Source organism: Juglans regia, chromosome 16 (assembly GCF_001411555.2).
Source record: "Juglans regia cultivar Chandler chromosome 16, Walnut 2.0, whole genome shotgun sequence".
Lineage (NCBI taxonomy): Eukaryota > Viridiplantae > Streptophyta > Magnoliopsida > Fagales > Juglandaceae > Juglans > Juglans regia.
Window position 1 is genome coordinate 19,975,926 of NC_049916.1, and position 71,788 is coordinate 20,047,713.

The following is a 71,788-nucleotide window of genomic DNA, read 5'->3' on the forward strand; positions in this document are numbered from 1 at the left end:
GGTTTGAGTTCCATGAAACCCTAAGATCAAAACCTTTCTTCGACTGAATTCAATGGTTCTCCTTCTTACGTTGCATGTTAACATCAACTCTTATCATCATACTTCAACTAGTTGGTCTCAGACATTTTATACAAAATTAAAAGAAAATCCAGGAAAGACATGAGAGAGAAACTTGATCATTGTCCACCGCTCACACACCCAATTGGCAGCCTCTTGACATTTAGATCGCCATGGACCTCTTGAGTTTGCCATGTGTCATCAAGCTTGGCGACTGCAGAATTCTTGAAATCTTTTTTATTAGGAGTGGGAAGGTACCTTCCTACCACCTGTTGGGCCGACTTGATTCTCTCCCTCGAAGGCCCACCTAACTCGTGGACGGCCTGCCTTTATGAGAGTGAAAAAGAAGAGACCCGAGCCCGACCCGCGGGTTAAGTGTTAGGGAGAAAGGGACCGTCACATCACCTGCATGTATTGTAGGCCACACTCCTAGCTGGAGATCACGCCTCATTAAAGGCACAGAGGCAACATCAAGCAACAATATCAGCTGGCCTCTCACCTTTTCCAAGAATTCCGATAGTGGGCACACCATCCCCCCCACCTGCCACTGGGAACAGACGTGAAAGGAGCATGCTTGAATTCAATGTGGTGGCAGGGCGTCTGAAGCAGTAGGTAGTCGCCCTACCACAAGCACAACACCCAGTACAGCGCACGGGTAACACGCTGATAGTGAGTGGGGGACCACCTTGGTCGAGGTATATAAACCCACCTCCAGGTTTAGGTAAAGGATCTTTACACTCTCAGATAGTCACTCTATTCTCCAACGTCATTCTTATTCTCATACTGACTTAGGCATCACAGGTGTCCCACACCATCTCGAGCTCTGACTCTCAAGTGTCTCACAGGTCTATTGGATTGTCGAAGGAGTTGCCCAAGGTATGAAACACGTCGCCAACAGTGGCGTCGTTTATGAGATATTCTTAATAACATGTCATTCATATGCCAGTAACAACACGTTTGCAAACCACTCGCAGACAAGAAGAATCTTCAAGAAGCAAAGCTCATCCATGGTCAGGAGGCTGATGGCAGAAGTGGAAGGCTCCAGTAAGAGAATGAAGCCCTTAAGAGAGGAAGTGACGGACCCGCAGAAGATGTCGAACCAAGCCAAAATGAGCACACTAAGTCACGGAGTACGACGGGAGTAGATGCAACCAAGGAGGAGAAGACAGATCCATCACGAGTTGCGTGGCCTGATGGACAAATATGAGAAAATGGCCAAGAAGATGGGTGCATCTTCCTCTGTGGATCAACTGCTCACTAGCATTGACATACCATACAACGTAGAGGTCATGGTGACTCCTCTCCTGCCCAAATTTAAGGTCTCTCAAATGGATATGTACGATGGATCCAAGGATCCCCTCGAGCATTTGGAGACCTTTAAGGTCCACATGACCTTCCATGAGTTCCTAGGGGAGATAGCCTGCTGAGTCTTCCCGTTAACGTTGAAAGGCACAGTGAGGGTGGTGTTCGAGACACTAGCCCCAGGATCGATCAACGGATTTAGAGAGCTAGCCCGCCTATTCTTAACACAGTTCATTGAAAGTAGATAGAGGAGACTGCCGGCGACATACCTTTTAATAGTCAAGCAGCGAGATGACAGAAGCCTGAAAGCGTACCTATCTTATTTCAACAAGGAGCAAATGATGACACCAAGATGAGAATATCACCTTGGTGGCCCTCTTAAGAGGCATCTGGCCCGAAACCCATTCATGGCAGAGCTAACCAAAAGAATCCCCACGACGTTATGGGACTACATGGACTGCACAAATGGCTTCATCAACGCGGAAGACACCCTGTAGGCCTTGACTGACCCCTGGAAGACCAAATTAGAGCAAGCCGACAAAAACGCCAGCGGATCCAACTGAGGAAAGGCTCCCAAGAAGCCGAAGAAAGGCCAATACAACACAAGGCGAGGAGAAAACGTGTTGGCCAAGGCCCAAGGCACAAGATGAACCCACGCCAGCCTTACTATACAAGAGGAGAGAACAAGTCGACCACGCGTGCCGAAGTCGGCCAACAGGATCAAAGGGACCAACGATTTTGTACCTACCATCAGACAAACCAGCACCGAACCGAGGACTACTACACCTTGAAAAAGAGGATGGAAGAATTGGAACACTTGCTCGCTCAACGTCCGTCTGATAGAGATAGAGGGCGTGGGGGCTCACGGTGACATAAAAGTCCCAAGAAGCACAGAACTGGAAGCCAGCTCCCCGAAGTATGCCTTGTCGAATCTCAGCTCATCGTAGCAGCCCGCTGGGAGAAATATGCACCATAGCAGGTGGGCATGCCAGTAGAGGCCCCACCTCATTAGGGTGAAAGGCCCATGCCCCCAGGGCCAAATACGAGGATGTGTTTGCGACAGAGAAACCCCCGAGCAAGTAGTGGAGGCGCTCAGAGAGTGTTATCGTCACATTCGGTGGGGAAGATGAAAAAGGGGTGCTCCACCCTCATGACGATGACCTGGTGGTAACTATGCTGATCACCAACTTCACAACTCAGAGGATTTTGATTGATAATAGCAACTCGGCCGACATCTTGTTTTGGGATGCGTTTAAACAGATGGGGATCGATCCTGATCATCTACGCCTGGCCCCCATGCCTTTAAAGGGGTTCATGGGGATGTAGTTCGACCGGTCGGAGCAATCACCTTGTCAGTCTTAGCCGGGAAGGGTCCCAAAACTTCCGCAACGATGATCGACTTCCTGATAGTAAAAGCGTCATCGTCGTACAACGCAATAATAGGGCGACCCATATTGAACAACCTCAAGGCGATAATGTCAAGTTATCACCTGAAAATGAAGTTCCCCATAGAAGTCGGTGTTGGTGAAATCAAGGGAGAACAAGTACTTGCTCAGGAGTGTTATGTGAAGGAGCTAAAGACTGGGGGCAAAGATGTGCGGACATTGGGGGAACAACCTTGTAATGTAGGACCCCCACCGCCTCATAACCTAGCTGATCGTGATGAGGATATATGATATGAAAACCCTTCGACAAGCATAACCAAACGAGCCTTTAAAGCTCCTCTAGGTGGACCCGACAAGGCCCGAGCACACAATGAGAATTGGGACCAACATGAATCTTGAGATGAGGCAATTTGTGAAATGCCTTCTTATCGAACACTGCGATGTGTCTGTATGGAGCCACGATGAGATGCATGGGATTGACAATGAGGTCATCGACCACCGCCTTTGTGTGAACCCCAAGGTCAAGAAAGTTTGGCAAAAATGTAGGAGTTTCAACGCGGAGAAATACGTTGCCATAGCTGAGGAAGTTGATCGCCTCCTTGTTGCGAGGTTCATCCTGGAAGCACATTATCCCGAGTGGATGTCTAAAGTTGTGCTTGTAAGGAAATCAAATAGTAAGTGGAAAATGTGCGTCGACTTTACCTACATAAACAAGGCGTGTTGCAAGGATATCTTCTCGTTGCCTTACATCAACCTGATCGTTGACTCCACGACAGGCCATCACTTGCTAAGCTTCATGGACACTTATTCAAGATACAATCAGATCCGGATGAACCCTGACGATGAGGAGAAAAAAACATTCATCATGGACCAAAAACTCTATTGTTATCGAGCCATGCCTTTTGGGCTGGAGAATGCGGGAGCAACATATCAGCAACTAGTCAATAGGATGTTCAAAAATCAGATAAGCCATAATATAGAGGTCTATGTGGACAACCTAATAGTCAAGAGCAAAGAGCTTGAGCACCACTTGGATGACTTACGGGAAGCCTCGCATTCTTACGCTGGTAAAGAATGAAGCTCAACCCACTGAGTGTGCCCTTGGAGTAGAGTCGGGAAAGTTCCTAGATTTCATGGTCTCCAAATGTGGGATCAAGGCCAACCCAGAGAAGGTTGAATTTATAATAAATATGCTCCCCCCAGGAAGCGTTAACAAGGTATAGAAACTAGCCTGGTGACTGGTCGCCCTCAACCGATTCATCTCGCATTTGACAGATAAATGCTTGTCATTTTTCAAAGTCTTGAGAATTGTGCAAAACTTAAATGACGAGTGTGACCGGGCATTTAGCGACTTAAAGGAATACCTGGCCTACCCCCACTTCTCAGCCAAGCTAAACTAGGAGATGACTTAGTTGTGTATCTGACGGTGTCACTACACATTGTCTCGGCAGTGTTGGTCTGAGATGACGAAGGGCGTCAGAAGCTGAAGTACTACACCAGTCGGGCTTTTCGAGTCGCCGAAGTCAGGTAGTCGTGGATGGACATGATGACCTTCACATTCGTGGTTGCGGCAAGGCACTTGAAGCCGTACTTACAAGCTCACCCGATGAAGGTACTTACTGATACACCCCTTAAGAAGGTCTCGCAGAGACCATACGCCTCAGGTCACCTAATGAAGTGGGCCGTTGAACTAATTGAGTTCGACATTGAATACCTCCCCCACACCACAATGAAGGGACATGTACTAGCCGATTTCGTGGCTGAATTAATTGACTTCCCCTTGAAATCCCCATCAAACCTAAAGGAAATTCATCTATTTCAATGGCTCGTCTTGTCGGGCTGGAAGGGGTGTGGGGGTACACATCACCAAGGAGTCCGAGGAAAAACCAAACTACGTGATTAAGCTCACCTTCAAAACAACTAACAATGAAGTCGAGTACAAGGCACTCCTAGCCGTGCTATTAGTAGCCGGGAGGTTGGGGGCAACAAAGGTCGAAGTTAGGCTGATTCCCAGGTGGTCGTTAACCAAGTACTGGGTGAGTTCGCCATAGACGAGGAAAAGCTGAAAAAGTACCTACAATTGGTGTGGGAAAAATGTGATTCTTTTGCTACTTCAGCATCTAACATATACTAAGAGAAGAGAACCAAAGGGTCGACAGGTTGGCATGAACCGCGTCAAGACACGAAGACTCTTCGTTGCTGGAGTACACAGTTGTACGGATGGTGGATTTGCCTGCCATAAGGGCCGAGGTCTCGGTTGTCCAGCCAGGCCGGAGTGGGCATTGGATGTAATAAAGTACCTCAACAACAACGAGGTGCCTACAAAAAATGGAAAGCTCAGAAAGTCAGAAATATGGCGTCACGTTTTACTTTGATAGATGAGATCCTATACAAGCAAGGGTTCTTAGAACCCCTTCTGAGATGTGTCTCATTGGAGAAGGCCCAGTACATATTGGGCCAAATATATGAGGGAATATGCGAAAACCACTTCCAGAGGTAAAGGGCTTACAGGAAAGGTAATGAGGGCTGGGTAATATTGACCCTATGCCCCTAAAGACGCAGAGGAGTTTTTCAGGAAGTGCTCAAACTGCCAAGTGCACGTGCCGGTACCACATTGCCTATGAGAAAAGCTGACATAAATCATGTCCCCCTAGCCATTCGCGCAGTAGGCAGTGGACTTAATCATACCGCTACCCGCAAGCAAAACTAGGGTAAGTTCGTAGCAGTAGCAGTGGATTATTTCACTAAGTGGGTAGAGGTGGAAGCCTTGGCAACCATAACTGCTGGTGCCATAACAAGATTCTTATGGAAATCCATCGTCTACCGGTTCGGCATCCCATAGAGCATCATATCGGATAATGGACGACAATTAGATTCTCGCCATTATCGTGACTGGTGCACAGAACTGAAAATCAAGTTCAAGTACTCTTCCCCGAGCCACCCGTAATTTAATGGGCAAGTCGAAAGGGAGGAAGAGGCTGACAGACCGAAAGGGAAATTGGGCGGAAGAACTCTAGGGTGTCTTATGGGCGTACTGAAAATCTATTAGAACACCAACGGTAGAAACACCATTTGCCCTAACATATGACAGCAAGACAGTAGTGCCAGTGGAGATAGGTGTGCCAACCTATTGGGTACAACACTTCAACCCGAGCTCTAATAAAGAAAAATCAAGGGAGTAGTTGGATCTATTGGAAGAAAGAAGACAGGAGGTCAAGGTACGAATAGTAGTCAACAAGAGGAAAGCTGAGCATTATTTCAATAGGCGAGTTCGGCCAAGGTCCCTCAAGGTGGGTGACTTAATATTGAGACAGGCCGAGGTCACCACGCAAGAAGAAGGAAAGCTAGGTCTGTGTTGGAAAGGTCCATTCATTGTTTCCGCCAATAACTGTATGGGATCGTATCGCTTAAAAGATGCCCAAGGGAATCAGCTCTTACATCCATGGAATGCCGAGCACGTGAGGAAATATTTCTCATAGGCTGTAACCAAACGACGTACTAGTAGACCAAACGATCTCGTGTACAACAAAGCTAAGTCCCTTAACTCGTTGCGATACACGAGTCAGACACAAGTACCAACTTGTGGACCCTCGTGTACAACATAGACGAGTCCCTTAACTTGTCACAATGAACGAGTCGAAGACAAATCCCTTAACTTGCTGACCCTTACGGACAATAAAGCTGAGTCCCTTGACTTGCTGCAATGCACGAGTCGGACACAAGTCTCTTGACTTGTCAACTCTCACGTACAAAAAAGTTGAGTCCCTTGACTAGCTGCAATGCACAAGTCCCTTGACTTGCCAACCCTTGTGTACAACAAAGCCAAGTCCCTTGACTTGTCGCAATGCATTAGTCGGGCATAAGTCTCTAGACTTGCCGACCCTCGCATACAACAAAGCTGAGTCATTTGACTTGCCGACCCTCACGTACAACAAAGCCGAGTTCCCTGACTCACCGCGGTGCACGAGTCGAACACAAGTCCTTCTACTTGCCGACCCTCGTGTACAACAAAGCCCAGTCTCTTAACTTGTCGCAATGAATGAATTAGACACAAGTCCCTTGACTTCTCGACCCTCGTGCACAACAAAGCCGACTCCCTTGACTTGCTGCGACGCACAAGTCCTATTCAAGTCCCTTAACTTGCCGACCCTTGCGGGTAGGCTAGGAAGTTCCCAGGTGAACGCAACTGTGCCCTCGTTACGCACGGAACTATGCATGCCACTCATAGGATATGCCTTGGGTGCACTGTGCACCTAAGTGCACAGTGTTCCCATGGGATATTTCTTGGACGCACTGTGCACTTACATGCACAGTGTTTCTACCCACATCCCATTGCGCCATTATGCATGACACTATACATGCCATGCACTATTGATACCTATGCAGCGTGCACTGTGCAATTAAGTGTACAGTGCACTTGGGGCGAGGGACTTTTCTTCTAGGCTGTATGTGTCTTATGCACAGTGTACCAAAGTACACAATATTCCTAACCGTATGGGTGAGGAATTCTCTCGCCCAGGTCTTCTTTCCCATTTTTTTTGTTACCTAAAGTAATAAAATAAAAATGCGAGGGAATCTTATCTATTTATTCAGAGATTACTTCAGAGGTAAGGAAATCCTCATTCTCTCACTTCCGGTGAAGAAAATAAATCAGATCCCACAGAAGACACAAACTATTAATGCCAAAAATTGCACAACAGGCCGAAATGGAAGAAAGAGTTATGTTGGCCCATGATGATATTCAGCCGTCGATACGGTGCTCTTCGAGTAAGCGAATAAAAATAAATAAAAAGAGACACAGAGATTTATAGGGTTCGGAATAAAAGCTTATGTCCATGGATTATTTGGGGGCGAAATCTACAATAATAGGTGATTTTACATATTTTCAATACAATTGAGGAATTTAGAGTTTCAAGAGGTTGAAGGTAATGTCTCCATTGAGAGAATATCATTTGGTGTCATTGTGCGTGGTGGAGTCCGTGCGTACAGAAGTTGTAGAGAGCTTGTTAGATTTGTAAAGATCACCTCCTTTTCTAGAGGTTTATTTCCTTTCTTGGAGTGATTGAGTCCTACTTGCCTTATGAAGCCATTTTCTTTTAAGAGTCTAAAGTCAACTTGCTTTATCCCTTATTAATTTTATCTATAGGCTAGATTTTTTTTATTTGTTTCTTTTCTTATTATTAGCGATAAATTTTCGATGGGCTGGACGAGTCAACTTTATCCCTAACATGATTAAACAACAATTCATCTACAAATAATTCACAACTACTTAATATAATTATATTCTAAATTTAATCATATCAAATTAGGATGATGCACATGCAACCTTTTTCACAACCATATTTTAAAGGATGGTACTACTGTCACAGAGGGAGGCCACCGAAACAACCGCCGAATAGGCAAAAGAAAAATTAGCTTCTTTTTTTTAAACATTTTTTTAAATTCTTTAAATATATTTTTTAAAAAAATAAATATCATAAATTCATTTTAAAATCCTTACTTAAAAATTAAGTTAAAAAAAAAAAATCAATCGGTGACCACCTTATGTGGGAAAAGCATTTCCCTATTTTAAATGAGATTATAAAAGTAATTTATTTTTACAGAATTTCTCTCAATTAAAAACATAGTTATATAAAGGGTTATACATATATTATTACTCATCAAATTAAAGCAAAAGTAAATAAAATTTGAAAAAAAAAACTGTTATTTAATTAATTTCTTTTTATAAATTTTTTACTGTCAATTTCGATGTTCTTTGAAAATCAGATGAATTAAATTTCAATATATATAAACAAGTGATACAAACACCGAGAGATCTCATAAAAGTTAGCATACAAACTTACCTGATTTTTTATAATACGTTAGATTTATTTTATAATAAAAATAATTTTATAATCTAATGTATCGTATCAACTCATACCAGTTTGTAAGTTTATTTTTGTGAAATTGTTTTGTGAAGAAAGTATTTATGTGTGTTTATATATGTATGTGTACATAAATCTATGTATTTCTTAATTCTATAACACATACAACCGGACCCAAGCACACGGTAGAGCTCAAATGGCAGCAGCTAACGTGCTCCAAGTAAGCCCTTTGTGTTCTCCAAAGCCCAATTCAAGCTCTCCTCTCTCTCTCGTACCCCAATGCGCCTCTCTCAGAGAGCTCAAGCAAATCCAAGCCTTTGCCATAAAAACCCACCTCCAGAACGACTTCACTGTCCTCGCCAAGCTCATCAGTTTCTGTACTCTCATTCCCAGTGGCCCCGCCATGGACCACGCACGCAACCTGTTCGATCAAATTTCCCAACCTGACATTGTCGTCTTCAACACCTTGGCCCGTGGCTATTCCCGCTCCGATACGCCTCTTCGAGCGATTGTGCTCTTTTCTGATATTCTTTGCTCTGGCATCGCCCCCGATGACTACACCTTCCCGTCCCTCCTCAAGGCATGTGCAAGCTCTAAGGCGTTACAAGAAGGCAAACAATTGCATTGCCTTGCTATCAAACTTGGGCTCAACAGTAATATATATGTATGTCCTACACTAATAAACATGTATACTGAGTGTGGAGATGTGGATGCTGCCCGTCTTGTCTTTGATAAGATAACTGAGCCTTGTGTTGTTACTTTTAATGCAATAATCACTGGTTATGCTCGAAGTACTCGGCCCAATGAGGCATTGTCGTTGTTCCGAGAATTGCAAGCGAGGAATATCCAGCCTACTGATGTAACTATGCTTAGTGTTCTTTCATCATGTGCCTTGTTAGGAGCATTTGACTTGGGGAGGTGGATACATGAGTATATTAAGAAGAATGGTTTTGATAAATATGTAAAGGTGAACACTGCACTAATAGATATGTATGCGAAGTGTGGAAGCCTGGATGAGGCTGCGTCTGTGTTTGAGAACATGCCTGTAAGAGACACGCAGGCTTGGTCGGCAATGATTATGGCGTATGCCACTCATGGTCATGGTTCCAAAGCCATAACAATGTTTGAGGAAATGAATAGGGCTAGAGTGCGACCTGATGAGATTACATTTTTGGGCCTTTTATACGCTTGCAGCCACACTGGCTTAGTAGAGGAAGGCTGTTGGTATTTCTACAGCATGAGTGACAAGTATGGGATACTGCCTGGGATAAAGCACTATGGATGTATGGTGGATTTGCTAGGTCGAGCGGGGCGCTTAGATGAGGCTTATAACTTTATAGATGGATTGCCAATCAAGCCAACTCCCATACTTTGGCGGACTTTGTTATCTTCTTGTAGCAGCCACGGCAATGTAGAATTGGCGAAGCAGGTGTTTGGACGGATTTCTGAATTAGATGACTCTCATGGTGGAGACTATGTGATCTTATCAAACTTGTGTGGTAGGGCTGGTAGATGGGAAGATGTGAACAATTTGAGGAAAATGATGAAAGATAAAGGAGTGGTGAAGGTACCTGGGTGTAGCTCAGTGGAGGTGAACAATGTAGTGCATGAATTCTTCTCTGGTGAGGGGGTGCAACCTGTTTCTAAAGACTTGCACCGGGCACTTGACGAGTTAGTCAAGGAATTAAAGTTGGTTGGGTACAGCCCTGATACTTCTTTAGTCTTCCATGCAGACATGGAAGAAGAAGACAAAGAAATTCCTCTGAGATATCATAGTGAGAAATTGGCTATTACTTTTGGGCTCCTAAACACTCCTCCTGGCACAACAATTTGGGTGGTGAAGAACCTAAAGGTCTGTGGAGATTGCCATTCAGCTGCTAAATTTATAACATTAATTTTTGATAGACAGATAATTCTTAGAGATGTCCAGCGATTCCATCATTTCAAAGATGGGAAGTGCTCTTGTGGGGATTACTGGTAGTAAAATTTGTTGAGCCAAAAATCATGTTTCACATAACAGATAGTTGTACCGGACATTGTTGCAGCATATTTTCTCACGATCATTGGAGGGCATTCTCTTTAATTCCAATCGCATCTAGCATCTTCTTTTTTTATGACAAACTCTCAGTGATGTTCATGATGTGAGAGCTGGGAAGAGCAAAAAAGATTGGCTCCATGGTCAGGCTTGTAAATGGATTGTGACCTTCATTGGTGTTTTTCAACAGCCAATGTGTAGAAGTTTGGCATCAAGCTAGTGATCTTGCTATGTAATATCCCCCAATGACATTACCTGGTTTTGGTTGATATATGATGCATAAATATGCATTTCGGTATCAGTTTGTAAAAATATAATCATATAATCACTACACCATTGAAGACTTGGTTAATTGCTGTGGATTTACTCGCAACACTAGAATGCAACTACAAAAGTCTGAGGCATTTCTCCGTGTCTTTGCACTTAGCTGCTCAGTTGTACAGGCTCTTTTTTGGTTAATTGCATAGTCCACTTCTTTTGAACCCAACTCTTTAGTTTCTTCTTTTTTTTTTTTTTTGGGGAGTTGCAGGCTCTTTTTTGGTTAATTGATTGCATAGTACACTTCTTTTGAACCCAACTTTGGGGGGGGGGTGGGTTTCTAAGCCCCAACTGTTGCTCTGTCGTGCCGTTTGGACCATCTAAAGTAGTACAAGTGTTGAACCGTATTTTTTTCTTCAAGGTTTTGTTCAGTTACCATGATTGGAAAGTCCTTAGTTATTTCGTACCTTTCAAACCTTTTGCTCAATAGAAAGTGAACCAGATTCAGAGATCAAACCTATAAATTTCTGGATTAGCTCCAATACTTATTCTTTTTTTTTTTTTTTTTTTAAATTAGTGCAAGTTTGGTCTTAGAAAGTCTTCAATTGATAGGATATGACCGTTTGAAACAGTGTTATACAAGGAAAATATCGAAGTGTAAAAAGAGGATGATTTGCACTTTTAAGGAGCTCTGCTGTCGTGGGTTGCCATATGTGGTCCTGTTTTTTAAAACAATGCCATATGTGGTCTTGACGTAGCCGTTGCAGTCATGGGTTGCAATATATGTGTAGCAGACCCACTGTCGGACACAGAGCCAATGTTGGGAGAATTCAATGCTTTGACAGAATCGTTGTCTCCATGATTTCTGGGCTAACACCTTTATCCCGGCCTAATCTATGGGTTGGAAGCCATTTTAGCAAGAGAAATATCCCTAAATGCCAAGAGTCCAACTTGCAGAGTGTCAACTTTGCTTATATTAAAACTATCCCACATAAGGAAGCACATTTTCATGCTGAACTGCAAGCTTACATGCAGGAGGGTGAACATCAGAGGGAGGGTTCGCTGAAACGGAACCACCTCCCATGCTCATGTCATCAATGCTTAGAGAGAAAATGTCATGAAAAGAGCATGAGAGAAGAAATACCCAAGAGACAAGAATATTTTAGAACGAAAGTAAAATACAATCAAGTTGCGTATGCCTAATGAAATGCAGAAACGAGCTAGGGTTGTATAGTTTTGACTTTTGAGGCTTTGTGTCCGGATGGAGTACTCATGATCATTAGCAATATTTAATAAATCTGGTTGGTAATAAAACTTATGATATAGTATATCAAAAATTTTATGTACAGTCACTTTTGTACATTCTATTAATATGATTGGTTGCATCACTAATATATGCGTGTATAAACGAGTCGAACAGTTTGCACGTGCGGCAATATTCGTTGCTATTTGCACATTGATAATCAGCTGGGGATTAAATTAATTTGTTGGGTAATATTTAATCCGATTATTTCAAATGATTGCATGTATATGTGGGGACGAGATTTGTCCCCAAAATGTATCTCTGAAGAACATCAGACGTCAAGAATACAAAAAAAGAATAGAAGAATATTTATCGCCTTTCAAACCGAACTCTCAACGACTGTGTGGGACAGGAACAGCTTGACAAAATCAATAGAAAAACACCCATCAAATCAGGAAGAAGAGAGATTTTAGGCATAAATTTCAAGCAAACGATTTTATATGTAATAATATAAAAACTTCAATGAGTCATACGGATACGCACGAATATTTTCTATCCAGAGTCCACAATTATTCATATTTGTTTATAAATAATATCCATCTACACCCGGTCAAGATATTCAGAAGAAATACCACAAAGCTAGCAGAGAGAGAAAAAAAAAATAGAGAGAACTGAGAAAGAGAGAGGGAATCAAGAGATGAAATCCTACCATTCTTTCTTTGTTCAGCTTCTAATACTAGAATGCTTGGCAATTGCATGTGGATCACAGGCCTACAATTTCTTCTACTTTATACAGCAGGTGTGTTGTACTGTTTCTTATTGTATATAGAGTTCATCTTCACACACACATGATACACATACATTTGCATGTAAATGCATTGGAGCTCAATCTTTGATCATCCACTCTTCTAATGCAGTGGCCAGGATCAGCCTGCCACAGCACAGGAAGGTGTTGCTACCCAACAACAGGAAAACCAGCGGCAGATTTCAGCATCTCTGGGTTTCGGCCATACTATAACAGTGGCCAATACGAGATCTACTGCCCTTCTAACGACTCTATTAATCCATCAAAGGTAAGAAAACAAGTTTCTTGGCCCTTTGATCAGATTAATCTAAATTAATTACCATATTACAAGAGCAAAAATGTTGATACATGTTGCAAGTTTGAAGTTAATTGTTTATGACGACGGTACTGCAGCTCTCAGACCTGATCCCTAAACTGCATGCAAACTGGCCATCACTAGCGTGCCCAAGTAGCGACAGTACAAGCTTGTGGACACATGAATGGACTAAATATGGAACCTGCTCAATGTCTAGATATGACCCAACTCAACATTCATACTTCCAAGAAACTCTTGTTCTCAAAGGCCGAGCAAACATCCTCCAAATCCTCGAGAATGCTGGTATTAATTTCTCATCTATATATGCTGATATCTTTTCACTGAACCAGGATTGGTCGATCGGTTCTCATTCAAATCTTGAAAATTGTTTCTAACTTCGACGCGGATGTATTTGGTTTTTATTTTTATTTTTTGGGAACAGGAATTCGACCAAATGGGAAGTTTTACAGCTTAGCTGCCATAAAGAGTGCCATAAAGAGGACGATCGGGTATGAGCCTTGGATAAAATGTAATACGGATGCATCGGGGAAGAGCCAACTTTACCAGGTTTATCTCTGTGTCGGCCGTTATCAAGTTTCCTTCGAGGAATGTCCAGCGGCAGCGCTATCCAAACTCGGTAATTCCGGCTGTTCCTCTGCAGTAAAATTCCCAGCCTTCTAAACTGCAATGAAGGGACGATGTCCTACGCTGATCTGTCGATGCTATCCGGCTCAAAATAATTGATTAAAACCCATATCATTCATCAACTGCGAGTTTATGTTATAAGATTGTGATTTACTTTTCAGTTTCTGCTCAAATAATCGTGGGTGTCTTGTCTTGCCTACCAGCTCATAATAGACAACATGAATCCAAATCTCTTCATTTTCTTTTGGGGGAGAAGAAGATATTGAACATCTTCTCCGTACTTATAATAGTTATCTTTCTTCATTGCTTTTACAGTGGAGGAATGGGAAGAACGTGATTTTTTATGGCATATATCAATATTGTTTATAATTTTACTGGAGATTGTATTCGATCCGGATGGAGTTGTTGAATATTCCGACATTTTCTTGCTGGAGTGATTGGAACTTAATATTTTCTTGACTAAATATATGCTTTCACAATGCCAATCGATCCATATGTTTAGACCCTCCAACCACTATTGTGAAAAAGATTGAGAATTGGGTGTATGGAAGTCACTTGCGCTTATCTATACATACTCGCTGACACATATTATACACAACATATCACAGGCATTGACAAATGATCCTAACCTTTCAACTTAATTCCTGCAATAAATGATTTAACTAAATTAAAGGGAGTTTTTTTATACCAAGAAAAATGTTTTGAAGGAAGAAAAATTATACTTTCAAGCCGATCAGACAAAAATTACCAACGAAAATTTCAGTCAAATTCTTGGTTCATAACAAAAGCCAAAGAAAATAAAGAAAAACTAGCAATCTAATTAACCTCTTGAGTAGTAGTTTTGAAAAACGACGCTTGGTAATTTTCTCGATCCATCATGATTGGTTATGTTTCTAAAATGGTATAAATTCAACTCTTTTTTTTTTTTTTTTTTTTCAAATATTTTTTAAATATTTTTAATAAAAAAAAATCACAGTTTCATTAATATTCACTTCCTTAATCATTAAGAAAAAAAATTAAAACATCCAAGCAATAATTTTTAAGAGGCAAATTGATGGAGCTAAGTATCATTTTTCTTTTTAAAAATTAATATTTAATAACATGACATTTTATACTAAAGAACGAAAGTAATACGTAATTCATGACTATCCAAAATAGACAATAATTTTTCGGGAATGTTAAGCTTTTGGGTTCAAATGAAAACGAAACTTTGAAAATTCAACTCAGACGTTTCCTAGCTGCACCGACAGATCTAAGCATAAACTAATTATAAATTTGAAAGCTGGATTTTTAATATATATATATATATATATATATATATTTGTTCTAATCATTTTAGGGAGAGCAATTCGAAACCTACAAACTGGTGTGTAATATATAATTCTTTTGTTCCGGACAATGGCAATATATTACAATAAAATCCAGAATATTATAATAAGATGAATGCTAGAAGACATATGTATGCACCCGGCGTAATTTAAGGGCCAACAACTTTCAAAGCTTATCTCAATCATCAACGTTCCAAGTCAAGTATTGTGGCATGTATATTTATATATATATAATATGATTTTAATATATATAACGAGAAGTAATTCAATTATAAAAAGATTTTATAAAAGTACGTTATGTCTACATACGTTTGACATGTCTTCATATGATACATATGTTAAATATAATTTACAATAAAAATAATTTTAAAATCTAACGTACAACATCAAGTAACGTCAATTTGTGAATGAATCTCCACAATTCGATCATGGTGATTTTACAATTTGATCATGATTGTTGTCTTTTCAGTCAGGTTATAAAATTTAATTCATAAATGAATAATATTAGATACAGTTATGAATTGTATAAGCATTATACACTTATTTTAAAAAAGAATAAGAGAATTATTATTTTTTATATAAATTTTATATATACCTACTTTAAAAAAAAAAAAAAAACACACAACGCTTATGTATTGAATTTCTCTCGTAATGGTTGGTGGATATAGGTACTAGTATTGGGTGCAAGTCTGACTTATGTGGGTCACTGCCACTTAAAGACAACAAACACTACAAAAAGATTTGGACGATGATTTGATTGGCATGCATGCATTTATATTAATATTATATATGTTGCTTTCAATTATAAGCATTTCTTCTTCACATAAATATTTGAAAAATATTTTCCATATGAATTTCAATTATATACACCCCCATGAAGTTAGGCCTAATTTCTAAGTTCCATGCATGCATGCCGTGGAACAATGAAACTACATAAATATATATATATATATATATATATATATATATTATATAACACGACAAGATTATGGTCTTACAATTCGATGATGGTCATTAATGTCTTCTTCTTTCATTGGAGATGTTTGGGGAACGAATCTCTACAAATTCCAGCGTCAATCTTGTCATGAGGGGAAAAAAACAAATTTATATATAGAAGTACACAAATTACCAAAGAAGAAAAGTCACGTATATATTCACATGCATCATGCATCCAATCATGTTCAACCCCAAGTGGTACTCGGATGTTACAATTTAATTTCTAATTCTAGAAACAACTTTGTTCCAATTCTAGTGGCTACTAAGATGAAAAAAAACAAATTATCATGAAAATATGAAATTTATTAATGAAAACAAAGAGCAATATGAAAAAATTGTTGGGAAAAACATAAGAAATCTAATGAAATATATAAAGAGAAATTCTATTTACAGTCCTGAATAGAGCGTACTCTTTAAAAAATAAAGAAAGTGCATTAACTTGTTAACATACAAACATATTTCAAAATGAGAATAATGTGATAAAAGTTATGTCTTGGGGCCAAATAGTCTTATTTTGTGGGCTCTTTAAAAAATTAGGTACCCCCAACCACCTATGTACACTTTTCTGCTTGTACAAGGGCATGTTTCTATTTCTTTACAAACTTATTCATTATATAAAATAAAATATACAAAATTTTTAAAATTTCTCGTAATTTAATTCTCAAATATAACTTAAAACATAAAATATTTTTAAATTTCAAATTCTTAACTTTTAAGTAATGCTACATGCAATCCTACGTGAAGTGCGCAAGTGTCGTATAGTCATTTTAAAAAAGAATAAAATCTATTATTAAAAAATTAATTTTTTTTCATATGAGTCTCATATTTACACATTCACAACTACAACTATCATTTAATTATTTATAGCCATTAGCTAACAGTACTACTGCAAATTAATAATTATTTTGATATTTTCTCGCATGGATCAATTATAGTGAGTAGTTTATTAATGATGGCCACAGCGTCATTAATAATTCCAAATGCCGGCACTAATTCCTACGAATGATTCCTAATAGAATAACTATATATGCCTCTCCATTACAAGTCCAAATTTAATTCCACGTGATTAGATTAGATTATCTCTAATTCTACAGTAACTTAAGGAGAACATGACAACAATATTAAATCATATTATAAATTTAGACTCGCGTACTTACTGTATACTTACAATATATATCAATTGTTATAGCAATTGAGAAATGCTACTATATATGTCCTTCTGATTATACCACTTATTTTGTTTCATTGACGTAGTACCGTGATGCTATACGATTTATTGAAAAAATTAAAAAAAAAATTAAAAAGAGGTAAAAGAAACTTAGAGTTTCAGTTTTTATTTTTTATTTTAATTTCGAACATTAATATTTTATTTTTTTAATAAACTATAGGATACACATCAATTGAGCAAAATATGAAACGGCATAGTAGCAATACTCACAGTAATTTGGTGCCTAATTTTATGATGACAATTATTTCTACAAAATTTGTCATTTTTCTTTGAAAAAAAAAAAAAAAAAAAAGAAAGAATATGATTAGTGGATTAGCTCCCTACCTTTGGCATTGTAATGAAATTTTTTTTTTATATATATAGAAAATAGAAAAGTTATTAGGATAATTATTTTTATTTTAAAAGGCCTTTTTTTAAGATTTTGCGTTAGGCCCCATCTAGGATTGAGCAGGCCCAATAAATTGGGAAGAGTTTTTCCCTTTTGAGCCCAGCCCAAGACATCCTTAAGAGAAATCATAAACCTTTTTTTTTTTGAAAGCAATCATAAACATTAAACAGTTCCTTGGTTTAGTAGCCTTTCTTTTCTTGGTTCGAATGTGGCCCATGTTTTCAATGTAGAAAACAAATTGCATATGTAATGCTTAGTAAAAGCAATTGGACAAGAGTCCAAGAAAAATACCGATCAATAACTTGAGATTGTATCCCACAATAAAAATAAAACAAATAGCAAAGAATGCGTATACCTACCTACCTCTCAGTCAATTTTATGTGGGTATGTAACCAATTCGGTTCAGCCTAATTTTATACATTTTTTATAACTGAATCGGTATATACCGATTTTAAAAATTTAAGAATGTTTATGTTTAAGATTAAAATTTTATGTTATATTAATTTTATATTATAAGAGTAAAATTTATGTGTTATATCAAATGTTATATTAAAAATTATAAGATCATTTATATCACATGTTATATCAATTTTATATTATAAGATTAACAGACTTGAATAATAAGATTAGAATTTTATATTATATTAATTAACAATTTAACATATAATATATATAATATAACATAAAAAACTATATATCATATAAAAAATTATAAATATATATACTGCTCTGCTACGGTTTAAACCAATTTTCAAAATATAAAAACCGGTACCGCACCGGACCGAACTAGTTTTTTGCTTTTTTTAACACCCCTAATTTTATGGGTCAAAACATATTCTTCAACCTACATTTTGTTTATTTCTACCATCTTCCAATAGACAGGAAGAATTAGTATGAAAGCCTAATGAGAACAACTTTATATGAAAATGGGGGCAAAAAATAGACTTGGAGGAGAGCTACCGACTTTATGGTATCCACATTATTAATTTGTACCATGCTAAATTGAACTAAGAGTTAATATTGAACCCAATGTTTTAAGCTCCTTCCTACCAAGTTTGGCATGCTCTTCAAGAGACCTATGCTCAAGAGTTCCAAGAAAGAGAATTTCAACTTACTCAGCAACTCACTTACATGGGGAAGGAGGCGTTGGTTTAGTTACAGGACCATCTCAAAAATTCAAAAATGTATGTGATAATTTGGCAGCAATTGGTCAATCGATGACTGGCAAATTGAAGGAGTTCACCCTTCTCAACGGCCTCAGACCAAAGTACGAACCCTTCACACCACCATGCTCAAGCCGTCGATGCCTTCTTATGCTAAGGTTGTGCCGCTGTTGTAGGGGTTTGAGACACGAAACACACAAATTTATGTGTTTTATGGACAAAAAACAAGGAATGGGAACTCTAAACCAAAGCACTTCTCTTCTCGCGGACGTGGCTTCTCCCAAGCCAATCACGTGTCTCACCCAAATCCTTCTTCCACTGGGAGACAAAACAACTCTATCCCAACTATACATCACTCTTCTTGGGAAAATACTTGCACAGAAACTTGTCAAATTTGCAGAACAAATGGGTATGCTACAGTAAAATGCTAGCACCGGTTTGATCACGCTCTTCAGCCCAATGACATCCCTCAAGCATTGGCTACCATGACACTTGAAAACGGCATTCATGACGCTGAGTGGATAGCGGACACAGTTGCTTCAGCACACATGATAGGTAATTCAGGTATGCTCTCCAATCTTTGTCAATATCTTGGCAATGATGTTGTTCTTATTGGTGATGGTAGGTTTCGTGAAATCATATACATTGGTGATACTTTTATTAAATCTGGTAATTCTTTTTATTAAATTAAAAGATGTTTAACTTGTTCCTGACTTGGTGAAAAATCTCTTATTGATTAGTCAATTAACCTCTAATTATCCTTACAATTGTGAATTTTTTGGTATTGGTTTTTTTATTAAGGAAAGAGCGACCAACAACACATTGTTGAACGAACAACGGAAGGGTAATTTATATGTCATCTCCCCACCCCTTGAAGCACACTTCTCCACTCAATTTCGAACATTTTTTTAAAAAGTGTGACTTCAATAGTTGGGACACCCTCAAGCTTCTACTCTTCAAATTTTATGTTCAAAAGGCTTTATTTCAGTTCTTGGCAAATATAAAGACCTTTCTACTTGTAAGAGTTGTCAATTAGAAAAAATGAGTAAACTTTCTTTTTTGCCCTTTTCTAATAATACTTTCAATGTATTTGAAAAATATTATTGTGATTTATGGGGACCCACTCCCGTTTTATTTGTTAGCAAATTTTAATATTATGCTTATCTTGTTGATGTTTTTTCGAGATATATATGGTTTATTCCTTTACGAAGAAAATCTAATTTTTTTCATTCTCCATCAATACTCATGCCCTCACACCCCTGAACAAAATGGTTTGGTGGAACGGCAGTACCATTCGTGAATTCGGTATGACCTTACTTTTTAAAAGTGGTGTTCCTAAACGTTTTTGGGTTGAAGCGCTTTCAACTGCCCTTTTTTTAATCAGTCGCCTCTCATCTACTACTTTAGATCTTCACTCACCTTTTTTTCCTCCTTTATGCTCAGTATCCCGACTACACCTCCCTTTGAGTTTTTAGTTCTAAATGTTATCCATATACTTGGGATACTAAGCATAACAAATTTGACCCAAAAACTCCCCTTTGTATTTTTATGGGCTATAGTGACAAAAACCAAGGGTACAAATGCTACTACCCTATCTCTCATTGAACCGTCATTTCCAGATATGTAGTTTTTGATGAGTCAACCTTTTCTTACAAACAGCCCGGGAATCTTCGTCTTCCTTCATCTAGCAACCAAATTTTATCCACCTTTTTGGATTGGCATTCTCCTAACCCCCTACTTTCTAACTCTGTGGATGTTTCTAGTGTTCCCTTTGTGCAAGTACCTTTTCCACCTGAGCTTGGTGACATTCTCATTCCCACATTGCATTCCATGCCTGTGTTGACCTCTACCCCCACCCCACCTTCTCCTACACGGCATGATGATCTTCCATCTTCAACCAACTCAGTTTCTTCAACCATTGATGCTCCCAACTTGGATCCTCCTTGCCACACCATGATTACTCGATCTCAAGTTGGTGTTAGAAAATAACATCATAACGTAAAGAAGCTGCAAACACAAGTTTCGGGTCAACAACTACAAATAAAATGTTTGAAAGACAACATAGAAGTAATATCAAGCATTCTTAAGCATTTTCCATGAGCTTTCATCCTAAAATGCCTTTTTGTTGGCTCAACTTTCCAGTTTCAAGCTGCAGTGCGTCAAAAGTTTGGTAAATGGGGTTGTAAGGGAGACTTGATTAGTAAGTGGTTTCATTTATTTGAGGAAATTAAAGGATAAGCAGAGAACTTACGTAATCAGTCATCTCCAAATTATTTAAGAACTACTCTTTTTGTGCATTATTAATTTGAATTATTAATTCTCTCTACAAGAAAATTAACAGTGGCCAATGAAAGGAATTAGGCAAGAGAGGAAGCTCTCAACAACATACAATCTGGGCAGGGATAAAGGGAGCTTTGAGGGAATTTATTGTAACACGTAACAGTCTTTGAGGAAATTGGTTAAACTCCTTCCCTGCATAGCATGTTATTTCTTTACCGAATACTTCCATTACAATTCATTGGTTCCCATTTCAAGCAATAATCCACACCAAATTTATTGGAAAAACGTATCACACATATCTCAGTCCAAACCGATGCTAGATAAACTTTATATGAAATAATAAAAAAAAAAAATCCAACGCAATACGTACCAGTCTTGGGCTGGCTGGTGTCGATGGGTATTTGATGAGAGAGAGAGACCATTCCTTCGGTGTGATTGGGAGAGAAAGAAGAGAAAGAGGGAGAGTTGACCTATGTGCGATACATTTTCTAAGAGGAGAGACGAGCTTCAGTGCCCACTCTTGGGCTTAGTTGCATCGATGGGTTATGCGAGAGAGACAGACGAGCATGAGGGAGAGAATAGCTTCTACGTTTTTGAAGAGAGAGAGAGAGAGAGAGACCAGGTTCGGTGCAGTGCAGTGCACGACCATTCCTTCAGTAATGGGTGGGCTACGTGGCTTTATTATATTGGAGGCTGTTCTCAAGCCTATTTCAGATGTACTGATGAGAAGGTTTTCTCTAATAATATTTAGGATTGTACTCGTGAGTAATTGAACTTTTGTTCATAATAAACTTCTTGTCTGTAGAATTTTTGTTTGTGGATCACCTCGCTAAATTTAATAGAAAAGTGCTTTTGTAGCAGTACTAAATTATTATGACGTGGTTTAAACTTTTTTTATTTTTATTTTTTATATCCAATATATATCAAATATAATTATTCTTTCTAAAATATATCAAAGCTAATACTCCATACCCTAACAGTCATAAGCAACAAAACTAATAGATAGTGCAGCACAAGATCAAAAACGTTAACATCTGCAAAAGCATAAGTTCTTGAGTCAAAAGCAGAGACATGAAATCCCGATTACCATATGAAATCAGTACTTATTTTAAAATTTTAAACTGGCGTAAAAAAAACAGGTTTAATTATTTGAATTATATTATATTGTATAACACATCCTTTTCGCCACATCATGTATGTTCGGCTTGCATGGGTTCAATTCTTATAATCTACTGACACTAAAACCTTTGGTTGATGTAGAACACGTCTCGTAACAAGACACAAATTAAGATCATCATGTTTCTCACATCGATTGATCCAATATATGTACGTATTTAATTAATTAATCAGTTCTTCTATACACAGTCTCTGCAGGTAAACGTCGTGCAGTCGGCTAACGTGGCGTCATGCCACGTCAACTGATATTTAAAAGAAAACACAGAAATGAAAACGAGAAAGTGGACCTGAAACCCATTTCATTCTTCCGTTTCCCGCTTCTGCTCCTTTGCGTGCGAGACCCATCTGCAGATTGAGCCATTTGCCAAGAGTGCGTCGATTGAAACCCAACTTGCACAGACGTACCTCGATATAAGTTGATCCAAGTGCATTGGGTGCCCAAACGTAAGGCCGGTCTACGTTGGGCTATGTCAAGCTCGAGTGTCATTTGGGCCAGCTTGGTGGGCTTGGTTTGGGTTAACTTCGTGGGCCAGCATCTCGGGTCACCGACATGGGTAAGTTTCGTGGGTTAGCTTTCGTGGGTCAATCTTCGTCCCATACCGTCGCCACCACTACATATCATCATCTGTGATTCAATCTGCAATTTTAACATTTGTTTAAATGTTTTGGTCACTGATACACAATCAAGTATGTTGTGATTTAGTTGGTTTTTTTCTTCCACAACATGTTCTGATTTAGATTAAATTGTTAACAAAAACGCTTACTGCATAGAGTTAACTACATAGAAGAACTGTATTGTTAAATACAAAATTTTTGCATTGCATAGAGTTAGATATGTAGAGATTTATTGACTGAAAACATTCATTTTCTGATTATTTAATAATTGTTAAAGTTTAGTTGTTGTTAAATATACAAAATGTTTGGAGTAGATCATCAAAAGAATTGTTGAAATGATCTTTTTATTTTGCTACACATACAAAAGAATTAATACATTACCCAATAATATTAAAAATATTAAAGATTGATGTTGGTAAAGTTTGATCAGTGTGGTCCTTTAAAAAAAGTCATGCTTGCCTTTGAATATATTGCATGGGTTGGTTAGCTAGGGAGTGCCAATTGATCAACAATGATCTTGGGTGAAGGATGATAATTCTTTTTCCACATGTACTTTAGTTCAATTCTAAAAAGCAGCCAATGGACGATTATAATTGAGAACCATGCAACCAGAATCATCAACAGTTCAAACTTGAAAAAGAGTGGTGAACGTAATTATAATTGGGAACCATGATATTCATGAATTAGTTCTTTCCCAACTTGCATAATTAGTTGTCATTGGTGTTGTGTAATTCACAAACAAATGCATCAATCATGTATGGCGTGTGTAAATATTATTTGATGATAATCAAATTGTGATAAGTTTTTTTTTTTAAAGATGAAGTATGTACAATATTAGTCTTCACTCTTGGTCAATTGAAATAATTTTCCTGAAAACTTATCAAAGGCTGACCTTGGATATTGAACAACTTGTACAGGGCATGGGAAAAGGAGAAGAACACCCATCTCCGCCAGCACCATCTAGCTCTAATCCCTCAAACTCAGTATGTTATTTCATAATTAAAAAAATTATTGCAACTCAATGTTTAGCATCCTAATTATTATTATTATTTTTATGTTAGGACATCCCTCAAATTGGTCTACTAAACTATCCAAATTACATGCACGGTTACTTTAGACCAGTGCCTGCATGGTCACCAGCTTTCCTGCCATATCCAGATGGTAACAAAAATCCAAGCAATATTCAGGTGATTTTTCAACTTCCTTTTTGTCTTTTAGTTATAAGTTAATTATTTTTGAAACATTTTAAATGTTTTCATTTTTTTTAAGTAAAACGTTGGTTACCCATTTCAATATGGAATGGGACCTCCGAGACCATTTATCGCTACAAGTTCCGTAACGAGGGCAAGAGTTGGTCAAAAAGATAGACCCGTTTGTCTAGAAACTGAAGCGCCATGTACTTCTCCTAAAGTAGATGAAGAAATTGTGTTGGATAGACTAGATGAACAGAAAACTGACGATGACACTACTAGTACACCACAGGTAGTGTCATCGTCAGATGGTGATGACATCACTGAGGAGCCAAAGTCGGAGATGGAGTTCAATTCGTTTGAAGACTCGTTGAGCTATTATAAGCATTATGCTAAAAAATGCAAGTTTGAGGTGATGACACAAATGAGTGAGAGATCAGAGGATCAAAGTGTCAGATATGTCACCCTTGGTGTGCACGGGAAGGGAAGGCCCAGAATAAGAGTTTCAATCTTGCCAACCCACATCCGACGGGAACAACGGACTGTAAGGCAAAAATTAATGCCTTAAGAGTCGAGGGAAATATGCGGTTGACAACAGTCTATAATACACATAATCATGGCCTCAGCCCAATGAAATCCTGCTTCTTTTGATGTAACAGAGAAGTGAGCGAGACCATGAAAAGAGTCCTAGACACAAATGACTTAGCTGGCATTCGACTGAATAAGAGTTACGGATCACTTGTCGTTGGCTCAGGTGGCTTCGAGAACCTCCCATTTTTGAAAAATGATTGTTGCAATTACATCTACAAAGCACGACATTTACAACTTGGTGCGGGTGGTGCTAGAGCACTTCGAGATTATTTTATGAGGATGCAATACAAGAATAACGAGTTTTTTGAGTTGATGGATTTAGACGATGATGGAAGGTTAAATAATATTTTTTGGGCAGATCCACGTAGTCAAGCAGCCTACTAGTATTTTGGTGATTTGGTCACATTCGACACCACATACCTGATGAATAGGTATGGGATGCCCTTCACACCATTTGTTGGTGTAAATCACCATGGGCAATTGATTCTTTTGGGGGTTGGGTTGATTTCCAGCGATGACATGGAGAGCTTTATATGGCTGTTCCAAACCTGATTGCAGTGTATGGATGGTATAGTTCTAAAGGCTATTATTACTGATCAAGACAGAACAATGAAAAATGCAATTGCTATTGTCTTTCCTGAAACTCGACATAGATTATGCCTGTGGTATATACTGAAGAAAGTCCCTAAGAAGCTTGGGTCATATGCTACCTATAGAAATGGGTTGAAAACTCAACTAATGAAATGTGTGTACAACACACAAACAATTGAGGAGTTTGAGGAATGTTGGACCGGGTTTATTAACGCATACGACTTACATAAGAATACGTGGTTGAAGAGTTTATATGTGGAGCGTCAGCATTGGGTACCAGTATTCCTTCGAGAGCACTTTTGGGCTGGAATGAGTACAACCCAGGGCAGCGAGAGTATGAATTCTTTTTTCAACGATTATGTTCATTCAAAGAAAAACTTGAAGGAGTTTGTCGACCAGTTCGACAATGCGCTGAGGAAGAAAATTGAGAATAAAAATCATGCGAAATTCCAGTCATTTAGCCAAACCATTCCCTGTGTATCTAGATCCCAATTGAAAAGAAATTCCAAGAGATGTAGACTAACGCTAAATTTAGGGAAGTTCAGCAGCAAGTAATAGGTGTGCTCGATTTGAATCCATCTCAAATTACATCAGATGGTGTATTGAAGAGTTATTTGGTAGAAGATGAAGTTCGTATTGAGGAGTTCAGTAAACTGGTTAAATATTCAGTGGACTTTAATGAGGAAGACTGTAATGCTAAGTGTTCATGTGGGTTATTTCAGATGAGGAGGATATTGTGTAGGCATATTTTGGCCTTATTTAAAGCTAACGGCATAAAATCATTGTCAGACCGGTACATTCTAGACCGATGGAGGAAAGACATCAAGCGGAGATACATATTAATCTCCAGTAGCTACGATGAAGGGGATCAGAGGCCAAATGGTAATAGATATTCAATTCTATTGAATATGTGTTATGGGATGACAACTTATGCGGCGGATTCTAAAGAGCAATTTGAAGATGCAAAGAATAGGATACATGAGGTGACTGAATGTTATCACGAGCAGACACGCAACTTATCTTTAATCCAAATAGGTTCTTACTGGACGAACCTTATTGTCTATTAAAATGGTTTACTTCTTTAATATTTACTTAATTCTATAATTATATGTGTCTTATTTATTAGTTCATTGCCAATAACAGGTTCAAATGCTGGTTTTGAGACATTGGACACAACTGCAGTTGGTAGTTCACAAGTCAAGAGTCCACTTGTTGTCAGAGGGAAATGAAGACCCCCATCTTTGAGGAGAGCATCCAGGATGGAGACTGAGTTGTGGAAGGTTAAAGCCAAAAGGAAGAAAGCACCCAAAGTCAGAGGAAAATTCAAACAGGTGCATGTTTTAACATTGAGAGAATTAAAAATAAACATGTTCATGTGGAATTATTTTGATAATGTAAACTTAGAGCACTGAGTATTTTTACTTGTTACTTTATTATATGATGTCTTAGTGCGATGAAGGAGATACACCGGAAGGAGATACACCAGTCATGGGTAAACGCAGGAATTTATTTGGGTCATCAGAAGTAGATATCACAAATCCTGATCTGGACAACCCAGCTTTTGACAATATTGAAACCTAGCACCGAGAAACATTGATTGGTAGCCAAGAAAGTGTAACATTTCTTAACTTTGTACAATTTAATTGTCCTATATACATGGGTTAATATTTGCATATTAATCGTAGCAGATTTTGTTGGGTTTGATGGCGCACAACCGGACATCCTTGGGTTGTGATGGATCACAACTGGTGCAGAAAGGATGAAGACCCCCATTTTTCCTAGGATTCCCAACTTTTAAGATTTTGTAATTATTTTTGTAAGAAGAAAGGTTGGGTTGGGTTATAGTTTTTGTAAGAGTTATTTTTGTGGGAAGTAAGCAAGTTTTGTAATTAGTTTTGTAAGAAGAAAGCTTGGGTTGGGTTATAGGTTTTGTAATTTTGTGAGAAGCAAGATTGGCAAGTTTTAAGAATTTGTAATTAATTTTGTAAGAAGAGAACTTGGTGGTTATAGTTTTTGTAATTATTTTTGTTGGAAGAAGAAATATTGGTGGTGAAGGTATTTATAAGAAAAGTTATTTCCAATTAATTTTGGAAGAAGGGGCAGATTTTGTATGGCTATTTTATATTCCTAGTGAAGATATTTATAAGAAGAAGTTTTTCCAATTTATTTTGGAAGAAGGTAGATTTTGTATGGTTTTTTATATTCCTAGTGAAAGTATTTATAAGAAGAAGTTTTTCATCACATTTATTTTGGAAGCATTGAGATTTTGTATGGCCATTTCATTTCATATTCCTAGTGATGCAATTATGCAGGAGATTTTGTATTATGCACGTTTTCTTCCAGGAAAGGGGTCTTAGAGAAATACAGTTGTTATAATGTGTTATTTCTTCAACAAAAGATGTCTGAGAAATACAGTTGTTGTAATGTGTCATGTAGTAAACCCCATTCCAGTTGCACGAGCCTTAGGATATGCCCTGGGATTGGCATTTCAGAAGCTTAGCAGGGATGAACCACTCATGACTCTCCCCCCCAAGTTCACTCAGTCTAATCATATTCAAATGGCAAAATCCATGTCTCATGTGAGTTGGTAGTATTTTCATTCTCTACCCTCTTCCATTCATCTTTTTATTTGCGGCATTTTCTATACTATATTGCGTTCATTCGTTCTTGATACTGCTATAATGTAAACTAATGCAATGCTCTATATATTATCAAGCAATGGACAATTTAGGAGAGCCATAGGCAATCTCTGGTCCTAATTTTCAAAGCACATCCCCACCGTGAATCTCCCTATGATGGTTATGATGAATGAGAATTTTGTTGCTGTAGAGAATGCATGACAGGCATACATAAAATGCTGAGAAAATACATATAAATGATAACCGTGCAATTCAGGCTTTACTGCACATTTCATTAATGCCATTTTTCTTGGTACAAGTGACATTAATCTACATTGCTACTCAAGTAAACAAACAACCTGTGCAACAATTGAAGAACTAAATAATTATACATTCAGACTAAACTACAAATCAACATTCAGATCACTTAATTATACAAAATATCTCTATTTTGTTTACAGAAATTGAATCTACATTCAGCCTAAAGTACAAATCAATTCTCTAAATAACTTATAATACTTAATTATACAAATCTAAGAACTACATAACTTATAACATTTAAAACTACAAGTTCAGACTAATATGTTACATAAATCACTACTATTTCACTAAATAACAACATAGGAGAACTACAAAACCCCAATAAACCTTCGATAGCGTGCGTGAACGCCTTAAGACAGCTTCTCTCTCAAGAAGCATTAACTCTCTCTTAAGCAGCTCAATCTCCATCTTCTCGATATCGCTGAGTCTCTTCTCAAGCTCTTTCTCCTTTCTTAAGAGTTCATTTTGTCTTTCTTGCACATCCGGCTCTATGTATTGATTACAAGTAATTGCCCAGTTGAAATACTTGTAATTTGGTAATCCCTCATATTTTGCAGACATATAAAAAATGTTAGATGAACGGCACCAATCAAAATATTAAACATGTTACATTACAAGTCATGTATTTACTCACTGTGTTAAACTTTGGACACCCAAAGAATGGGCGTCCTAGATTTCTTTTAGTATTTGAGTATCTCAATGTAGCTTCAACCCCACAAAAGCACAATGGTTGACCCAAAGTACGTTTTGCAAAGGATGAAGAAGACAATGATGACAACGACATTCTAACATGAACCACTTCTAGGAAAGGCACACATATCAAAAGCATAAAATTATTCATTTGAGCGTAGCAAAAATGAGAGGGGTACACTGGTTTTAAGCATCGTGGCAGACAAATCTAAATATAAAAATTTGACTGAAGCAAGGGAGAACAAACAATCAATGAGTAAGCTACACTAAAAATGTTAAACAAGCTTGATTAGACTTGAATATAAAACTGTATTGAATGCCATAGTTTTATCACTTCACGTATACCACAGGCACATCCCATTCACTAGTCATCACTAGGCAAAACTCCTTAGCAAAATATTTGAAAAGTAAACAACAGCAAAAGAACACCAAAAACAAAAAAAATAATGCATAATACAATTATGTCAGTACATATTTCGACCATGCAAGTGCAAGTGCAATAATTCATCACAGGATTGAAATGTGATGAAATATGTCACTACATATTTCGAAAATGCAAGTGCAATAATGTAATGCTTATGTTATGGTTGTCAATGTTAAATGGGCTGGGTTATGGTTGTCAATGTTACAATCCAAACTCAAATCTTGAAGAGAAATAACCCTAGCATGCAACATATACAACTGCCATTTTTTTTTCCCACAAATACAGGTCGACCCTACAACATGAGTATGAAACTTGTAACAAAATAATCAACCTATAGCACCAAACAATACGAGATTACCGTCTTCTAAGATAGAACAGGGGGCGACTAATTGGTTGCTTCCTTGATCACCGTCCTCTAGGATTAGGGTTTTGAGATGATGGGAAAGGGGCTTTCTTTCGATTAGGGTTAGGGTTAGGGTTTTGGGATGAAGGTAAAGGGGCTCTCTTTCGGTTAGGGTTAGGGTTAGGGTTAGGGTTAGGGTTTTTGGGATGAAGGGAAACGCAGAGAGAAAGGGAAATGGAAGGGAAACACAGAGAGGGAAGGAAATGGAAGGGAGTTCGTCTTCGAGGGAGAACACAGAGAGGGAGAGATTTGGAAGGGAGTAAAACCTTGAACACAGAGAGGAATTGAAATCGAAGAGGAACACAGAAAGAAAGACAGAGAGGTAGGGGTAAAGGTTCTGAAACGGGTAGGAGAAATCGAAGGAGGGGGTAAAGGTTCTGAAACGACCGAAACGGTGCGTTTTCGTTTTTGTTGATAAATGGTGCATTGTTGGGTTGGCCACGTCAGATTCGTTTGCACGGCGACTACACGAGGCGCATTTTTAAATAAATAAATTAAGGGTTCACCTAGCTATATATTCACTTTCAATGGTTATTAATTATCTTAGATTAAAGATCATTTATAAACCAATTTAATTATAAGTAACAAATAATATGTTTTAACTAATGCGACATATATATATATATATATATATATATTATAACATGATCCATATATATTAGAGCAATCAACTCAATTCATATGGTTTCTCTAGTAAAAATATGACCTAAAATATTTATTTAAAGAAAAGCTTTTAATTAGCAATTATTACTCAGTTGGAAAGAGTACATAACAACCAAAAAGATTAATTAAGTAGTTCTTGAATATGCATGATAGTTAATGTATTCTCTTTTTTTTTTTAGGAAATATTCTCTAATTCTGAAATAGCCGCTTGTCAAACAAGAACATTTATTAAATAAATTTTGTATATAGCTTATATTTAATACATCAAAATAAAATAAAAAATGGTCCATAATCCTTGTTTTCACCGTTAATATATATATACCCTATTATTATTGCAACTTAATTTTTTTTTTTTTGCGACTAAATTATGTATATAGATACGGCTAGGCTATACATAGGAATCTAGAATAGAGATATAGCTTAGAATCTAGAAAAATATACCTCAATCTTATAAATTTATTACGTACATGCCGTTTATTAATTGATAGCATTTTCATTAACTTGACCAAATGGAATGATAGGCCAAAATTTAAATAATTTATATAAAAAATACTTCACATTAAATTGAGTAAATTTAAAATAATTTAAACTTTTACTACAGTAATTGACTAAATATGAAAAATTAGAATTGATTCACTGAATATTAAAATATTAATTTCTTAGTCCTCTCTCTCTCTATCTGTAATTATATTCTTGCATAATTTTATTACTCCTCTATCTCTTTCTTCTGCTTGATAACTCATCTCCAAGGAGTATTCGGCATGGGTATTCAGTGATTTTGTAGGAAATGGGTATTCGGCTTGATTTCTAGTTGAATTTTGTATGAATTTCTGCATAGGAATTTGTGGTTGAATTTCTGCATAAATTTTGTATGAATTTCTGCATAGGATCTTAAAATGTCTTGTAGGTGTTTATGTAGGTGCTTTGTAGATGCAGATTTTTTAATGATATTGAAATGAGTACGTTAATTGCTAGATATTTGGTTAGTGATTAAGAAGTTTAGATAGAATTTTAGATGAGTTTAATCTCAATTTTTTTATTATTAGCATTAAATGACATTTAAAAATATAATTTTTTAATATTAATTTAATTAGAATATAATTATTATTAATATTAAATTGGTATAATTATAAAATGTGATATAAATAAATTAAATAAAAAAATATTTAATTTAATAATATTTAATTATTATATAAAAAATGAATGACTAATATAATATAGAGATTGAATTTAAATAGAATAAGTCAATATAAAAAAATATAATATTAACTAAATTTTAAAGATATATTTAGCAAAATCAATACTAATGCTCTTAACAGATTATTTATATATACACACATACATATAAAAAACACTACTTGCAACCGACTACTAAAGCGACTACGGATTATTTCAAAAAAAAAAAAAAGCGACTACGGACTAGTCTCATGTAAGATAAAAAATAAGTTAAAATGCGTCATATAAACTCACGTGATCGGGAATGATAAATTTTACATTCACGCTTTTGAAACCATCGGACTGGAAGATATATTCACGAAAATCTAAGAATAAAATGGCATTAAAATCTAAGAATAGAATAGCAACAAGAAGTATATTATAAAATTGCAATAAAATGGTATTATTTATTTTTACAATTCCTCTTATCTCATCTAATTATTATAATTTTTTAAAATTTTTATATAAAATAAAATAAATAATTTAACTTTTTCAAATTTTAAAATAAAAAATATATATATAAAAAAATATTCTAATAATATTTTATTCAATTTTTAATTTTAATTTTATATCATCTCACTTGTAAAAATAAACAAGGCTAAATAAATCGAGTATAAAATAAATAACAAATAATTTATATAAATTTCAAATAAATATGTCTTATAAAAAAATATATCTCACCTTAAAAAAAAAATTATAAAAAAAAATTTTAGTGGATCTATTTTTTATAAGAATACAAGGACGGCATCAACAAGGCGAAGAATTCAAGGTATAACAAGAACTCATGGAATGGGAACGACTACACGTGCGTAACTGTAGTTCTTACTTTTTAGTGTTGTCTGTCGTCGTCGAAGTCGTGTTATTGGATGTCTTTGTTCCCATCAAGGTCATCCCCATTAGCTTTCTTATCTACGTGTTTTTATTCTACGTGTTGTCCTTCTCAAAGATTGGCGTTGCTCTGATGAATCCCCACCTGTCACTTTGGAAAGTACCCGGTAATTGGTTATATTCCCACATTATTGACTTTTAACGTCCTCTTGACGTCCCACATTAATGTCGTTATTTTTAATTTATTAATTTGGTTGTTATATTTTTTATTAAATATTTAAATTATAAAATTACTTAAAATATATTATTCAGCTATTAATGTAATTGAGAATGCTAAAATTCAGATGAATAAATTTTAATTAAAAAAAATACTATATACTATACATCCAATTTATTTAAAATTTAGAATAACCTGATAATTAGTCATGATAATGAATTAACCTGTTCATAAAAAATTAATAAGAGTAATAATCACCCGGAAAAACCCTCCCTAGTAAAATCTAATTCCTATATTTAAAAAAAAAAAAAAAAAAGTCGCAAAGAAAAGTCAAAACCTTGTTCCCCCGTTACTCTACCAACCAACCGCAGCGATCCACGTCACAGCAGTTCTCACGCGTTGCCGTCTCGAGTTGGCAGTCAAAAGACTCAAAACATAGTATTCAAAAAATAAAACTAAAATAAAATATCCGCTTCCGGAAAACTCAAGAAGAGTTCGATTGGACGGACCTGGTCTCGTATGTCCTTTTTTTTGTTTTTTTTAATTGGTAAATAATAATTAAATATATTGCTCTTTGGAATTTGATGGGATAATTAAATTAGATTAAAGGGGAGACGGCCAAAGCGCCAGTTCTGAATTACGGAGTTTTTCTCTTCCTTTCAGTGGAGTCGTCACTAGGCCTGCAATCCAATCGAATTCGAACAAGATACTCGAACTTGATTAATATGTTTATTCGAATTTTGCTCATTAACCATTAAAATTATTCCAATTCAGATCAAACTCGATTAAAAATAAAAAAACGATTCGAATTCAAGTAGTTCGAGCTTGAAGTTTTTTTTTTTTTTTTTAAATTCTAATTCTTATGTTATGATCTATAATTAATTTGATAATTGTTTTAAGTAAATGTGTATTCATTCGTTCATTTATTATTATATAGAAAAATTATAATCTAGGTAATAATTAGAAAATTAATATATAACATTATGTTATATTACATAATATATAATTATCGTAAACATATTGGGAATATAATAAATATATTAAATAGCATAAACTATATATATTAATAATATATAATTAAGTATATAAAATATAACTAATATGTAATAAATATAACACATAATAATGAACTAATTTAAAGGAGCCAAACCGGAATTTTATTCACGAACCGAGCCTACTTTAAACGACTTTTGATCGTTTACAAACATTTCATTTATAAATAGTTATGCTGCATATAATTATTTTTATGTATTTTTTTTGTATATTTATTAATGTGATTGATTAAAATAATTATTTTATATTAAAAAAAATAATATTAGAGATAAATCATTATAGTAATATATACTTTATACTTACTGCGTGACTACTTCTAGTTAATTATATTTAACACTCACTTGAAGAGATATATGATCTAAATAATATCACATCATGTATACAAAATGAATACTTTTAATAATAATTTTTATCTATATTTATTTTAAAAAAAAAGACAGTTAATTATATTAATAAAATACACAAATATAAAAAATAACTAATTTATTATTAAATAAACTAATTGAAACGAGTATACACCAACCAAGTTCAAACTGTTCTTTTATTTGCAGTCTAGTATTCACAAAAGAAAGACGACCACAAGAACCAGTTTCCGGCTTTCTCTTTCCAGTTTTCGCTCGAGACTCTCTCCAGCCGTTGAGGCTCAGCGTAGACTCTAAACGACGCTGGTTTTCTTTGCTCGCCGATTTTCCCTCTCCCTTTACGGCATTTCTCCGGGGGCATTTCCGAGGTAACTAACTTCGCTTTCCCACTCCTATCCTCCGCTTTTATACGTTTATTTTCTACTCTTTTTTTGTAGTGCTTAACGGTTTTCGTTTCCATTTCTGGACTTTTCGAGCTTCGGTTCCTTCCGCTTTTCTTTTTTTGGGACTCTTAAATTTCCTTTTCCATGCTTTTATTTATTTAACGATTTCCGGTTGCCTTTTTTTCGGCCCCGTATTGTAAGTTTAATGCTATCGGATCTGTCCGGTGCCTTTCTCGTTTGTATAAACTGTGTCTGGTTGCCGAGAAAACTCGAGTAAAGAAAAAGTAATAATACTTGAGATTTTTCGTTGTGTTGCAATGAAGTTTGATGGTGGAACCATGCTTTTAATTAGTAAAGGTGTTTGTTAACTTCAGTGTGGAACAAAAATAATTTTAAGATTCGATTTCCGTTGTTTTCTTTCTTTCTTCTATTTTCCCCCTTTTTCTCGGCAATCACTCGGGACAATATTAGATAGTTGAGCTTCCAGTAGCTGGCTGATCATTTTGTTTTTTTCTTCCTCTCTGCGTCCATGGTGGCCTTGTACCGGAATGGCAATTCAGTAAATTTGGAAAGAAGAGATTTCGTTTTGATAATTGAACAAGTTAAAAAAGGTGTATAAAATAAGCCAAATAATTATATTAAATAAAATATTTTTTCGAGTGCATGGATAACTCGACATTTCTGTGTATCATATCTCTCATCTAGTTTGGCGCAACCCTTAGGCGTTGGCTGATGTGATAAAGGCCTTGGATTTGGGGATGCTCTCCGAGGTCTAAGGTTCAAATCTCCTTGGGTGCAAACAATTTTTAAGGCCATTTAGAGATTTTTCTCTTGAATTACCTGAGATTTGGAAAAAACTCCTTGTCGAGAGCATATGCATCCTGAGATTAGTCGGGATGCTGTTTTTGGACACATCTGGTGCCAATAAAAAAAAAAAAATTTCTTGTTTGACGTTAGAGTTTTAATTTCATAAATTATATTATCAGAATAGAGTTGTAATAATGTGGTGCCGTGGGTCCTAAGTTGGATGATATAATTTCGTCAGAAAATATGAATTGTCTGCTCTATTAGGATAGGACCACTTGTTTGGCCATATTTTTTATAATATGGCTATTGAAAGAGGAATGTAACCACTCTCTCCGTTTTAACCGATGCATTATGGTGAAGATCTAGGGAAGTTGCCAACTCATGTTTATTGGCCCAGTTCTTGAAAACAAATATACATAAATATAATATATATAATATCCGTCTGCATGCCCCAAACACCTTTGGACACACAACCATAGCTTTTACTTAAAAAGTGATGTTCCTTGATAGTTTTTCCAGAACAATAGGTGAGTCAGTGGTAAATTTAGGATTATGCGGGAATGAAAACAGTGATCGATGTTTTTGAATTATTGGTTTTGATAATCATCTTAGAGGTCTAGTCATTTCAAGCTCATTGTGGATATTATCCCAGCAAAGGCTTGTTTCCAACTTCTACACAGAGATCATATAGAAAAAAACAAATAATCATCTTTGGCAATATATGGAGTGCATGATCAATTAGGTAACCTCTTACATGTTTTAAAGTTGAAAAATGTATATATCCTTTGATTTCTTAATTCTATTCGCAAACTCAATTATCCTGATTGATTGTTTTAAACATAGGTTTGGTGTGAGTATCTCATGTCAGATGTGTTGTCAGTAACTTTGCAGTGGATGTGAGAACTCCAGAGAACTTATGCAATCAATAGTCAGTCAGTCCAGAAGAACATGTTTGCATAATCTGGTACTAGATGTCAGATGAGAACATACTGAGAATGGAAAGATCCGAAGCATTTACTTCCAAGAACTGAAAACTTTCTTCTGTGTATGCATCTTATGATGTGGTATATTTACTGCTTATTTGTGTTCAAAGCACAGTTTGTTTCTTGATGCACTTTATGATCATCAACTGGTGCTCTTGCGGTTTCTTTATCCCCAGTTGCCATGGAAATCAGATTCAAAGCTGTTGATGCGTTGTTGATCAGTAGAATGAAAAAATGGTTGGGCAGTCTTTTAGTTGCATCATTGTTTATGCTGCTGATCCTGAGATACGGTGTCATGAAAAATCCTATTGGGGAAAGATATTTAACAAGTCTGTTCTCACCCAATGCCAGTAACCCTCTAGAGTTGCATGATGCTGTAGTTCCACCAGCAGTTCAAAATCCAGAGAATGCTTCTACGGTGGTTCCTGCTGCTACCATAGTCTTAAGTCTCCTTGCTCAGAGAAATATCTCTAAGGAAGAGGAAAAAACTTTGCAGACATGGAACCATTTGAAGCACTTAGTTAATCATTCACAGGGCTTACCTAATGCAGTAGACTCTATCAAGGATGCTGGAGGTGCGTGGAATAGCCTTATGGATTCAGTTGAAGAGAAAAGACTTCGGGATGGGAATGAAAGTTCACGTGGGAGAGGAAAAGAGAAGCAGTGTCCTTATTTTTTAAATAAAATGAACAAGTCAGAGCTTGATAATAGCATTTATAAGTTGAGGGTTCCTTGTGGCCTGACTCAGGGTTCTGCTATTACAATTATAGGAATTCCAAATGGTCTTCTTGGCAATTTCCGTATTGACTTAACCGGGGAATCACTTCCAGGGGAGCCTGATCCACCCATCATCTTACATTACAATCTAAGGCTTCATGGTGATAAGATAACTGAGGACCCTGTAATTGTCCAAAACACCTGGACTGTCGCTCATGATTGGGGTGAAGAGGAGCGTTGTCCATCCCCTGCTCCTGAAAAAATTAAGAAAGGTAAGAATACTGGTCTAACTGTTCATTTGACCAGATAAAACATTGATTTGATGCTTATATCTTTAAGAAAATTGATTTATTGTTTCACTTGCTTGTATCACATGGACATGCAACCTGTTAAAAAACAACTTGGTTCAGTTTTCTTTTTGGTCCAGTGTTATTCTTTTCATCATGGTGTTGAATCTTGGCAAAAAGCTTTACCATCCAACTCAATCTGGCCTTGCAGCTGGTTGTGGCCATATGCCTATTATTCACCTTCAGTTATAGCAGTCCTTGTATTCCTAATTATTTTCTTCTTAGAATGTTGTAGTCTGCAATCCTTTCCAAATACTTCTCGTTTTGTTTACTTTCTTGAGGTCTATTTGACATTACAATTTATTAATCCTTTCCTTTGTGTACTAAAACTACTTTCGTTTGTCATGCCAGTGGATGATTTGGATCAGTGCAACAAAATGGTAGGAAAAGAGGATAGCCAATTCATTGCTATCACACATTCCAACACTTCAAGACGATCTTCAAATGTGCAAGAAGGATCTAAGACCAGAAAATACTTCCCTTTTAACCAAAATCATCCATTTGTTGCAACACTTAGAGTGGGATTGGAGGGGATTCAGATGACCGTTGATGGAAAGCACATAACATCCTTTGCTTTCCGTGAAGTAATCTTCTTCTTCTTTACATTCTTGCACCAGTAGTACTTTGGATGCCGGATGGATATAAGTTTCTTTTAACCTATTCTCGGTCTTGGCTTTTTATCTTTACAGACATTGGAGCCTTGGCTCGTAAGTGAAATAAAAATTTCTGGAGACCTAAAGTTAATTTCTGTCCTCGCAAGTGGTCTACCTACATCAGAGGATTCTGAGCATATAAATGATTTAGAAACACTAAAATCAGTTCCTCTCTCTCTTCAAAGACCATTGGATCTCTTCATTGGTGTTTTCTCTACTGCAAACAATTTCAAGCGTAGGATGGCTGTCCGAAGGACATGGATGCAGTATCCCGCAGTGCGGTCAGGGGCAGTTGCAGTTCGATTTTTTGTTGGTTTGGTGAGCTTTACATGTGAACTTTATTTCATTATCAGTACAGCACTCTTTATTTGAGAAAAGTCTTCTTCCTAAAAAATTTTGGTGGTTTCTTGCTAATGTGTGTGTGTGTGTGTGTGTGTGTATTCTATCTATAGAACTCGATATTTTGTTTAAAGTGGAATACATATAACAGTTTTCACAACATGCTTAGCCCTGAAACAAGTTAGAGATTAGGGAATAGATTGCCTTTGCATGTTGCAATGAAAATTTAGCTGCTTACTACCCTCCCCCTCCCTTCTCTGAATTCTCCTGTAGGCCTATTGCTGAGTTTTAATCAAGTTTGACTTGGATTTCAGCATAAAAACCAAATAGTGAATGAGGAACTTTGGGACGAGGCAAGAACGTATGGAGATGTTCAGTTGATGCCTTTTGTCGACTACTACAGCCTTATCACCTGGAAAACTTTAGCAATCTGCATCTTTGGGGTAAAGTCTCTTGTCTTTTTTCTTAAAAAGGGATAATCGTTTGTTTGGCTCATTGACTTCATCTTTTGAACAGACTGAGGTTGTTTCAGCAAAGTTTGTTATGAAGACAGATGATGATGCATTTGTCCGTGTGGATGAAATATTGGCTTCGTTAAATAGGATCAATGTGGCTCATGGGTTGCTCTATGGGCTCATAAATTCAGATTCCCGACCAGATCGAAATCCTCATAGCAAGTGGTATATTAGTCCTGAGGTATTCTTCATTATGAAAAGCCCATATGTACTATACTTGGAAATATAGAAGTTGTATATGTTGTTCCTATCTATAGTTTTTATATTTATAGCTGTAGACCAAATATTTTCGGCCTCTTGCTTCTCACTTGTCTACCTCGATTGTGTATGCTACTGAAGGAATGGCCTGGGGCGAGGTATCCTGGTTGGGCGCATGGTCCCGGTTATGTGGTGTCGCATGATATAGCAAAAGAAATCTACATGAGATACAAAAAAGGAAATTTGAAGGTACAGTAAGCAATCTGTCATTCGCAGCACCTCTCTTAGCATTTACTTTTATGTTGATGATGGAAGTCGTTTTTAAAATTGGACTTGCAAGTTGTTTATACGGCGTAGTTTAACACTTGTTTCTCTACACCTTCAAAAAAGAAAAAGAAAATTAACAATTGTTTGCCGATCGGCAAAATGAATGCAATGTTGCAGATGTTTAAGCTAGAAGATGTAGCAATGGGAATCTGGATAGCAGATATGAAGGATGTTTTGAAAGTTCAATACAAGAAAGAAGAGAAGGTCTATCCCTTGGGGTGCAAGGATGGTTATATTGTCGCGCATTACCAAGGTCCCAGGGAGATGCTCTGTTTGTGGCAGAAACTTCAAGAAGGACATGGTGCTAGGTGCTGTGGTGATCGATAAGCATAATTAGTTACGATCCTCAAATCAAGCTTTTTGAAGGCAGAAGATAACTGGAGACTCATGGAGATTCTAACTGATCTGAATCCGACAGATCCACAGAGGGGGAAAAAAATCGTTTTTTTCCGAATTTCTTAATTAAAATGAGCGTTGGAAGTTTTTGTTCGTGAGAAGATTGGGGGTCTTGGAGGGTTTCCATTGTTGTATATTTAGAGATATTAGTCTAGTCCAGCCGGTGTACAGATACGCATTTCGCATGACCTGGAAAATCTTTTTAACGTGGGGAGAGAGACAGAGAGAGCCTTGTTCATGTATAGTACACTCAGCAATAGCATATCATAAATATACAGTACTGATTCCTTCTACTTGAATCATGAATCAGTGTTCAGTACTTCACAAAAAAATAAAAGTTAAAAAGCAGGCTTTTAACTGCTTAAAACTTCAAAAGTACTAGAAATGTAATCGATGTTTCAGACATCAATCATGAAAGCAAGAAGTTGATACATGAACAAGCAGCGTCAACATAAAACAAGAACAAACAGAAAATAACCAAATATCTATATATATATATATATATAGCGAAAGCAATAGATAAGGAAAGGAAGAATCAGGTAGCCATGCATCCGATTCCAAATCGAGTATTTGGAAAGACCAAGAAGAGACCACTGCATATAATCCCAACCATCAGAGGGAAACTCTCCATAACTTCGTCCATGTCCTTGGCATGTCCAGGAAAAATACAATCCGTGACTCGATGATCCGAGAAAGCAATCGCCACGAAAACCATTACCGACATGATCGCATGGACGAAATCCGAGAACCCAACTCTGTACTTGTCGTCCTTTGGAACTTCCACGCCAAGCCCGGCCTTGAACACCGATAGACCTTTTGGGGTCACGAACCCGTAATAGACTTTGCCGTCGGGACCTCGGAAACTGTCTGTGAAGTGAAAGAAGAAGCACGAGAGGGTGCAGAGGCCCAGAAGGGCGTAGATCATTTGGGTGCTAACCGGAGAGCACTGACCGTTGCCGGAGACAGACGGGAGGACCATCTCAAACGTGAGAAGGGTCCCCGTTGGAAGGAAGTTGACGAGCATTGAAGTTTTGGATATTGTTTTCTGCACTCCCTTAGCAACTGCTCGCCTTTTCCGGCCAACCTGAGCAGTGGCCTGGGAAGAGGATGGGATTTGGGTTGATTCTTCGGTGGGAGAAGCGGTGTAGATGTTGACTCCGATAGCGTCTTGAGGGTTGGGCTCCATTGTGCACACGTACAATACTATCCGAAGTGAAAGAGACAATTATATATGGAGACGCCGAGTGTTCGCGGGGTTGGTTTTTACAGTTAAAAGGTTGGTTTAATAACTGACTGGGAATTTCAAATTTTGAACGACATTATCAAACGGTTATCAACTGCCTTCCAACCGTTTTACTTCATTCTTTTTTCACGAAAAAAAAAAAATGGAACGCAAGGACAACGTGTCACGAACAGTTTTGTTCATTACGAAATTAAACTATGAAGAATGCTTAGGGCCTGACAATGTAAAATTCTACCGACAGGCCAGAGGATGGATGAAAATGTAAAAACTGTCGGGAAAGAGATCAATAATTCATAATATAAAATTCATAGTGAACAAAACTATCAAAATGCTTAGGGACTGATCTTTAGAGGATAAATAGAAGGGAGGGAAATTGCATTTTTAGCCTTTTAGGTATGCAAGTTTGTAATACTTTTTTAAAAAAAACGGATTTTGTTACCTAAAAGTAAGTTTACGTATTAATTTGCATATTAATATTATTGTCTTCGTATTTTAAATTTAAATTAATATTATTTTTAATAAAATCTACTTTTTGACTAATCATATTAAATGGATGTACGTATTAGTGCGCATAATCGTTTATAATTAAATTTTTTCTTTAAAAAATTAGATAAATCTATAACTCACATCAAAATTTTAATTTTTTTTTAATAATACGCCATTTTTTTTTTTTTATAAATGAGTGCACAAAACTTATTTCAGATTACTGAAGAAATAGATACTCTGACTCTGAGCAGAAGATGGAGACGCAGCAAGTGCTCACAAGTTGTAGATCATTCCACAACCTTCCATGGGGTGCACGCTTCTATTCCCAACTTCATGTCTTCGTCCCTTTCCATCTATGACACTTCACCGTTTTGTGCTTTCTCTGTGGGTCTTTTGACAATTGTAGTTGTGTTCTCAGTCCCTATGGCTTCTGGACCTGAGGTGTTGGAGATTTCTTCCATGTTCGAACGATTGGGGAGGAACCGAGACCTCTCTATGTTCTTACCTTTAGGTTGAGTTTGGGTATTAACTAGTAAGGCGATGTCAAATATTCTATGAATAGTAGTGAAAAAATAATAATAAAATATTTAATAGTAATGAATAATAATAAAAAGTAATGAAAAATAATAATAAAAAGTATGTAAAAATAATAATAAAGCGGAGCCAAATCTTGGGATTCACCAGCCCAAGACGAGACCCACAATCTCTAGACCTCTCACGATGCTTTACCCACAACTCAATGCAATAGAGTCATCCTCGTCAATCACCACAACCCCTTCACTAGAGGTATGGTGGTGATTGACGGCGCTTTGAACCTAGATTCCTTGCTACACGATGTGGGTGTTGTTCGAAAATTATAATGAAAATAATGGAATCATGAAGGTAGAAAATAAAAATATGGACTCCAAGGTTTGATTGTAACGACAATTTATTTTAAACATATTTTGTTCCATTTTCAACGTGCTATAGAGTATTGATAAAATTATTCTCATGATACAATGAATCTCTCTCTTTTATCGTTGTTCTACAATATCACTTTTATAGAACAACTCAGAAACACAAAAGAAGAACTCTAATTTATCTTATCTATTCTAAAATCTAAACATATCAATTCTTTTATAACTACTTATGATGCATTCCAACGGCTAAAAAATGACTAATTTTCTTTTACGTAACAAATGTAATCTAATATTTCATTCTTCATATATTTCAATGAGTTAATGTTCTCCATCAATACATAAGATTTTATTTAAACATATGAAAATGAAATACTTCATTATTATTTAAAACACCCAAAAATAATTTTATCATTTTAATAAAATCTAAAATTCCCCCACTATTTGAAATAATAATTAAAAAAAAATTCTTTTGCATATGGATGAAATAAATTACTTCAATGAAGGTGTCTTTTGGATTTGAACCTTCCTAGTATAATTATATTATATCAAAACTATGTCAAGGTAATCAGTGAACGTATCTTGAACTGATGACCTGATTAGACTAGCTCAGTAGAATTCACACAATTATTTTCTAATTCTCCAGGTGTTTTCATTTAACTTGCACTCTTATAACCTTGTGCATATCCCAGTTTCATGAGAGCTCTAGGCATGGTCGGTACTGTAGGAAGCGGCCATACTTCCACTCTCACATAGGTAAGTTCATCTTAGGTGATCCTATTTTACCTCGACAAAATTAGTACTTTATGAACTTATTAAGAGTTTTACTCATCCTTTAATCTCCAGAAATTGTTAACACTAGTATACATCTCTTAGGAATTAAGGTGTAAAAGGATAATTTACTTTTAAACAATTATCTAGTGTTAGACAACCATCACTCTATTGACTTGTTGATACCCCTTGAACATTGCCAGTTTTTCAAGTTCAAGGTTGGGTTCCCATCGTAGGCGATTTAATTTATAGACCTCAACCCCAGTCCCTTTGATGTCTTATAGATCATATCTCTTAGTAGGCATTTTGTTAACGGATCTGCCAAATTCTAAATAGATTTAACATATTCAACAGTAATCACTCCATTATTGAGTAATTCACACACATAATTGTGCCTTAAACCAATATGTTTTGATTTATTGTAATATGTCTTGCTTGTAGCTACTCACAAGGTTGCCTCACTATCACAAGAAATCGTTATTGCAGGAAATGGTTTAGTCCAAATTGGTAATCTGCCAACAAATTCCTAAGTCATTATACTTCTTTACATGCAGATGCTAAAGCAATAAACTTAGATTCCATTGTAGAATGAGTTATACAAGTTTGTTTCTTTGATCTACATGAGATCGCAACTCCTCCTAACATAAAAGCCCACCTACTTGTAGACTTAGAATTTGATTCTACACTATTCCAGCTAGCATCACTATATCTTTCTATTACAACGGGTTCTCTTTAATAGTGTAAACCATAATTCATTGTCCCCTTCAGGTATTTTAGAACTTGAGAAATAGCATCCCTTTGCTCTTTACCTGGATTGCTAGTAAATCTACTTAGCATCCCAATAGCAAATGCAATATCAGGTCTAGTACAATGCATAACATACATTAGACTCTCTATCACACTAGCATATTCTAAGTGGGATCTACATCTCTTTGTGTTTTCTCTCAATTTAAGACTATGAACATAAGGAGTTTGAGACTGATTTTTGGTCTTCATGACCATATTTCTTGATCACTTTCTCAATATAATGAGATTTTGTCAAGGATAAACCATTGATTGTCCTCACAATCTTGATTCCAAGAATCACATTAGCCTCTCTCATATCTTTCATGTCAATTATTGAGGAAAGAAACCTTTTAGTTTCTTCTTTACATTGAAGATTACTTCCAAATATTAACATATCATCAATGTACAAGCATATGATCACACAATCATTATTATCTATTTTATAATAAACACATTTATCAGCATCATTCACTCTAAAACCAAAAGATGAAACTATTTTATCAACGTTTTCATCCCATTGTTTATGAGCTTGTTTTAAACCATAAAGAGATTTAATCAATTTACAAACTTTCTTTTCATGACCAGCCATGATAAAACCCTCGGGTTACTCCATATAAATATCTTTATCTAAGTCTCCATTTAAAAAAGCAGTTTTTACATCCATTTGGTGAACTACTAGATGACTGAGAGATGCAAGAGAAATTAATATTCTAATAGTGGATATTCTAGCACTAGGAGCATATGTATCAAAATAATCTATACCTTCTCGTTGTCTATATCCCTTAGCCACTAAATGAGCTTGGAATTTATTAATAGAACCATCGACATTAAGCTTTTTCCTAAAATTCCACTTACCTCCTATTGCTTTTGAACCAAGAGGTAAATCAATTAGTTTCTAAGTTTGATTTGAAACTATTGATTACATTTCATCATTTATAGCCTCCTTCCAGAAAACTACATCTTGTACTGATATAGCTTATTGGTAAGATGAAGGATCACTTTCAACATTAAAAACAAATTTAACTTCCTTAGTCACCGCACTTTAATCTCCTTCTATGAGATAAATGAGAAAATCAGGGCCAAATGATGTTCCTTTTCAAGGCCTCTTGCTTCTCTTTAGTTCAAACTCATTAGAAAGATCAATTTCATTTTTAGAAGTATTTGGAATATGAACACGAGAATTAGGGGTGTAACCGGTCCGGTCCGGTTCGGTTTTGGACAAAATCTAGGACCGAACCGGTATGTACCGGTTTTGTATTTTTCAAAACCGATTACGCCCCGATTACCCTCCTAAACCGGTACTTCCGGTTTTACCGGTTTCCGGTCCGGTCCAGTCCGGTTTTCCGGTTTTTTTTAAATGTAAAAAACATATAATAAAATGTTAATTCTTATTATAAAATATTATTAAAAATTTAATATATATATTATGCTTAAAGCATATGATCAATTAAATTTTTATCTTTAAGATTAAACTTTTATTTTATAAATTATAACAACATTATCTTATATATAATTATATTAATAACATATGATCAAATAAATTACAAATGTTCATATTTAAGATTAACATTTTATGTTATTATTTATAAATTATAATATAAAATTTTTTCATATATGATATATAATTATATATATTATATATAAAAATTTAACATATAATTATATATTATATATATAAATATTTTTATATATATTATATATAAAAATTTAACATATAATTATATATTATATATATAAATATTTTGTATAATATATAAATTAATTTTTATATTTTTTTTTTTCCAACCGGTCCGGTTCGGTCCGGTCCGGTCCCAAAAACTACGGAACCGGAACCGGACCGGAACCGGCCGGTTTTCATAAAATAGGAACCGGTTCCGGACCAACCGGTCCGGTTCGGTCCGGTCCGGACCGGTTTTCCGGTTTTCCGGTTTAAATTTACACCCCTAACGAGAATCATTCTTTTGAAAATCCGACTTAGTTAATTTTCAAAAACTCTCATATATCTCATTTGAATATAGGTCTAAAAATATATATGTCATACTATTTTGAGAATATCCAACAAAAACACATCTATATGTTTTGGAACCCGATTTTAGTCTTTTAAGATCTGGTTTTCAAACATAGCTTCACCCCACAAGTTAAAGGATTTTTTAAAATCTTCTTATGGGGTACTCGGTTTAAAATATAACATGCAGATAAAATAGCTTCAACCCACAAGTTAAGAGAAAGACTAGAACTTAATAGTATAGCATTCAATCATTTCAACAAGAATTCTATTTTTTCGTTTGGCTATTCCTTGTGTTGTGGTGTATAAGGAGAAGTGACTTGATGATTTATCCCATGAGTTTCACAAAATCTTGTAAAATCATTTGATAAATATTCACCCCATAGTCCAACTTCAAAGCCTTAATCTTTTTTCCTAGCTGATTTTCTACATCGGTTTTGTAAATCAAAGAAATTGAAAAAACTTCATATGTACTCTTAAGCAAATGAACATGTGAATATTTAGTACAATCATCAATAAACATAAAAAAATACTTATTACCACCACGAGATTCAACATTTTTAAGATTACAAACATCACTATGAATAATTCAAGAATTTTAGATTTACGCTCAACATTTTGAAAAGATTTTCTTATTATTATTGATTGAGCACAAATCTGACATTTTTTTAACATTATCATCAAAATTAGAAATCAAACCAAGATAGAGGTGGTGTTCTGAGTCTGACGTTTGCCATGGAAAAACTCCAAGAGATGTGGGAGAATTTCCAGTTGAACGAAGAAGAAGGGGTGGCCATAGACTTTGAAGGGGAGGGGCTTCCAGAGGTCCTTCTCAAGGGTGATCGCAATTTGATTAGTAAGATTTGGTCGGATAGGCAGATCGGGAAGAATATAGTTGAAACTACAATGGCTAAGGTTTGGAGGCTTAGGAAACCTGCTACTTTCACTGAAGTGGGGAGAAACATATTTGTTATCACTTTTGCTAACCATGCAGATAAGAACCGTGCGGAGAGTGGTAGACCATGGTTCTTTCATGGTCATATGTTTATGATGAATGCATTTGATGGTTACACTCCTCTCAACAAGATGTCCTTTGATGTTGCTGCATTATGGGTCTAATTTCACAATTTGCCTTTGATTGGGATGTCAAGTGAGTGTGGGGCAAAATTGGGGAGTTCTTTAGGAGTGGTGGAGGAGGTGAAAGGGAATGTGGATGATATGGGGTGGGGTATGTTCCTTCATGTAAAAGTCTTATTGGACTTGAAAAAACCTCTAGTTAGGGGACGCATGATCACGCTGCAAGGGATGAAAACTTGGATTCCGATCAAGTACGAGAAGCTACCGCATTTTTGTCTGCAGTGTGGAAGAATTATTCATGAGGGAGTAAGGTGCCAAGTATCTATTTCTATGGAGACTGATAGCAGGCAGTTTGGAAGCTGGCTACGTGCAGAGTCAGGAGGTCGGAAATTTTTTGCCTCTTCTCAAACATGGAATAGTTCGACGGAGAAGAGTAAACCTCTGGGGAAGGGGAAGTCTATGGCGACGGAGGGCGGCGAAATGGCTGCATTTAATTTGATGTGTAACGGTGAAGATTCTTTTGATCATTCAGTAATAGGAAGCGGAGTTTTAGGCAATGATGCAAGAGGGGATCAACAGGATACTAATCCGAAGTCAAATGGGGATAAGGGAGATATGTTAAAGGAATCAGGCCTTAAAGAAACATATATGTTACAGAAGGAAAGCTATGATCATGAGGCTCCAGTAATAGATATTTTGGTGGGAGGCAGTTTTAACGGTAATTTGAATAATGTCACTATAGAAAGTCTTGTGGTGGGTCGGGTGAATGAGCGGCTTCTTTAGCCCAAGAAAATCTAGTATGTGAGGCCCATCAATCTTCCATGATGCCAAAGTGGATGTCTACTCGAAACACTTGGAAAAAATGTGCTCATAATCCAGGGAAAAGTCCTAATAAACAGTCCATGACTGCATGCAAAAAACGTATTCTTGAAGAAGGTAACAATGTTTCTCTACCAAATGAAGGAAGAAAGAGGAATAGGTTGATGGGGGTGACCAAAGGAGATTCTATTACTCTAGTTACTATGAGTCAAGATCTTGTTCATGCTAATTTGACATCGGTAGAGGCTGTTGAGCAGCCCTGCCGAACCCAATGATGCTCCTTAGTTGGGACTCCCGTGGGCTTGGGAACCCACGGGAAATTCGAGTCCTCACTGATTTAGTTAGAGAGGAAGGTCCCCAAGGTCTTGTTTTTACAAGAGACTAGGTTACATGAAAAAGCAAAGCAATGGCTCAAGTATAAGTTGGGCTTTGAGAATTGTTTGGCAGTAAGTAGGGTGGGGAGGAGTGGTGGAATTGCCTTCTACTGGAAGAATGATATTAATGTGATTATTAAGAATTTCTCAAGGAGTCATATTCATGCCTCTATTCATGATACTAATGATGCATGCGAACCTTGGTATATCACTGGGGTGTATGGGCAACCTGATGCTAACAGGAGACATGAAACTTGGAACCTTATTAGATCCTTAAAGGTGCCAAGAGATCAATGATGGCTTTTGATGGGTGATTTTAATGAGGTGTTGAGCAGCAATGAGAAAAGTGGAGGGAGAGATAGAACAGACAAGCAGATGAAAGACTTTCAAGCAGTAGTTGATGATTGTGAGTTGTTGGATTTGGGTTTTCAGGATGCTCCATTTACTTGGTGTAATAAAAGAGAAGTTGACCAATGCATTAGTGAGAGATTGGATCGATGTTTAGCTAATCTAAAGTAGAAGGCTTTAATTCCCATGGCTAATGTAATTCATGGTAATATGGCATATTTTGATCATGTGCCAATCATGATAGTTACCAGAGGAGAGGGAAGAGGTTATTTCGTTTTGATGCAATGTGGGTGGAGGATGAGAATTGTCAAATAGTTATTGAGAATGCGTGGGTGGGCATTTCTGGAGATAGAACAATGGAGGGGTGATGAGACAGATTAGTAGTTGTGGTGAAAAGCTAGAAAGGTGGAACAAAAACAATTTGGGTCATGTGCAGAAAAATCTAAAACAAGCAAAAATAAAGCTCAAACTGATAAAAGATGTAGATCCTAAGGGTCATAATCTAGAGGAAGTTAACAATGCTAGATCAGAGGTTCATAAATGGCTGGAAAGGGGTGAGATCATGTGGAGACAAAGGTTGAGGGCTCTATGGCTGACTGAAGGGGGTAAAAACACCAGCTTCTTCCATCATAAGGCCTCATAGAGAAAAGCTAAAAACATGATTAAAGGCATAAGGGATTCTAATGGGAGTTGGCAAGTGGATGAAGCAAGAGATGCAGTGATTCTCAATTACTTTCAAAATCTCTTTACAACATCTACTGAGAGGGGCAATGTGGACTTCTTGGACAATTTGACTGGAAGAGTTACTGATGATATGAAGCAGAAGCTACAGGTGGACTTTGTTGCAGCAGAAGTGGAAGTGGCTCTCAAGGAAATGAACCCTACAAAGGCACCTGAACCTGATGGTATGGCCCCTTTATTCTACCAAAAATATGGGTCTATTGTTAGAAGAGATGTTACTCATGCTATTTTACATGCTCTTAATACTGGTAGCTTCCCTCCCAAGTTGAACCATACCTTTGTTACCTTGATTCCCAAAAAGAAAAAGGTTGAGTTAGTGTCTAACTTTAGGCCTTTTAGCCTTTGTAATATCATGTATAAGTTGGTGTCAAAGGTGCTAGAAAACAGGCTGAAGAGTGTTCTACCTAATCTAATTTCAGCTTCACAATGTGCTTTTGTTCCAGGGAGGTTAATTTCTGATAATTCACTTATTGGTTATGAACTAGTCCATTTTATTCGAAGGAGGAGGCAAGGAACGAAGGGTTTTATGTCCATTAAGCTTAACATGAGCAAGGCTTATGATCGTATAGAGTGAGATTTCCTTAAAATAGTTATGCAGAAAATGGGTTTGGAGCTAAGTGGGTTGGATTGATTATGCATTGTGTGCAATCTATTTCTTTCTCAATATTGGTGAATTGGGAGCCTATAAGTCCAATATATCCTGCTAGAGGTTTAAGGTAAGGGGATCCCATTTCCCCTTACTTATTCCTTTTATACACTGAGTGACTTATTTCTCTTTTGCAACAAGCTAATATGAATGCTGTAGTGGAGGGGATTCGTGTGTGTAGGAGTGCTCCAAAAGTTAGTCACCTTATGTTTGCAGATGATAGTGTCTTGTTTTGTAGGGCTACTTTACAGACCAATATGAATATAATGCATCTGCTAGATGTTTATGAAAAGGCCTCTGGACAGAAGGTGAATAAGGAAAAAACTTCCATGGTGTTCAGCAAAAATGTCATCCCTAGTCAACAAGCAGAGATCATGCAGTTGTGAGGAGTACCACAATGCCAAAATTATGACAAGTATTTGGGACTCCCTCCTATGGTGGGCAGAGGGAAATATCAGGCTTTTTCTCAGCTAAAGAATAAGGTATGGCAAAAACTACAAGGGTAAAAGGAGAAACTTCTATCACAAGGGGTAAGGAGGTTCTCATCAAGGTTGTAGCCATGTCTATTCCCACCTACACAATGAGTTATTTCAAACTTCATGTTTCTCTGTGCACTGAGTTGGAGAGCTTGATTGCTAAATTTTGGTAGGGACAAAAGAAAGAGGAAAACAAGATAAGGTGGGTTAGCTAGAGGAAATTGTGTGAATTGAAGGCTAATGGAGGAATGGGTTTCAAAGATTTGAAGAAGCTAAGCAGGGATGGAGAATTCTTAAAGAGGAGGATTCGTTGCTACACATGATTTTCAAAGCAAAGTATTTCCCTTATTCTAATTTGAAAGAAGCCAAACTAGGAGTAGCACCTTCTTATGTATGAAGGGGTATTTGGGAGGCTAAGAGTTTGCTATTAAAATGATCCAGATGGAGGGTAGGAGATGGAAAGACCATTAACATATGGTCAAATTATTGGTTGCCTAATCATAAACTAATTCCAGTTTCTGCTTCTATTACTCAATCTCAATTGAACTGGAAAGTTTCTGACCTAATTGATGGACATACAAGATGGTGGGACATGGAGATGGTAAGAAAACTTTTACCTTAAAGAGAAGCTTATGAGGTACTAAATATGATGCTGCCTTATGATAATAGACCTGATAGCATGGTTTGGGAGCATGAGCATAGTGGACAGTTTAGTGTTAAGAGTGCCTGCAGATTGTTTATGTCCTTTGGTGAGGTGAGGTAACTTGGCAAGGTTTCATATGGGGAGGAGCAGAGGAGAATGTGGAGGAAAATATGGAATATGCGAGTTCCTAACAGAGTAAAGATCTTTGCTTGGAGGGTGTGCAAGAATGGTTTACCCACTTTGAAAAACCTACAAGCAAAGAAGGTGGTGATAGAAGCAAGATGCAGATGGTGTAAGGTGGAGAAGAAGGACATTAACTATGCTCTTCTATATTGTCCAAGCTTCAAAGATGTATTGCAGGCCCAACTTTGTTTCCTGCAGGAGAGTCAAACTCAACCAGACTTTATGCAAGTTTTGGCTCAATTGGTTCAAAAGAAATAAAGCAGGTGAAATGGAGAAGCTATTTTTATGTGATTGGGGATTGTGGTACATAAGAAATCAATTAATCTATGAGAATAAGCATTTATCTCAAGAACAAGCCTTGGATCATGCATTATTAGGTTATAATGAGTACACTTCTGCAGCAGAGGAGCAGAAAAAGGGTTTTAAGCCTCAATGTAGTTGGAAGCCTCCACCCTCGGGAGTATTGAAGTTGAACATTGATGGTGCTATATTCCAAGACCAATGTAGATCAGGTGTAGGCATGGTTCTTTGAGATGAGGGTGGAAAAGTGATCTTCACATCCAACAAACTAGAACATGAGGTTATTGATCCTATGGAAATTGAACTCTTGGCTATGTTGAGGGGTCTCCAGATTTGCTTTCCATTGGGAATCAGTGAGGTGCAAGTGGAGAGTGATTCACTTTTGGTGGTCCAAAAGCTTAATAAAGAACATGAGTCTATGTCTATTTGGGGGAACTTGATCCATGAGATTAGGAGAATTTTGTTAAGATTTCCAAAATCCAACATGGAGGCCATGTGGCCAGTGCTGTTGCCCATTATTTGGCAAGACATTCATGGCGAATGCTCTTTCCCAGAATTTGTTTCCCTTGTCATTTGGCATGATGTAATGATATAATCTTTTTTCTGAGGAATGAAACAGTAAGCATTGTTTATAAGAAAAAAAAATCAAACCTTGACATATTTTTTTAACCATAATTTACATGTCCTAATCTGTCATGCCATAAATTAAAAGAAAACACAATATAAATTTAATTATTATCCATTACATTCAATTTAATCATTTCATTACAAGAGTAGCCTTTCCCTACAAACACTTCATTCTTGGATAAAATAAATTTATTTGATTCATACACAAGCTTAAGACCTCTCTTATTCAAAAGATCACTAATAATAAAATTCTTTGCCATTTCAGGAACATGGCGTACATTGACAAGAGGCAAAACTTTTCTAGAGCTGAACTTTAGCACAAAGGTTCATTTTCCAATGACCTTGGTTCAAATGTTGTTACCCATTTCACCTCGGTTCCATCATCAACCATGTGACATCCGAGAATGGATGGTGACTTGATACTAGAGCTACAATTCACATCTCAAAGGATAGATTCGGTCACGACATTCATCTTCTTTCCTATATCAATATTAATAGGAACTTGTCACAAACAAAACAATGATTTTTTTTTATTGTTTTGATATTAGGGGTTAGGGTCATTTTTCTCGAACTTTTTATCGTTCTTTGCATGAAACTTATTCTTCTGCTTGTTTTTTTTTTTTTTTTTGTTAACTTTAATTACGTTAACCTTTGTTTTCATTTTAGAATAATCATCTTTTCTATCTCTATTCCTAAAATCTTCTTCAATGTGTAAATGAAGTTAGGAGATTCTAAATGATATTTTCTATTATCATGTTTAAGCTTCCTCTTGAAAGCATTCCATGTTGAGGGGAATTTATTAATAATTGCTCCCACCAAGAAATTTTTTGTAATATCAATTCCCATAAATTTAAGATCACTAACAATAAGCAATAATTCATATACTTGGGTTAAAACTGGCTTATCTTTAGTCATCTTAAAATCTATAAAATTTGAAATAATAAACATTTCGATATCTGCTTTCTCAATTTTATATTGTGTTTCCAAACTCTTCCATAAATCTGTTGCCGAAGGAGTAGATAGATAGACATCATATATCGAATTGGAAAACATGTTGAGGATGTGTGGGCTTTGCATAGAAAGTCATTCTCTATTCACTTCCTTTGCTTCTCCTTCAACTCGATACTTTCTTCTGGAGTAGGATTAGGAATCGCCTCCAAGTCATCTTCCAAAATGTATGCAAGCTTCAAAGTGGTGAGGAAGAACAACATCTTTTGCTGCCAGCGAATGAAGTTCTGACCATCGAAACGATCAAGACGAATGAAGTCTTGGTTCATCACTTGAATGGACTGCATCGCCTCCATGATACAAAATATGTTCTAAAACTATTAAAAAATTATAATGAAAATAATTGAATCACGGAGGCAGAAAATAAAGATCTAGACTCCAAGGCTTGATCGTAACGACGATTTCTTTAGAACATATTTTTTCCCATTTCAACGTGCTATAGAGTATTGATAAAATTGTTTCTAAGATACAATGAAGTCCTCTCTCTTCTCGTTGTTCTACAATAGCACTTTCATAGAACAATTAAAAAATATCATTTTTTGAGAATTACAAGATGGAGAGATATCTTTTAGAATGAGAACTCTAGTTTTTCTTATCTATTCTAAAATCTAAACATATTAATTATTTATAACCACTTATGATGAATTCCAACGGCTAGAAAACGGTTAGTTTTCTTATTACGTAACAAAAGCAGCATAATGGCTAGTTTTATTTTACATTACAAATGTCGTATAACGGTTAGAAAATGGCTAGTTTTCTTTTACGTAACAAATGCCGTTTAATATTTCCTTGTTCATATATTTCAATAAATTGACATTATCAATCAATGTACAAAATTTTATTTAAACATATAAGGAAATATTACATTATTATTTAAAATACTCAAAAATAATTTTATCATTTTTTATAAAATCTAACATGTGTCAAGGTTGGGCAGCCACCTGCGTCCAAGAGGCCCTGCGGAACATACAGGTGGGCAAAGATGGTGGAGAATGTGTGATTTGCTTGGACGAGTGGGAGGTTAGTGGGGGTGGCCAAAGAGATGCTCCGTAAGCATAGATTTAGATAGTAAGTTGAGATGAGATGAAAGTTGAAAGTAAATAAAATATTATTATAATATTATTTTTTAATATTATTATTATTTTAGAATTTGAAAATTTTGAATTGTTTATTATATTTTGTGTGAAAATTTAAAAAAATTGTAATGATGAAATGAGATGAAACACTTTTTGTATTCAAATCGGACTGAGATGAAACACTTCTTATATTCAAACCGGACGTAAAGAGATGGCTAGGGACTCATGGGTCTTGTCCTGTTTGCAGGTACAAGATGTGTTGATGAAGAGGTGGGCAAGAAGAGGGATGAGGAAGGGAGAGAAAGTAGGAGGAGGGATTGGGTCAATTTTTCTTATAAGAGTGGTGTTAGGGCCACAAAAATTTCTACACATTTTTTCTATCGAATATTGTAAATTCTTTTTTTGTTTCTATTTTTTTCAAATATTTTTTAAACCCATTTAAACATTTTTAAAAATAAAGAAATCACAAAATATTAAAAAATATTTTATTAATCATTAAGTGAAAAAAAAAATTCAGTACAAAATAGGTGTACACTTTATCGGTGGCTCTATCATTTCTCTTCTTATAATAGTAGTAGGAGAAGTGGGACTCAAACTCTTGCCACTGATTCCACTGATTCTTCCTCAACCCCTAGACAAGATGAAGCAGAGCTTTAAGCCTCATTAGTTATATAGATGAGATGAGATAAAAGTTGAAAATTAAATAAAATATTGTTAAAATATAAATTTTTTAATATAATTTTTGTTTTGAAATTTTAAAAAAAATAAATTATTTATTATATTTTGTGTGAAAGTTTAAAAAAATTATAATAATTAAATGGAATGAGAAAGTTTGTATAACCAAATAAGTCTTGGTCAAATTTTGTAATAAATATCTTTTTAAAGTTTATCCTTTTTCTGCTTTTGTAAATAAAACGTTGTTGGAAATTGGAATAGCAAGAACGAACAGAGAAGCACCTTGATCTAAAGATTTGGGGTGAAAAAATTAAAAAAGAGGCACATCCACGTGTGCTTTTGAGATCAGTAGGACCTAGGATTTGTTGTTGTTCCATGTATTTTGAGCCATCCCCTGCTCTGCATAGGCATACATATTCTAGTCCTCGTCCAAAACCAATCTGATAGCGATAAAAGGTCCTCGCTTTTTTCTAGCTTGATTTTCTCAGCTATAATTCAAGCTTACCTTTAGATGCTGGGAATGCAACTTTGGCAATAACTACCATTCTTGTTGCATTCAATCTTACAGGAAAGAATTCTGCTTCAACTATGATTTTGAAGTCATCTTTTACGCCTGCAACTACATTGTCAGGTAGAATTCATGCTTCGGAAAGGCCAAATTCAGATACAGTCTGACATATGGTCAACTCGGGTTTAAATACAAATTCTCACTTGCCTTGCCATAAAGTCCAAGATTTAGCCGATGATACTCCAACTCCAAGAACTCTTCTTTCCTCTGTGATTCGTAACCCCATCCTTGAAGATGAAGCTTTATGCTACCCAAGAAGAAAAAGTGGAGGAAGAGAATCTATGATGTGTTTGTTTGTTGGGTTTCCCGCCCCCTCCTTTTGTATGAATCATTTTATTGATGTAATTTTGCTTTAAAAAAAAGTAATTCATACAAAGTATAATTGTTATAGGTTAAGTTTCACGAGTAATTTCTCACAAGCATCACTTTTTTCTAGCAGTGTATGCTATAAAATTGAGAGAGAGAGAGATCCATCAACAAACTATATATTGTAATAGGTTCTTTTTATATGAACATGCTTTCCAACGTTCTTGGGGGCCCATGCATGCACCAATATACATTTTATAAACAAAAGATTAAGAACTAGGTTTACTGGGTAGACTTTATGACCAGGACCATCTGTATTATCAAGCTTCCAAGCCGTTGCATCGTTCTATGCCCTTGCAGTTCAAGTCTATTACTTTTGGACCTGAATCAATGTCATGCTGATATTGGCTATTGAGATCTAGTTTCTCCAATAATCCAGATTTTCTCAGAGGATTTCCACTTTTGTCTCTGTGGGTTGGTGATCTTTTAGCAACGGGTTGTTCTACACAAATACCATCAGAAATGAAACCTCTACTTCTCTTCCTCTCACTTGCTTGATTCCTTGTATCAGTTCTCCCTGGGTGAATGTCCATTAACGATAGTTCAAGAGTAGTTGCATTAGACTTCTGGGGGTCACCACTCTCTTTCATTGATCGCTTCTCTTCCTTTCTCCCAGAGCTTTCGGACGATGTCAAGGAGCTTTCCATTGAACATAATGTGCCTCTAATTTGTTTTCTCTCGATGTCTTTAACACTAAAATCTCCTGTTTCTGTCAATTCTGAGATTGAAGAGCTCGGGCAACCAGTGTTAACAATTGAGACTAAGTGAGACAGTTCAGCTTTTGCTAGTTCTAACCCCTGAGGAGAAGAATTATACCCAGTAAGAGTTTCCTGGGCTTTCTTGAGAACTGATTGTAAGTACTTCCCTTGGGCTTCAATTCTCAGCTGCAAATGTCTCTGTACCTGAAGACAGAATTCTAACATGATTGGTAATGGACGAAATTAGCATATAGGTAATGGATCTATTTATTGGTCCTACCTCAATCTGGTCATGCAGTTTCCTATGGACTTCCATTTGCAATTGGAGAGCTTGAGCAATCTGCGAGCTGCTGATAAACACAACACTAAATCAGTAGGAGCTCTTTGGCTTATAATTTTCTAACCAAATTATCAAACGGATGTGATCTAACGCTAACTATTACTCATTAATCTGATTGTGGGCTGCATCACTGACTTCCCGACTGAAATGCCCATCTGTGGCGATCCGAATCTCTCCGTAATCTGCACCAATAGCATGACAGATCAGAACCAAAGTGGGAAACATATAAAGGGCAATGATTGCTTCATTCGCTGCATTAAATTTACCCTTTTCCTTATTGTCACTGCAGGATTCTGGCTGTTGGCTTTTCCCCAGCCTATATTTCTGCAAATAAGAACACAAACATACAGCTTTCTGTTTGGCTACATGAGCAACAAAGATTGATATAATTATTGCGAAGGGAAAGTACCTGTAAATGACTCTTCAGGTGGTACAACGTCAATCCTGGAATTCCCATCACTCTCATCAGGCTCTTCGGTGTTGCCTCTGGCCATTCATAAAAGATGTTAGAGACTAACAGTATGATCAACAAATTATAACGGATCAGCAAGCTTCTAGACTCACTTTCTGCCCCTCCAAGTTGTTCCACTGCTTCAACAAATCTCTGATGAAGTTCTGCAGTCCATTTTAATCTGGGCTTTGCATCTGTTGACAGAACCAAATTCATTTTCTGATTTTGCATATTCTGCAGTCCCGTTTCTATTCTACGGATGAGATATGAGTCGAAGACTGAAACATTAAAATGGGTTTTGATTAGCTCTTCGTCGATATCTGGCAGCTATAGTTCTCTTTATAATTTGGAGTTGTTAGACGGTACTATGTTCTCACTCCATATCTAGAAACATCAGTGGGGCCATGTTGGGGGGGGAATATATGCCATGGGCTGTGGCTCATCCTCTCTTCCATTGTCCATTTCATATCAACTTTTCTTTCTTTTTCTTTTTTTTTTTTTTTCTTTTTTCTTCGACTTGGAAGAGGTGGAGAGAATCTCTGGTGCAGCAAAAACAGAGAAAGCTAACACAGTATAATTCGAGTCTTAAAAGGAGAGACGAGGGAAAGTGTATTGTTTGTTTTTATCTTGCTGTTTTCCTCTCTCCCGATTCCCTACTGTATTAGATAGTCCCACCATGATGAATAATGGGTGCAACTTTCCGCACAGTGAGACGCTTTGAAGGAAGGAAAAGAACTAAATTGATATGGATACTGTAATGGATATTTCTTTGTACTGACTGTAATCCAAAGCCCATTGTGGTGTGGCAGTCAGATTCTTTTGGTTCTTATTAGAAAGAAATAGAGGAATCAAGGAATCTCACCTTAGGTTTCAGGACCCATACCTGCTCTATTTCTTCAAAACATGAGCTAAGAAGAACCAAATCAGCTATTTAATTGAAGTAGAATGTGATATTCCTACGTAATAACACCCGCAATTGTTTCTTTCTTTCTTTCTTTTTTTCTGAAAATTGAACAATGGAGTTATGCCTTTGTAAGATTATCCAAAGACGGGAATCTCTGGCACTCTCAGTTTTATGAGAAAAGATATTTATAACTGTGAATTGTGCAGTTACCGCGTAATCGCTTTGAAAAAAATGAATAAAGCATGAGACTCACATGAAAAAAATTAATTTTTTAATAGTGGACTCCCCACTATTTTTCAAAACGATTACATGACATTTACGCACTTCATGATTGTATGTAGAATTACTCTACTCCAATTTTATATAGAGAGGCGGCCAATACCCCAACAGGTGCAATAAATCCATGGCCCCTGCCTTAAAAGTATCTGAACTTCGATATTATTCAATAATAATTATAATAACAGAATTAATAATAAAAAAGATAACAAATTCTATATTCTTTCAAAGGGAAAGTGAAAGCTACTGCACGATTCAATTAATTATAAAGAGAGTTGGAGATACATCTCATGCTGAGATAAGTTGTAGCATTGTAACTAACAAACTAACATGGACCAACGTCCCCTGGTGGTTGCAATATATAGCGAAAATCTAGCCAGCACCCCATGGCATTTGAGTGACAACCACATAGAACAACACGATCCCCATTGAATCTCCCTTTCTCTAATTTGGATAAACACAAACTCATAACGAAATGACAGACAAAAAGGTCAAGAATTTACGGCTGCATTCACACAGAATAAAAGACCCATAAAGAAATATATTCCAAAGGGTGTCCCTGCTTTAATTCTGTAATCCATATCCAAGCAAAACTGAAAGAAAAAGAAATGTTCACCTAGGAAAGAAAAGAAGAAAAGGAAATGGGAAGCCGCAATGGCCAACCACAAATCGTAAAAGTTAATTGTATGAGTATCAGATCAATCTCCAGATTGCTTGGGTTATGGTCAAGAGTTTGATCAGTGGAATCAAAACACAATGATTGGTCTTCAAGTGTTGCCATCTGAGTGCCAAACATTCAGTTGGTCTACTGCATTGATAAACAATTTCCAAGGATAGATAGGTCAGCCATTTTAAGCAGCAAAGTAAATTTTAACCAGGCAATTAGAAGATACAAACGCTTTTTTGTTAATGAACAAATTAAGATATAAGTACAAGTGATGTCTTTGAGTCAAGTGGTGGGTCCAGTTTTATGCAATAGGGGATTCTTCTGGAGCAAGCATCTGCTTCTTCTGGCCTGAACTATTTTTCCTCAGTGGCAAGCTCAGTTCACATTCAAAGAAAGGAATATAATCATTGGAAAAATGTAATGGTATGTGGCCCAAATGTTTGAAAAACAAGAAAAGAAAGAAGAGTTATTGAAGTACCTTTCTCTTTAACCAGCTGCCGTACATGAAGCTCCTTTCACCCTTTAATATATTCCATAACAGGAAAAGGAGATTCTGGAATGATGCTGGTATTTTTTAGGTCATTATGAGAAGGTCGGGTGAATCAAGAGTCATTTAAACAAAGTTGCCTCATCAATTATTATTCTTTTGGGGACCCATTAGATGCAATCTCACGAATCCAAAAGCATGGAGAGAAGATGAGAAGAATATGGCATCCGGAATCAGAAAAGAGAAATAAAAGGAACTTGTGACCATCTCACCAAAGAATAACTGGCATAGTAATTGCTAAATTTCATCTCAAACACAGCCACTGAAAATGAAGTGAGCATCATGTTACCAACCAGTTTATTTCCCTATATGTAAGAAGTTTAGTATGGAATATTAAAAAAAAATTAAGGTTATTCCATCTTTGGGGACAATCTGAGAATTATCTCCCCTTTTGGAGCATAGATAAAATCATAATCTATCTTCAACAGAAATGGCCACTAATCACCGAAATCCTATATATAAACGGTATACAATTTAGCTAGCATAAAAAAAAAAACAAAAACAAAATCAAAAACAGAACAGAACAGAACAAATTACCTCTAATGGTTGCAGAAGTTTGAGAAATCAGCGTTCAGAAGTACCAATCCTGTGTCTAATGGTAACTGTTGATGCAAGGTTTAAAATCCATCTATGCCGTATTATATATAAGCTAGATCCAAGAATCTAAGGTGACAAATGGCTTACATGGGGATAGAGATGACTGATAACTCCGCCACGGCAATAAATCTCAATTGTCTCATTAAGTGGTGTCCCATTTCTAGAATCTTATGAAACACGTCTTTGTCCAAGACCTCCCAACTTGACTGATGGAGACAAAATTGAATCATGCAGAAAATTCCCTTGAATAATTCAGGCAATACTAACTCATTCCTGATAAAATGATAATTCCAACTCCCCAGAGTACTTCTTACTTGACATGACTCAACCCAAAAAAAAGCTTGGCTCAGAGGGACAGGTACCGAATGGTACATTAGTATAAGCAGCAGCAAATTGCGAGGCCCAAAGTCAATATGAAAAACTTACTGCCCATACAAGTCTGTCTGACAAGTTCTAACCACAGTATTTATCCAAATTGGAATGTGGCAAATGCTGTCAAATGGTATTATGAACATAGAGCTGTGGTCATTGTTGGTTTTACATTCCAAAGTTGGTTCAGGTGAATGAAAGTTCTGGAATGCCCTGTGAACTCATTCTAATAGTAGGCCCCTTCTTGTTTTCCTTAATTTGGCTGTCTCCTTCTTACCATAAATGATTGCCTTCAATTTCATCCTCACTACTTGGTTTCTTTCTTTGAAGTAAAAAGGAGATAATTACAAAAAAAAAAAATGATATTTATAGTCCTAGGGTGTGCAAGCTCCGCGCACTCCCTTTGAAAAAAGCAGGTAAATCTAGGAACTACATGAAAATATTATTTTTTTAATGGTAGACCCCACTTCTTTTCAAAGGGAGTACGCAGAGCTTGCACACCCTAAAACTGTATCATTACTCTACAAAAAAAAAAAAAAAGCTTAAAGAAATAGTTAATGATCCCTTTTCTTTCTCATATTTCACCAAATTATTAAGTAATTATGAATTGTGTTAAAAATTCAAGGATTCTTTTTCCCTTTAGAAATACATGACTGCTTCCATCGTACTAATGAAAGCCAGCAGGTTACACTTAATCACTAAGAATCAAGTTTTTTTTTCATTTATGACTAATGAACAGATTTTCCCTTTGTTGACTATTGGATATGGTGGGTTGCTCATATTTCATGTAAAGATTGAGCAAGGTAGTTTGATGAACAAAGTTCCTGAGGAAGAAGGCCTTTGGTTCGGTTGGGAACACTATTCAGAAGAACCATCTTGAACCTTGGTAGGAATGACTACTTCAGTTTAGAGGAGAGTACTGCAATTATTTAGGTCAGAGGAGACGCTCAGTCACTCTGAAAGGGAATCCAGTCAAAGTAATTTTCCCCAGGAGAGCCATCCAGCAAGAAATGCTCGGCTGAAAGGACCACTAGGTAACTTGGGAAGACCAGCCCAGGTATTGGGATGATCAGGAGGAATGCTGTTTAGGAGAAATGCCAGACATGCTCAGGTTTCTGTCATACTACCCAGAGAAATTCAGACCTAAGACTAGAATGGTAGCTTCAGTAAATTGGAAATCGTCCCAAATGTTAGAGATAAAATTCATACCTATGAGATAAGAGCAATGGGCTCAATTGAGATCAATGAAAACCTACAATCGTCGAAAACCAATGGCCTTGATGAGGAAAGTGGTGGCCAACCATGTTGAGTTGTAACTGGAAGAAGATAACAGTAAATACAAGCAGAAGGTGTCGGAGCCTTAAACACTCGATCTCTTCAGTCTTCCCGAAAACCCAATTACATTTATTCTAAAGAAAACTCATAAGCTAGAACTCAGAATCAGACCTTCATGCTTTCAAATATTTAAGTTAAGGCTCAAGATTGACCTTCAACTTCCAAAATATATCAATAGGGAGAGGATTATGTAGCTTCACATGGACAAAGATCAAGGCTTTGAAAATTGTATATGTAATAGATTGTTTCAACCAAAGTATAAGAGACGTTTAATTTGGATATAACATATACCTAAGCTCAAAATGACTTGTTAGATTATATATGTGCTACATCATATGCAAAATGAGATTGTGTCAATCATCCGATTTGGAATTTATCAATGAGCAAGCTCTTTGAACTATTCTCACACCACTGAAGCTATTCATATTCCTCAAAATATGGCTGGACCCTTTTCACCATTCCTTCACAATAACTGACTGGAACCAGTTTTACTTATGCAGTCAAATTTAGCTTTAATAGCAACCATCAACATTTTAACATCTTATACCCTAAAGCCAGGCCCAGATGTCCAACTCGACAATGGGATAACCCCCTCCATACCTTGGTGAAACCTTCATTGCATTCAGCTTTACCTTCCTAAACTGAATTATGAACTTTTAGACTTAAATGCACCTTAGACAATTGAAATAAAAAATACAAGGTTTTTTTAGCAGAATTATATGAATCGGGATAGATTCACCCCACACTTGGAGGGAGTCATAGAATCTTATGCAAAGCTATACCAAAAGCCCAGAGGGCGCAAGCAGTATTTATGTTAGTAAACTGACAAGGAAGATTCATCTTGAACTCAAGCTGCACCATCCAATAGAAGATCTCATAACATATCATAGTGAGAGTTTATTGGTTTTTCTCTCCTTTTCTTTTTCTTTTTGGTGGGGGTGGTTAGGAAAGTTGAACAAGTTCCAAAAACAAACGTAGTCTTACATTTTCGTTATCATAGCACCAAGAATGTCTAGTGCTTATATGGAATGGAACAAGGATATCATGAATCTGTGACATGATTCATGCTTCATATGCAGAAACAGAAACCTTTTGGCGCATTTTGTGGTGACTTAGTGCAACCGCAACCCTAAATGAACAAGTTCTGGGTATTTATAAAAATATAAAGCACTATCCCTTCAACTTTTCATCAACTGATATATTTAATGCATATTTATGCATACTTAAATGCCATGATACAAACATTGAGAACAGAATTACGAACAACTGTGATGTCCAGAACCAAGGAACTTACTTCTATACATGTAAAGAGGGATCATATAGCTAAACATCGAGACAAGTTTGTAATCTAAACAGCACTTCACTGAAGCAGAGGACCTCCCTATTCAAAATCAACTTTTCTCAAAAGCTAATTATTGTTCATATTTTTACATAGATTAAAGGGTAAATTTCACTTTCCCCAGTTACCTGCCACCCCAATACCATTTTCAGTCTAAAGTTTGACTAGATACAATTCTTTCCCAGGAACTACCACTCATTGTCATTTACTCCCAAAACTTTGATTCGGTACAACTCAGTCCAATGAATTACTGCTCCATTGTCACTCATAAATGGTATCTATTAAGGAGAACCTATTAGCAGGTTAAATCCCAGTGGGACGAGTGGGATAGTAGTTTGTCAAGTTGTATATGAGTCAAAGTTTAGAGAGTAAGTGACAATGAGTGGTAGTTAGTGGAGGAAAAAATATTAACCGTAGATTGAAAAAGGGAGCCATAATGCATTGGTAATTTGGTGCTATAAGGAATTTCTCCCATACCAGGTACTAATTATTTTAATTCTTCTACTGGAGGTTCTAAAGCTTCTTGAGCCCCCCAAAATATTTACCAACCAACAGAAACAGAAAAACACCCACATTTCACTAGAAACAGAAGATGAGCTCTTCCATACAAACAAAGCCTGATCGTCCAATTCTCAATTCCGAATTTCTTCTGCAGAATTAACCTATTCAAAAAATGCCATTGGCCCATTACTATCATCAAGAACCAAAGAAATTGGAGGTTCTCAACTCACTGAAACATACAAAACCAATTCGTTGCGCACCTTCTTTTAGCTAGATATGGCATACTTCATGATTATGAAAGCCAAGCCAATAGCATTTACCACATACCTTGAGACTTCCCAATAGCTAATAACACCAATAAAAATCGAAAAAAAAAAATACCCGAAGAAACACTCGACTTAAGGTTTTATGATATAATGCGAAAATCCAAACACATAAACAATTTTAAGAACTGGGTAAATGGGTTGCTATATTTCATTGGTAGGTCTCCAAGTGTTAAAGGATTGGTTTAACCTGGAAATGGAGACTCCGCTATCTTTGCAGAAAATAAACAGACCCAGATGAAAAAAATGGATTTTGACAGAAACCCAACAATGTAAGTCAATGACAGATCATGGCTGCCAACTTGAGAACAGACAGTCAGATTGAAAACCTTATGAATAAGGAAGTGGAAGCAAAGGGAATTATGGACATTACACGAAAGAGTGAAAGACAAAGGCTTCAACTACAGGTTGGTCGCGCTAGTATCAAGCTAAATGCTCGAGTCTCTTTTATTATTATTGTTGTTGTTGGCCCAGCAAACTCAATCGCAAGAGACCACAGAAACAATTAAAAGTAAACACACAAAATGCCTGTGAAAATTTTTTCATTTGCTGCAGGTCACTGATGCTGTCTCGTCGTTTCCCGCTCTGCGCGGAGACGCGGCTGATTTAGAAGTCCTGACTCCCAAGGTGTAGACACATCGTTTTCTGAATTCTGATGTACTGAAACGAGGTTTCGGGTTTGTTGAGCGCACTCAAATGCTGTAGTTACTAGAAATGTTTGTGTCTTTATGAATTCTCCTGCCAAAATGAACTTCTTGACTTTGACATTATACACGATTGACCCGTTGAACCATAAATTTATTCATTTTCCATATAAATTATTCAACTTATAATTAACAATAAGAAATACCAAACAGAAATTATAATATAAGGTAATATGCCAAAAAGTTATAAAAGTATTACTATCATGTAAGTGGTTATCCATTTTTTTTTTTCAAAGGTTATCCATTTTATGAGGTCCAAGTTTTTAAGAAAGATTTGTGCAATTTCTTACACGGAAGTGTAACTTAAATATTAAAAACAAGAAATTTTAGTATGATTTCTTGAAGATGTCCTAAAAGTCTTACCTAAACTGTAAACATATTTCATGAAACTTGAGTTTGAAGGAAAAAAAAAAAAAAAAGTACAATTATTTTTCTAATCAAAGTTAATGAAAATGAAGAAATTTTAGTATAATTAATTATAGTTTTTTTCTTAAGGCAAAAGAAACGACCAAATAAAAAAATCAGATAAAAATATTCTTCAACAAAATCTAAGTAAGTAAAGACTAGATCAAGTTCTTAATTGTATGATATATATATAAGAGTTCAGCTACGTATAGTTATTTTTGTATATTTTGTGTGTACTCCAGTACTTATGTGATTGGTCAAAGCAGTTATTTTATGTTAAAAAAAGTGATGCAACCAATCACATTAGTGAAATGTAGAAGGAGTACGTAAAAGTGACTTCACATAGAATTTTTGATATTTAAACTAGTTGACCAAATTGATTCAATAATGCATGACTTTCTATGAAACTAGATATATTGTCTCGTTATTATTTTTATTTAGCATTTATTAATATGTTATGTTCATGTCCTAGTGATTGATCTGTTTTAATCAAATATTTTTCCAACAAATGACGATAATTTCATGTGATTTAAGATGGAAAGACTCATTTTCATTGAGCACCCTATTAATTAATGATCATCACGCGTGGTGATTTTATCACTGACTTTTCTACAAGACATATCAGTTGAATCCACGTCATCATCGTCATTTTTATTATTACAAAGAAATAGCAAACTACAAGTTAACCAAAAGAATGGAGATTATGATCTTATTAGATTAATTAAGATATATGAACTTTTGTAACATGCTTTTATTACTTGTTAATTAAAAGTGAAAATTCATATTTTCCTACTTTATCAGCAATAATGGATTTGATGAGAATGAAGATTTATATTCGCGAGTTGGAAATAAAATCTTGCATTAGAGAAGAAGAGGTATCGACTAACATGTTTGGTTAATGAAAGTTTAGAAAACTTTTTAAACAAAAAAATTTGAGATATATTTTTTATTAGGTTTATTAAAAGTGAGTAGGAAAATTAGAAGTTTGGATAAACATCTTAAAATATCATGTGTTTTGTATTTATATTTTTGAGATTTTGTACTAGAACATTTCTCTAAATTGGATCATTTAATTTGATCACAATATTAGAAAGGTTCTTTATTTAAATAGAATTTTTCTCATTTAAAAACCAATAGTACTTCAAAGAAAAATTCAATAAACTTGAAAGATTTAATGATAATTATTTCCTAAAAATTGGGATAGATGAAAATTCTTCCAAGCCCATCCATAAAAATGACAAGTAACATCACAAATAAATTAAATAAAAGTAACCTCACAAATTGACGTGATTTAATAGACTCATGTGATCCATCAAATCTATTTTATAATCTGCCAAACTGCATTAAGTCACATCAATTTATGAAATTATTTTTGTATAATCACTTTGTGATTATAGTATTTCTCTTTATTTTTAATGAAAAGTTTTCCTCCAACCTAGTATAGAGAAAAATTATATCCATGTAACATTGATATTAGTTTCCCGCATCCGAATAATTAGAGTGGTAAAATATGATTTAAAAACGAAATGTTAATTACTCCTAATGATAGTACAAAGTTTTGTACCTATGATGTAATAACATTTTTCTTCACATATGCACCTCATAATATCCCTTTGATCCAGTACGTCAAGTGTGTGTGGTGACAATATGTCAATACCAATATATCATAGTGTCACGCGTGTGGATATACTTATCAACAAAAGTAGCTCAAAAGGCCACTAGAGTTTAAGGAATTGTCACATCTAAAATGCATGCCTTTATAGCGCCCTTGGCAAGCTTTGCACAATTTTTTTTTTAATAAAAAAATAGACTTTATATTGAAAATTTATTTAAAAAAATTATTTTTTTAATGAGATCTATTTTTTTACAAAAAGCATGTACAGAATTTGTCTATTTAGAACTTGTACATAACATTACTTTTAATAATAATGTCTGGTGTAAGGGGATTTTCCCCCCTTCTATCTCAGCAAGCTTGAGAATGGCAATTAAGGGAACAAGAACCAAAGGCCAGTCCAGAACAAGTAGAATCTCCAACTCGACCCATGGGTAGGCTCATCTGGACTCAACCTGCATGAGAAAACGTGTTGCAGGGGATGAGACTCGCCGATTTGGAGACCCCTCAAATAGTGTCCAGCTCTTAAGTGCTTGTATGCGTAGTGAGCGTAAAGCACGGGGGACCCTCGATCCTTTGACAATAAGGGCATCAACGGACTACCAATGATGCTATCTAGGTGAGAAAAATAAAAAATCACGCCGAATTAATAGCATCACTACTCAAGCCACACATCATATTAATGACGTCGTTGCAGAGTCATACCGCATTAAAAGACTCTGACAAAAGGAACAGTACAAAAGACACGAACTTCATGGAGGTAGATACAATATGTCTTCCAAACTCATGATATAAATAGAAAGTTCAAGGTACGTGAAAATTCTCTATGACTTGGGTATCGGAGACTCCTCGGCCCTAAGGCCACCATCTCCTAGTTGCCTTCTTCTCCACTTTTACAGGCTTAAGTTTTGAAAATCTGAGTTGACAAAACCTAACTTAAAAACGTGTGAAACACGACCTTAACATCCGGTTTTCAGCAATTAGATAGATAATGTTGAAAAGTATTCTTGGTCATAAAATCTTCAACTAATATCTTATCATAATGGCTAAAGCATTCAGATATAAGCACTTTATGATCAGCAAGTAATCTTTTTCTGGTCGGCCAAAACTACAAAAAGTTGTGGCCCTCTTAACTTTGGCCATTGTTAAAATCAATTTATGAGCAAAGTCATTTTAACTCTTCCTTCCTTTTCTATAATCAGAATATTAAAAAAATTGAAAATAAATTGTGCTTGCTATCATCACCAGCAGGTCACGATCTTTTTTCATCTTCCTCACTCTTATCCAAATGATTATTTTATTTATTTTAAAATAATGTTAGGTATAGTTTAAAAAAATTAAGGTCTACTATAAATTTTTTTTTTATTTTTTTATTATTATATAGGTGCCAGATTTCTCCTTATTTTTCAAGGAAAAATAAGTTATATAAATCACTTCTCTTAATTTTATGTGTCAATTGTTTTTCTATTTCAAGTCTTAAAACTCTCATAAAAAACACTTAAAACATTTTATCCATCACTTAATATTCTCAAGCTACAATAACTCTTTCCTTAGCACAAGTGAAATTCATGCACTTATAGTATGTCTATAATTAATAGGTGTGATTGGAGACAAATAAATTAATTACGATATGAAAATAACTATCACTCTTTAAATCATAATTTTTTTATGTATTAATATAAAGGGGACTGTTACCGTCTATGGAGAATCCTCACCGAAATATGTAAATTTTTTTAAACATTTTTTTTAAACTCTTTAAAAAGAATTTGTAAAATTAGTAAAAAAATGCTTTTTTAATTATTAAATATAAAAAAGTATAATCAGTACAGACACTCGATTGGTATCGGTACGTAGGACTAGGTTTTTCTTAATAAATAATGTTAATATATCTTCTTATTTTGACAGTTCATGTATTTAAATTTTTATTTATTTATTAATTAAAGATGTGATTATTCATGTATTAATAATTTTTTTTTTAAATAATTTTTTAATCACTGCTGACGGCGGCAGCCTAACATCACTATTTCCTAATATAAAACTACAAAAATAAGACGTGGTGTTGAATAATTCCAACGAAAAAGAAAAAGTAATAAAATGGAGTCTAATCACGAGTGGTCTAAAAAGGAAGAGGGTTAGTTCTAAGAAGTCACCAACATTGTTAGAGAAGATGGAGGGAGGGCGGGCTTAATGGATAACAGAGGAAAAGAAAAGAAAAGATAAAATGGTCCCCGACGTCTGATCACTTTCCAAAGAGTGGGGACACGTGGCAGCCACTGAGAAGCGTATCCTCCTCATCAAGCAATGGACAGCCACTAGAAAGGAAGATTCTTTAATTTATTTTTCCTCGTTTAATTTTTGAAAAGGAGAGAATAACTGCATTAATCATCTCACCATCGACGGCAACGATTCATGTCGTCATATTAACTTTTTAGATCTAATTTTAGATCATATTTACTATTTAGATTATGGGTCATAACCTGTGGGTCCCACACTCTTGGATAAAACATACAGTTCTTAACGAGAACATAAAATTATTATATGTCTTGTCAAAAATGATATTTATATTTTTATAACTTTCTCAAATAAAAGTATTTCATTTTACTTTTTTATTATTATAATTTTTTTAAATATTAAAATAATAATAATATTAAAAATTAATATTTTAACAATATTTTATTCAACTTTTATAGATAGTTTGAACAGTAAGATGAGATGAAATAGTTTTAGATAAATTGAATAAAATATTATTAGAAAAAATGAGTAAATACAATATTCACGTAAAAAAATTAATTTTTTAATAATAAATCTTATTTTTTTTAAAAAAAATTGCATGGCGCTTGAACACTCCACGATTGTAAATATCATTATGTGTCCATACTCTAAAATTATTTAAGAATTATTTCTCATATGCATGTATTTTAAATAATAAATCTATCTTTTTTTTATTAATTTAAACTTTTTGAACGAGTGATGATTTCACAGAGTATCATAATAGAAGTCCTAAGTTCAAACCATCTAAATTTAGATGTTAAGATGAGTTGAGTTGAGTTGTGAATAATAATATTTTGTGAGTCTCATTGAGATGAATTTAACTTTTTTATATTGATATGAATTTAATTTTTAGGTTGAAATATATGAAATATGTTGAGATGAATTTAATTTTTTTATGATAAATTAAAAAAATAATAAATTTTATCAATGATTTGAGATAAATTAAATTTAATTCGATAACCAAACAAAATTTAAAATCTACATTTCATCACATTAATTAAATATTTCACAATATTCCTTTTTAGAACAAAGGAAGTTTCACAATGTTCATAAAATGAATCTAAATATGTTGATGGGATAAAAGATATGGTATTTCTCAAGACCATGCATATAATCGATCTAATATTAATTAAAAACCAAATCCAATTATCCAAATGTGTCCTTTCCCTTGTGATATGATTTCTATGTACTTTTATCCGATTAAAAATAGAAAAGAAAGGTGGGGGAGTAGACTGTGGAGACGCTGACATGGAAGAAAAGGGTGAGACAGCAGAGCACTATGTTTTGGAGGAGAACCGACAGCACAGAAAAAATCTGAGAGGCTCTAAAAACTTGTGGCTCACAAAATTTTCCCTTTAGTGACGTGGCATGTTCATTCTCACCTTGGTGACTTGTTGGGCCAACCTCCCCACCATTCTTTCCATTTCACCAACACTCCGCCTGCATCAAAATCCTTGCACAGAGTCACAGACACCACTGCCACTATTTATTTTTTTTTGGAGAGAAAGACTCTGACTTTAGAGCAGAGAGAGAGAGAGTTTCTTTTCCGATATTAAGAATACGATAATGTCGCAGTTAAGAGACCCGACGATTATTAAACTCTTCGGGAAGACGATGACGATTCCATTGCCGCTGGAGCATGAAACTTGGGCTACTAAGCTCTGTGGAGCCGAAGATTTCTCTGACCATAATCTTCGCTGTTTCCCCACTTCTTCACGCGAAGAGAACTCTGGCAGAGAAAGTGCAAAAGGGGATAAGGTATATATGTATACAGTATATATGTATATATATATGCATGTGCTTTGACCTGTGTATCGATTACTTTCATTTTAATATATGGATTAACTTTGAAGAGGAACCCATTTTTCAGATACCCATTTTCAGAATCCAGGACTTTTGAATGGTTGATTGATTAGCTTAATTTTATGATATCTTAGCTTCAATGTCTTTTTGTCTGGAAGTAAAGAATCATTTTCTGGGTTGGTTTGGTTTAGCTCAGGTGGGGTTTGGCAGGTTTTATACACTTTGTTTCAGAGCAAACCTTTTCTTCCGAGTTTCTGTAGCCTTTATGATATTTCAGAGGTTTTTTTAGACGGCTTGTTTTATTTTTATTTGAATGGAATTCCTGATCTATACTGTTTAACAGTGAGTTTGTATTGATGTTTCACCATCCGTGACAGATTCTTTCCTGCTCTGCAATGGAATCTTTTGTTATTGTCTCAGGGCTGATCCACTCAGTTCTGTGGACTAACGGAGCAGAAGAAATCTCTAGAAGGCATAACAAAAGAAATATGATATTTGATGCTTTATGATCACTAGGATTGGAAAATTTTTGTTTAGACTCAACAGCTTTATGATAAACTCCAAGATGAGCTTTTAGGCTTTCTGTATATTAATATTTTTAGTTACTCTGCCTGCTTGTTTGTTTGATTGATTGATAC

The 71,788-nt window shown here is 35.9% G+C and overlaps 7 protein-coding genes across 14 annotated transcripts in view; 5 read left to right on the forward strand and 2 right to left on the reverse strand.

Moving 5' to 3' along the window:
* The first annotated feature begins 8,784 nt into the window (after positions 1-8,784).
* On the forward strand, positions 8,785-11,012 carry LOC109009257 (pentatricopeptide repeat-containing protein At2g02980, chloroplastic). Its single transcript, XM_018989682.2, has one exon. It carries the CDS (start codon positions 8,805-8,807, stop codon positions 10,587-10,589), a length of 1,785 nt encoding a protein of 594 aa, XP_018845227.2. The 5' UTR covers positions 8,785-8,804; the 3' UTR covers positions 10,590-11,012.
* Positions 11,013-12,690: 1,678 nt separating this feature from the next.
* On the forward strand, positions 12,691-14,307 carry LOC109009258 (extracellular ribonuclease LE-like). Its single transcript, XM_018989684.2, has 4 exons — positions 12,691-12,943; positions 13,062-13,217; positions 13,343-13,547; positions 13,687-14,307. Exons 1-4 carry the CDS (start codon positions 12,842-12,844, stop codon positions 13,923-13,925), a joined length of 702 nt encoding a protein of 233 aa, XP_018845229.2. The 5' UTR covers positions 12,691-12,841; the 3' UTR covers positions 13,926-14,307.
* A 10,055-nt stretch (positions 14,308-24,362) lies between these two features.
* On the forward strand, positions 24,363-25,396 carry LOC118344819 (protein FAR-RED IMPAIRED RESPONSE 1-like). The gene is made up of 3 exons (XM_035686223.1): positions 24,363-24,802; positions 24,913-25,179; positions 25,276-25,396. The coding sequence occupies exons 1-3, from the start codon at positions 24,363-24,365 to the stop codon at positions 25,394-25,396; spliced, it is 828 nt and encodes a 275-aa protein (XP_035542116.1).
* A 9,015-nt stretch (positions 25,397-34,411) lies between these two features.
* Positions 34,412-40,187, forward strand: LOC109009259 (beta-1,3-galactosyltransferase GALT1-like). 3 transcript variants are annotated; one of them, XM_018989687.2, is made up of 9 exons: positions 34,412-34,597; positions 36,263-36,483; positions 36,579-37,391; positions 37,818-38,050; positions 38,156-38,437; positions 38,773-38,901; positions 38,975-39,154; positions 39,313-39,420; positions 39,616-40,187. In XM_018989687.2, exons 3-9 carry the CDS (start codon positions 36,584-36,586, stop codon positions 39,823-39,825), a joined length of 1,950 nt encoding a protein of 649 aa, XP_018845232.1. In that variant the 5' UTR covers positions 34,412-34,597; positions 36,263-36,483; positions 36,579-36,583; the 3' UTR covers positions 39,826-40,187. The 3 variants fall into 3 exon arrangements, with proteins under 3 accessions (XP_018845232.1, XP_018845230.1, XP_018845231.1); XM_018989685.2 differs by having other exon boundaries at positions 36,263-37,391; XM_018989686.2 differs by having other exon boundaries at positions 36,300-37,391.
* Positions 40,163-41,090, reverse strand: LOC109009260 (protein DMP9-like). The gene has a single exon (XM_018989688.2). The coding sequence runs from the start codon at positions 41,078-41,080 to the stop codon at positions 40,430-40,432; it is 651 nt and encodes a 216-aa protein (XP_018845233.1). The 5' UTR covers positions 41,081-41,090; the 3' UTR covers positions 40,163-40,429.
* Positions 41,091-56,111: 15,021 nt separating this feature from the next.
* On the reverse strand, positions 56,112-60,572 carry LOC109009261 (myb family transcription factor PHL8-like). 6 transcript variants are annotated; one of them, XM_018989693.2, is made up of 8 exons: positions 60,429-60,572; positions 59,823-59,897; positions 57,611-57,775; positions 57,456-57,532; positions 57,313-57,370; positions 57,150-57,228; positions 56,987-57,056; positions 56,112-56,910 (listed from the first exon to the last, which is right to left on the reverse strand). In XM_018989693.2, the coding sequence occupies exons 3-8, from the start codon at positions 57,726-57,728 to the stop codon at positions 56,269-56,271; spliced, it is 1,044 nt and encodes a 347-aa protein (XP_018845238.1). In that variant the 5' UTR covers positions 57,729-57,775; positions 59,823-59,897; positions 60,429-60,572; the 3' UTR covers positions 56,112-56,268. The 6 variants fall into 6 exon arrangements, with proteins under 6 accessions (XP_018845238.1, XP_018845237.1, XP_018845235.1 ...); XM_018989692.2 differs by having other exon boundaries at positions 59,823-59,908; XM_018989690.2 differs by having other exon boundaries at positions 59,823-60,153.
* Positions 60,573-70,761: 10,189 nt separating this feature from the next.
* LOC109009263 (cyclic dof factor 1-like) overlaps positions 70,762-71,788 on the forward strand; it is a 2,984-nt gene continuing 1,957 nt past the window's right edge. Inside the window, exon 1 of the mRNA XM_018989695.2 lies at positions 70,762-71,105. Coding sequence (XP_018845240.2) covers positions 70,914-71,105 — 192 coding nt within the window. The 5' untranslated portion in view covers positions 70,762-70,913. The remainder of the gene's footprint in view (positions 71,106-71,788) is intronic.

Coding starts and splice junctions, on each gene's coding strand:
- LOC109009259 (XM_018989685.2), top strand. CDS start 36,584: ATGGAAATCAGATTCAAAGCTGTTGATGCGTTGTTGATCAGTAGAATG. Junction 37,392..37,817: donor TCCTGAAAAAATTAAGAAAG/GTAAGAATACTG, acceptor TTGTCATGCCAG/TGGATGATTTGGATCAGTGC. Junction 38,051..38,155: donor CATCCTTTGCTTTCCGTGAA/GTAATCTTCTTC, acceptor TTATCTTTACAG/ACATTGGAGCCTTGGCTCGT.
- LOC118344819 (XM_035686223.1), top strand. CDS start 24,363: ATGGGACCTCCGAGACCATTTATCGCTACAAGTTCCGTAACGAGGGCA. Junction 24,803..24,912: donor CGGGAACAACGGACTGTAAG/GCAAAAATTAAT, acceptor TTGATGTAACAG/AGAAGTGAGCGAGACCATGA. Junction 25,180..25,275: donor GATTTAGACGATGATGGAAG/GTTAAATAATAT, acceptor CCTGATGAATAG/GTATGGGATGCCCTTCACAC.
- LOC109009261 (XM_018989693.2), bottom strand. CDS start 57,728: ATGCAAAATCAGAAAATGAATTTGGTTCTGTCAACAGATGCAAAGCCC. Junction 57,371..57,455: donor ACCTGAAGAGTCATTTACAG/GTACTTTCCCTT, acceptor TCTTATTTGCAG/AAATATAGGCTGGGGAAAAG. Junction 57,229..57,312: donor CAGTGACAATAAGGAAAAGG/GTAAATTTAATG, acceptor CTATTGGTGCAG/ATTACGGAGAGATTCGGATC.
- LOC109009257 (XM_018989682.2), top strand. CDS start 8,805: ATGGCAGCAGCTAACGTGCTCCAAGTAAGCCCTTTGTGTTCTCCAAAG.
- LOC109009258 (XM_018989684.2), top strand. CDS start 12,842: ATGAAATCCTACCATTCTTTCTTTGTTCAGCTTCTAATACTAGAATGC. Junction 12,944..13,061: donor TCTTCTACTTTATACAGCAG/GTGTGTTGTACT, acceptor CTTCTAATGCAG/TGGCCAGGATCAGCCTGCCA. Junction 13,218..13,342: donor ACTCTATTAATCCATCAAAG/GTAAGAAAACAA, acceptor ACGGTACTGCAG/CTCTCAGACCTGATCCCTAA.
- LOC109009260 (XM_018989688.2), bottom strand. CDS start 41,080: ATGGAGCCCAACCCTCAAGACGCTATCGGAGTCAACATCTACACCGCT.